Below are 69623 nucleotides of genomic sequence, written 5' to 3'. Positions count from 1 at the left end.
TTCCACACGCAGACGTGTAGATTGAGTAAGAGCCCAAATCAGGCCAGTTTTCTAACTGACAGTGACCGTTCTCATTACATGGTTTTCAATAGACAGACTTCAAAAGGGCTGAGAAACCACAAGGACGAGATCACTTCTTTTTTCAGGTTGATGAAACATTTGAATTTTTAAGAGAAGGAAAAAAACTGGTTGAGGAGAGAGTAAAGATTTTGTACTTCCTTATTGTAATCCAGGTAGTTCTCCTATGCATGTCTCATAGGAAAAGGTGGCTTAAGAAACTCCGGGAGAAACGATGCATGAGCTCCAAAGACATAATCTCAGCTGCGTATATATTTCCTGCAGCGTTATATGAAGATCTTAGCAGTAAAGCCTCTTCCCTGTGGGCTCTGAATGTATGATAAGACCCTTCCTGAGTGCATAGATGACCTGTGACGGCTGCTGTCACAGATCAGCTACTTTGCTGCCTGTGGTAGCTCTGGGGTGCTGCATCAGCACGTCCAGAGTTGACTTGCTGGTCTGTGAAATGCCACCTCTGCCCCCAAAAGTCACCCTTTTGGTATCTGCAGATTTAAAATGCTTCTGGGAGAGAGTCAGTACCCTGCATGGGGCCTGGTGGAAACTCACCAGTGAGCCAAAAGCAGGAGTGAGGAGCAGCACTGTGGCAGCACATTTTCCTCCCAGATGACTACATGAACTGACAATTTAAATACATTTACTGTTGGCAGGGAATATAAAGTATGCTAAAAGCTGATTTTAATTCAGATACCCCACAAATGCTTATCTAACTGACTATCACAGTCTCCTACAGTGCCAAATAAATGATGCCAAGTAAATGACATCGGAAGAGATCCTCATACCAGAACGTTCCAACTGCAATTTCTGCTACTGATCTGGCTGAAATGACAGGGAACCAAACAGAAGATGAAAGCATGAAGATGTTTATGAAGTTGCAGAGCTGACTTCCCATAAGTCTGGTTTTCAGAAAGAGGGATTTTGTTGAGTAGACGAGAGAGGTGAAATAAAATGGGAACTTACAGAGTGAATAATGTGGAAGAATATTATTTACAGGGCAGCTCTGCATAGACCAGTTCATCAGCTGCAGCTTTACCTCTCCTGCGGCCTGAACCGACCAGGTGGATCGCCGTTGAAAGACACATTGCCAAACTGGCTTAGTACTGAGCCACAGCTTTTATATCCTGCCTGTCATCCCACAGACACCCTCCCTTCAGCCTGGGCATCAGGTCAGAAAACCAACTGAACCCAAATGAGCAACATTTGACCGACCCCTGGAGCTGCTGGACCCACGCAGCAGGTACAGCACATCTGCAATGTGTCCCATTGCAGCTTTCGTGTGTGCCTCCCTGCGTTTGCTGCAGTTTCTCAGCGAGCTGTTTTCCTACCCGCTCCCCCCAGCTCGTGATGTACCCCTGAGCCGGGCAGAGAAGCCAGGTTGTACATATTTGTACGTGTTGCACATATTTTCTCATGCATCCACTGTGGTGCAGCAAAGTTCACTCAAGTTAGCCAAACCCTCCCACCCAGCCAGCCCCAAGCTTCCTCCCTGGAGGAGTTTCCTCCCTGGCATTCAATGCTTCTTCACCAGGGTGCCCCACACGTTGATAGTTGTGGGACAGTTCAGATGTGGTTCACAGATGTCCCTGAATGTCAGGAATTTCTCCGGACAATCTTGGCGGCCTCTTTCCTAAGCAGATTTCTGTGTTTGTGCCATCCCAACACTGGCACAGCAGCACCAAAGAGCAGAAGTGCAGGTGGGCATCCCAGCTCTGGAGGGTCTGATCCAGGTCCCTCACCAGCCTTGTTCCACCAGAGCTCATGGCAGAACCTTGGCAGGTTTTGGTGGCAGCAGCAAGGATCCTCGCGCTACCAGCTGGCACTGCATGGAAAAATGGTCCTGCTCCACCGTGACAGGTTGAGGAGAAAGGGTGGGTGGTATGCGTCCTTCTCCCTCTGCTAGCAGGGCGAAACAAAACCTTTATTCTTTAGGAGCTGATCTGCTCTTGCAGCTTACTCCCCACTTCAGGTTATAATCCCTTTTGGTGACATCACAGGTACCGCTGCGGCCGCCAAGGTGATGTCACAATGAGAAGCTTATTACTGTAAATGGGGAATAAGTCACAAGAACGGATGACCTCAAAAGGAGCTAATATCCCGTTATTATATAAATGTCCCTAATACTTATATAAATGTGCCAGTAACAAACATTAAGAAAGTAAAAAAGGCCCGATGGCCTATCAGCGTATGTGAAGATGTGTGTAAAGCTGACATTTTCTCACAGACCTGTAGGTCCTTTATTAGTCTGTCTTGCCTCTAAAAATCTTTCTACTATTATCTCTGTTTATATAGTTGCTCAGCATTTTAATCAACCTCAGGATCCTTCCTCATTTAAAAATACTATTACGTTTAAAATTAAGGGAAAAACACAGAAGTTCTCCATATCCAATAACCACTTACATGCTTAGGGATAGCTAAGCATCTCAACAAAACATAGTCTACAATTTAGTGTCAGGAATGTGTTAAATAATTTGAACACATAAAAGCAAGGAAATGTGTCTTTTCTGCGAAGACCCCTGGGCTCCATGGGGAGTACCATAGACTGGGTGTAAATATGAAGCTATCTAATTATTAGCTATTGCGTTTTTATGATAAATAGAAACTAATAAAACAGAAAACTGGGTACAATTTTATCCCAGAAAAAGCTTTATTGCAGCTATAAAAATTATACTTCCTATGTTGAACTGAATTCTTAGAAGTTGGAAATAATGTTTAGAATCTCTAAGGCCTTTTTTTTGGTAGATGTCTTGTCTCCATTGCGCTGCTGGTTTATTATTTTCCATAGCCAAATATTTGTTACAGTTTTTCCTGGAAATGTTTTTAATGGATTTTCTTGCTTTGATAGGATAAGATGCATGTTTAAATGCCTCCAGGGGTAAATAATTTCACATCGACACTTTCAAGCACAAAGTCTGGATCTTCAGTAGGTTTTTACATTATGCAAGTAGACGTTTAAGGTACTTAATACTTTCTAACCTCTAGTGCCCTTTTTACACAGAGACGGGCAGTCAGCAGGGATTAATCTGATCCTAATTAACCACAAACTCTTCTGATATTTGGTCACTGCACAGTAGCGTGCTGCCAGGTACACAGAGGTAAACTGAGCTGGATTATCTGCTGGTGCATGTGCTTCGCAGAGGGAGGTCTAGTGCTGCGCGTTGTGGGTGAGTTACAGGCAGATACAGCTTTAGACACCAAGTGGGGAGACTGCCGCATGAAGCTGGAGTTGTAATGGAGGGGGAAAGCACATATCAGAAGGCCTTTTCCTAATGGCTTTCTATCAAGGGTTCCTTTTTCATAGATAGCATTTGTCAGTGCCACGCTGCAACAGGGCGGAAAGTGAAAAGCATGAAAATACAGGGAGATCAGTTTCTTCTCCTTCAGCAGCAAAGGAACATGGCTTTGTGGGTACAAGTTCTCCCTCCTTTTCTTTCCTGTGTACAAGCACCATGTCTGATGGAGCCCCAGGAAGGTGGGAGTGAGCGTGTACGTCTTTACTTGCACGCTGCCCACTCTGGCACTCCCCTTACCGAGCAGCCAAGCTCTGCCCTCCTCACGCGACATGGAAAGCAGAGCACTGAAGGCCTTCCCCATCCTCATGGTAGCCCATAAAGCAAAACCAACATGCAGCAAAGTGAGCAAGGCATGTACGAGAAGACTCTTATGCTGGTGGTGGGGAGAAGCAGCTGTGAGAATCTTGCACCGCTGCGACGCTGAGGGCAGCAAGAGTGTCCCGGAGGAGAGGGATGTGTCTGCTCATGGTGCATGGGGAGGAGGTGCAATGGAGTGGGAAGCGCAGAGACCACAGCAAAGCTCTCAGGCTGCCATCGTCCATGTGTCCTGGTGCAAACCAAAAGCCCAAAACAGCCTCCCTGAGACCAGACTCCTCCTCCGCCCTCCCTCGCGTTGTGGGATCAGTCACAGCCCACAGTGTCCTGCATCAGGAAAGGCAAAGCCTTTTGCTTACTATCTCTGTAGAGGACCTGCTATGTCAAGTATTCCTATCATCCTGTCCGTGTGACTGCTGTGAGCAACAGCTGAGGAGACCTGAAGGGACAGCCATGCACAGGGAGGAAGAATCCTGCTAGAGAAAATGCAAGGTTAGTCTACAGCGGTGAGGATAAGAGCAGGGGGAAGAGATCTAAAGGAGGATCAATAAATACATTTACCGTGGCATTGGGATCTGGGAATTGAAGTTAGTCAAAGTCAGCACAGAAGAGAGCATTAAGGGGATGATTTACAGCAGGGTGGATGGATTGCACCCGCTGCTGGTGTCCAGTTTGATGTGGCCTGGCTAATTTGGCTCAGAAATGGACCACTTTGTGTGAACGTGTTCCTCCCAGTTATACACCCTTGGTTTCCTGTTCACAGTCTTCTACAAAAATGCATGCATGTATAGCAGACCTTTTTTCTTTTTCCAGCAAGGAAACTGCCCTAGCACACATCCTTCACAGGCCTGAGCAGGTCTCTACCAACTGAGACCTGGACCTGGCATTTGGTTCCTGACCAAGGAGATGCAGCAGCTGAGGCCAGACTGTCCTTTCTCACCTGATGGAGTATCTGAGGCTACCATCGGTCTCCTGGAAGGAAGTCTCCCGTCTCTCTTCGCTGTGTTTGAGAGAGTGCTAGCTGCTAAGAATAAGCCAGGGGCTTTTCTCACTAGGAGGCAAAGCAGATTTCTTTAGTCTTCAGGGAATTGCTCAGGAAATCATCCACCAGATTCCCTGGCCAGCAGCTGGCCCTGTGCCAGCCATTTCCCCTCCCCTGTGATGGCCCAGCGCTGTCTGCGAGCCATTCCCCAGCCCCTTTCCTCCCCATCCCAGTCACAACCTGGGGTCTTGGGCAGTTCCCTCAGGCTCTGTCATCCAGGGCTTACCCATGGCAGCTGTGTTTCTCCCCTCCCAGGTATGTAAGGGAGTGCAAGGATAAAGGTGCAATGCAGGGTGAGAGCTGAAGCTACTTCATGGATTCCAATCTCACAGGAAAAAGCAGTAATTTGCAGTTGCACCCTCCTACCCACTGGTGTCGGGAGGTGATGGTGCTCAGCTCTGCCAGGGCTGGTCCACCATCTGCTAAGGCAACAGACAAAACTGGGTACATGAGGTGGCAGGAGAAGATTGCTGCGTCACCAAAAGAAGACCTACGCAGCGTTAATGCTGGATGTTAACAGCCCCGGCTCTTGATCATTGTAGCAGTGGCATGGCCAGACCAGCACTTGAATAGGGAGACGAGATGTTAAAGTTTTTCTCAGAAGGACACCACGGGGCTTGCTGCCTGCAGGCTCTTTACAGACCCTCAGCCCTGCTGGGCCGTTGCCTTTGTCATGTTGCCTCATTTGTGATGGTCGCCCAGGACTTCTGCATGAGATCAAGGCAGGCTGATAGGCCCTTACGGCCCAGGGAAACAATTTTAAAATTGAAATATTTTTTTCTATGTTGCTGCAAACATTACTACAGATGGAAAAAGGGAGGAAGCAGCAGAACAAAGGTCAGGGGAGAAGAATCTCACAGACATGGAATCCTGAAAAGCAACTTGCTGATCCTGAAGTGGCTAATGTTAGGCCAATTCACCAAGGAAACACATGGACTTTCTTCAGCTCTCATAGTGACCAGGGCACCTCCGATCTTCTGAACACAGCGAGATTCACCGCTTGGGGTTTATCTTTGTTCAGACTGCTCCAAACAGGAGAGCCAAAAGCCAGCTCAGGCCACAGAACTGGCTGAGCACGTACTCGCATGAACAAGTGCTAGCTTCCAGCGTGGTTTGTTTACTTTCTCTGCTCGTTCTTCTTTTTTTTCCCCTTAGCTCTGAAGCAATTCCTCTCTGAGCCATAGCCATTCTAGGAGATCAAAAGACTTAAAATAATCCCCAGTGTGGCAGTAATTTTGGGAAGCTGCCCTCTCCCGTATCAGTGTGCGGCCTGCTTCATATCCAGCCATGAGCTTTTTCCAACACAGCTGGAGTCTGGCAGGAGAAGAGAGCTGGCTCCAAGCTGAGCTTTCAGGGCTCTAATGCAGGCCCAGCTCTTACAGAAAACATGCACTGCCTTCTCCTCCTTTAAACTGAAGTCTGCTGGAATAGGCATCTAACAAAATAGTACTCTTTTGTTTAGGTTCCTCTGTAACAAGCAGCACTACATTAGACCTGCGTTTAGTAACACAATGTTATTCTCAATTTTTCTTTGGGAAGACCATGTGGTTGAGGATCTTGTGTGAAGCTGTGCAGAAGGCATGTGCCATTCACTACAGGATGGCTGCTGGTGTTTCACCTGGAGTTGTTCTCTCTGAACTTTTGGCCTGAGATACCTTTCAAGCTAGGACCCTCGGCAGTGCTATATTCCCAGCCCCTCAGGTTGTATGTTTGAAAACGGCAAATCTGTGTTCTGGAAGAAGACAAAATTAAACTGTTAAACTATCTTGTTTCATCAGAAATATCACTAGTAAAAGAAAAGGAAAAGTGTTAAAAAGCTAATTGCTCTTTCTGAAGGTCACTTCTTCAAGGACACAACGATGCGCTGATTCTCTTTGAGAGGTGGCATAGCACATATGCTCACTGCATGACTGTTGTAATTAAATGTAAAACACTTATTTCTCAATGGATTTTTTTCCATTTAATGTGTCTCTATTGCTGCTTTGTCTCATAACAACTCTATTAATTAAGAAAAAGTGTCAAAGGACCAGCTGATGAATGAATGAATCATGAAATTAAGAAATGGTTGTTTTTCACTGTTTTGTTTCTTTTAGAGATAGAAGAGCTACATTGGTTTGTAAGTGCTTTTGTCAAATATGGGGATGTTTAATATTGCAGTTCCTCAGAAAACAAGACTCTTCTTTTACTTCATCATTTCAAGAAGAGAAAACATATTCATAGTTTGTTTAGGGGAAAAAAAGAAACAGCTAGCAGTTGTCACAGTGTCAAAATGAATTATTTCGGATTGATCCATTTGCCTTGATCTTTACGACCCTCAAGAATTCCAAATACTTATCAGTCAATCATTTAAATTCCTCAGCTAAACCCCGTACCTCATTAAATAAAGAAATAAGGAGGGTCTTGATATGCTTTTCTTTAGGCCTGTCACTCCACAGTCTGAAAATACAGATGATGGCATCTTAAAGTATTCTCGGGAGTTTCCTTTTTAAATAGAAAAAGAGCCTTATTTTTCTCCATACAGTTTGTCACCTTCTCATCTCTCTTGCTGGTCTTTCAGTGGTGGAAGGAGACCATGGGACATTAAATTTACTGGTGACTGTGCTAATGTCACCAAGCAACAAAAGACTGTTGGGTGTTGTGATGGCCTAATGAAAGGCAAGGGGAGAGAGAATGGGTGTACTTAGAAGACACATATGGAAAAACTTAAGATACGTGTGAACATTTTTGTGTGTGTACTGACTTCTTAAAGACATTGGGGTCTAATGGGAATATTGCAGAATGGGAAGAGCAACTCAAAATATCAAACTATAGGAGCTTATGTTCCGGATTCTGTGCTTTCTTCATTCTGGGTGCAAAGCAAAATAGAAGTAGGCAATTCTGTAGCAGGCACCCTGCTGAGATACAAACCACACTGGAGAAAAGCAGAAAACGCCTTTGAGCACTACAGGTGAGAGGAAATGGCTTGAGGGGCAAAAAAAGATATTTCCCCAGAACCCTTGTTACTGGTGCTTAGCATGGAACAACCTGTCTGTCCCGCCCATGTCACAGCTGCTCTCTCAGTGCTGACCATGACTCACATGGGCTCCTCAAAACTGACCCTGTGCAATGGCAGAACAAGGCTGGGATCCCTCTCACCTCCCTTCAGCTGCTTCCAAGTTAGGTTTCTTGTGATACCTCCGTGATGGGACACCATAGCTGGGCTACGAGGGACACACATGCACATCCTCCCCTGTCTGATCCGCTGTGCAGTCGTAAAGCCTGGATCTCCCAGGAGCTCCTCCTTCCCTGCCTCCCACCACCTTCCCCGGGCAGCTGAGGCAAGCTGTCTGAAACTTTCCATTTTTTGTAAGACCGGTGAAGTCTGTAGGGAAGCAGGATACCTCTTAATGGACGTAGCCAAGAGAAGCTGCCGGGCACACAAGCCTTTTTCAGACTGCTGTGGCTGCCATAAGGAACCAACCATGTAAGATTTTTTCAACTGTTTCTTAGACATCTGCATCCTGGAGCTGCCACATGAGTGTCTGGTTATACGCCACATCACAGAGGGGCATTTTGCTTTCTCTGTGGCTCAGGGAATATCTGTTACTGATGGAGAAGGAGCAGCCACTGCCGTTCAAGTAAGAAGCCATTGTCAACTTGAAGGGGGAAGAAATGATAGTTACTAAGTTTCACACGCCTTTGCTGAGCTAAACAAATGCACATTTTACAGGGTTTCCAAAATCATACAACTGCTCTCTTGAGAGATCAGCTAGGATCTTTCAGTTGATTCTGGGATCCCTTATATTGCTTATCTTTGCATTTCTTTGGGTTGAGACCCCAGTGCTTTGGTGAGCTGCAATAACGTCCTTTACAGTATGCATGGGTAATATCATTCTCCTCTTTCCAAACCACAGTAACTTCACAGCTGAAGTTCTGCAGCTGTATCAGATCCAAACTATGCCAATAGATGCATCTCAGGTACATTGTCCATTTCATTCCATCCTACATCTCTATTGATTCATGACAGCCAGCCTTTGCCCTGATCTGTGGTTTCTTGTGATAGATCATTTCTCCTCTGAGTATTCAGCCTACTTTTGTTCCTGCTTCTTTAGGATGGCACAGCTGGTTTGTTTTCCACTTTCAGTTTTTCACCTTTCATCCACTTTTCCCTTTCTCTCACGGTGTGACGAGCATTACAAACCAGTATCTGGACCTGGACTGCTGCCAAAGGGGAAGCTGAACTCAGAGGCAAATCAGAGCCTTTTATAAATCACACCCAAATAGATTTTTGCTGCAATTTGTGTCTCACAGTATTGTGCACTGCAATAACTTGAAGGTGAAAGGTGTCAAACACTCAGGTTGTAAAGAGGCTCAGAGCGCCAGCACTTAAACTTAGTCCCTCAGACAGAGTCCAGACTTCTCAAGCTTCTCTCCTAGCAGGTAAGACCTCACACAGCGTGGTGGCCCTCATCCAGCTCTCATGAGTTGCCCCTGTCAATAGCCCCCATTTCCCCAAGACAGCAGAGCAGCACTTAAATCCTTTCCCGGTGCATGAGCAACTTCATATCATGCGCCATCATCTGTCAGGCTCTCAAGCTCTGGGATAAGAAGTGTCCCCTTGGTGAACATCAGGGGAGAAGCCTAGCATGGTCACATTAGTTACTGAGCTCAGCTGAAGAAGCTGATGCCCATCAGCAGGACCTGTGCCCTTGTACCTGTTGTTTTTGCCCTGTGTAAAATCCAGAGTGCATGTGGCATCTTCAGTGAAGCTTCCCAGGAAAACAGTAATTATTTTAATGGAAAAGTTGTTGCTCAGTCTCTGAGATTGCAGTGCCCCAAAGAGTCGAGTTCTAAGAATCAGCAATAAAAAATAGGACTGTTATTACTGTCCATCACCTTTGGGAGAATTCTCTTATGTAATTTCATTTCGTTTAATTTAGTTTATATACTTTTTTTCCTATATAGCATTCCCCATAGTACCCATAATCTTAACTCCTGTACCACAGATTGCAGTCCCCTGTTTGTACTTCTCATCCATCCATATCTCAAGTCATCTTTTTTTGTGTGCCAGTCTTTACATGATTGCATATCATTTTCACAAGATTTCACACTTCTGAAAGTCCATATGGTTGTCAAATTCTTTTCTGATGCCACTTGTTTATGGCGTCAAAATAATCAACATGGATTCACACATCCTTTCCCCCCCTTGCCTTTCCCTCCCCCAGTCTCTTTTGTACACAACTCCAATAAGATTAATTCACTTCTGCTCCAAATGATGCTGCCAAACTTAACACATCAGCAGAGAAGGCCTGGGGCAAAAATCTGTTCCATCTTGCTATGCTCTTCATTCATGTCAGGCTGCAAGCTAGCTGTCATTCCGGTGAGCAGCTAGGTTTTCTTTGGACCTTCTACTGAAAATCACAGCATCAGAAAAGGTTCTGGTGACCTGGTAAATCTAACAAGACGGTGAGCCTCCACGTGCAGAGAAGAGCAGGGCACACCTGCAGCTGCATCCTTGCGGTGGCAACTGAACGATTCCCAGTGATGCTGAAAGCAGAGTTTTGTACCCTGCAGTGTGCTAGAGATAAGGAGAGGACCAAGTCCCATTGATTTAATAAGGAGACGCTAAGGAGAGGAGTGGGCAGGAGGAAAGGAGCCTGGGTCCTGTCCAGCTTCATTCTGGACACAGAGCTGCAGGTGCAGCCCCAGATTTGGGTCCTGTCTGAAGAGATGAGTCAGGGGATGTGTCGGGGAGCTGGGGGAGCAGGAGCACCTCCAGGCTTGTGTTGGCCAAGGAGGGGCTAGTGTGATTTTTATGGGCTGGTGGTTTTGTGAAGGAGAGGGATGGGCTGGATGGGAAGAGAAAGAAAAGGGAAGGTTAAGGGAAGGAAGGTGAAGACCAGGGATGAGGAGTGTCTGTGGGGACAGGCAGCATGAATCCAAGGGAACTCATCTGCAAAGGAAGGGCTTGAAACAGTGAACCAGCCCGTCAGCTCAGAGCAAAGGTTGTCCTGGAAACCTGGAAAATACTCTGTGCACTCGGTCCGTGTTGGCAACCTCACAGCTTCAGCGTCCTTAGCCATGGGGGCTGATGGTTCCCCTCCACCATCCCCATATCTCACCTGTTGCCTTGAAGAGGGTCTTGCACGGCCCCACATGCCTAGAGCCCGTGAACCATCTGGGGCTAGAAAAAGGGAGGAATGTCACAGCTGTGTCCTATCTTTCTGCTCCTCTCCGGCCCTTTGGCTTGTCCCAGAACTCCCCTGACCTCCCCATCTTCTACCCAGGTGGGTGGCAGCAGCAACAACAGCAGTCATTGCTCCTATTGCTGCCACAGGCAGCTCCAGAACTCCTTTCTTCAAAACTTCTGCACAGTCTACACACGTGGCAGGGTGGGAATGAGCATCCTCATCCCTCCTGTGGGAAAACCACAGATTGATCAACTCTTGAAAGAAAGCAAAGCAGCAAAGTGCTGGGGAGAGAAACTTAAGGGCAGAGGCTGCATTTCTGTGGCTTTATGTGACACAACAAGGGAACGCTGGCAACTAGTCAAAATCCATGAGCAGAGCCACAGAGTAATTAATTAAAACTTTGCTTTCTTGTGACCAAAAAATCCCCAAAGAGAGTAGCAAAAGGTGGGACTCATTGCCACGTCATGGCAAACCATGTGAAAAAATCACCTGCCCCTAATCAAGTCCAATTAAAAAAAATAAATAAAATCCATGCATAAGCACATGTGAACTGCAAATAGATAGCTGCTAATTCACCAAAGTAGGAGGAATAAATAAAATTGGTATTATGTGCTGCATTCTTAAACTATATCTTCTGGGAAGCCCTGTCACCAAGTTCATTACACCTAAGGAGCAGGAGCGGTCTGGTGGCACTGCTAACCTCACAAGCAGCATTGTCTTGGCAGGAGTTGGGTCATACTTAGCAGACTATCTCCGTACCAGGAGGGCTAAAATTTTCATCAAAGTAAATAGCAGAATTTGTGACAGCCAGGCAGCTTACTGCATTGTGCTCGAGGGCTTGTTCGTAGCAGATGCTCGGCTCCATCCCAAGTACAACCTTGAGCGGTTGCCCCATGGGATGTGGCCGCTTCCTTGCCCTTGGCTCCGGTGCAGCGAAACAACACAAAATGGCCTTTTGGGTCATCAAGGTGTTGGGTTATTCTGCTCCCCAGTTTTGTGATTAAAAGTAGGGGGGACGATAAAGCACAGAGGCGGGGTGGCAGCCAGGCAATGGCACTGTCAGAAGCTAATGCTGACATGCAGGGTGCAGGGGGTGCAAGGGCAGGCAGGTCTTGTTTGCAGAGACGGCTGGAGCAAGGCTTGCTTTCAGAGAATTGTAGAATCATAGAATCATTTAGGTTGGAAAAGACCCTTGGGATCATCGAGTCCAACCATCAACTCCACTCTACGAAGTTCTCCCCTGCACCATATCCCCTAACACCACATCTAAACGACTCAAACACATTCAGGGATGGTGACTCCACCACCTCCCTGGGCAGCCTATTCCAGTGTCTGACCACTCTTTCTGTGAAGAATTGTTTCCTAATGTCCAGCCTAAACCTCCCCTGCTGCAGCTTGAACCCATTCCCTCTTGTTCTATCCCTGATTACCTGTGAGAAGAGACCAGCACCAACCTCTCTACAATGTCCTTTCAAGTAGTTGTAGAGAGTGATGAGGTCTCCCCTCTTCCTCTTTCCATCGTGCTCTGAAGTGAATGACACCGCGTTCACCCTGTGCTTTTTGGGGACGCACGCTGCAAAGTGACCGGCAGACCCTGGGGACGGGGCCACGTCTCGGGCCGTGCCGGGCACCGCTGTGGGGTGCGGAGGGGACCATGCCAGGGTGCCCTGCAGCGTGCTCTGCGGGTGTCACCCGCCTGGGCTGGCAGCTCCTTGCGCTGACACTCGTGTGCATGAAAACCACGAGATGGCACTAGCAACTTTTGCAGGCCGGTGGCTTCCCAGCAAGGTACACACAGAAAAACCCAACATACTGCATTGCTGTGAAGCCGTCACACAATATAGGTACTCCGCAGTCATGGAGATGCGAACAGGGTATTTCTCTTAATGACTGGTCAGCTTTGGCTAAATCCTTTCCCATTTCCACTTCATAATGTACTAATGGTCGGCAGTTTTTATTTACGATGGGCAGACTGCATTAATGGCCTCCACCTACCAAGCTATTTCACATTTTATGCCTCATATTCAGGAGAAGTGTGATTAAAAAGGACAATTGACTCTAAAGTGAACCACACTTAATGAAAAGGCTGAGCCAAAGCAGAGACAGGGTGTGCCTGTTCAGTTGTGAAGCTCTCGAAGACTCCAGATGCCCTATCTGCGTCCATATTGAAGAAACACTATCTGTAAATTGCTAAATAAAAGTGAGCTGAATACTGATCTCCAGCTCCAAGGCCAGCCCAGCACTGTTTGACTCGTGTCCACACCCTTCAGACCTGTCCCACTGGTCACAGGCATACCACAGAGCAGCTGGCTGGCTTCCCTCCTGGACTGCTGCCGGATCCTTACGGCTCTAGGGCACAATTATCCCATTTGGCAGGGGAGGCTGTCATCTGAAATAAAGTGAGGACTCCACTGCAGCCCATATGAGAAATGTTTTTACAGCATGACCCCGAGGGCCTGTGTTTCATGCCTGGTGGGATGACCAAAAGCATGTGGGAGCAAAGAAGGATGCAACGTCTGATGGGACAGTGTTGGAGATGGAAGGGTCCAGGCTTGATGTAGCCTATTCCATAGTGGGAACAGTCCTGAGGGTGAAGGGTAATGTCCTGGAGAAAGCTGCTTGAGGAGGTTTGAAACAGAGTCAACATGCAACCAAACAATCCAGTGTCTGAACCTTCTCCTTATCCCTCTTCCATTTACTATTGTAGACATTTTCCATCACATGATTTAGAAGGCCTTGCAGGGCTTTCCACATCAAGCAGTTGGATTCCTCCCCCACATACACGTGTGCAGGATGTTTCCTCCCAGTTATCTCACAACCCGCTCATTCCTGGGCTCAGGGCAACAGGATCCTTCCCAGGTACTGACGTAACACTGCCCAGCACTCTGCATTGACTTCTCCTGGAACAAGAAGCGCTCGGTGAAACTATCTGGGTGAAGGCTGCAAATAAACGTGACTATCTTCTCACGCAGAGTATCAATTCAATGCCATTCATCACCATGAACTGTTGTGGAAACCTGAGGAATGAAAAGAGATTCAACAGAAAATTTGACAAATTGACGGAGGATAAATACATTGGTAGCACAATGCAGCAGTTGGTCACACAGTGATCTGAACACAGCTTTTGGCTCAGGAAGTCTGGATTCTGTGTAAATTTAGCAATTTGCACTCTGCTGAGTCCTGGAAGCTGGGAAAGGATGCCACAGGGAGGATCGCTCTGTACTCAGATGAGAGAGAATTCATTATCTGAACAGAAATAATTTCGAGTTAGTTTGGGGAAGAGTCAACATGATTTTATAAAGGGAAATCACATCTCATAAATCTATTAGAGACTTCAGAAGGCATCAACAAATAAGTGTACAGCTAAGAACAGTTTTCCAAAGTCCTTCATCAAAGCCTCTTAAAGAAGTCATGCTGTGATGGTTTAAGAGGTAAGGTTATGTGAATAAAGGAATGATTAAAAGGCAGGAAACAGAAGGTAGAAATAAATAGCCAGTTCTGACAGTGGAAGGAGGTTGGCAGTGGAGTCATGCAGGGATTTGTACTCAAGCTTGTATTGTTCAGCATGACTTAAACCTGGAAAAAGGGAAGTTCCATGAGATGGGAGTTTGTTGTGGTTATTAAGCATCCAAGATAGTAAAGATGACGGACAACTGAGGAAGTTGCAGAAGAGTTTCACAATACACAGCAACTGGGCAATAAAAAGGCAGATGAAATTCAGTGTAGCTAATTCTAAAATTAATTACATCCAAAAAAAAAAATACCTGATTTTACATACATGATAGTAGGCTCTGAACTGACTTTTACTGCTTGGGAATTGGACCTTAGAGCTATAGAAAGATCTTTGAAAAGGGCAGCTCAGTGCTCAGCCACAGTCAAAGCAGCAAGTCACATTACTAAGAAAGGAACAGAGAATAAAATGGAAAACACCTTCAAGCCATTCTGTAAGCCCACAGTGCATCTGCAGCTGTGTGGGTTATGGACCCCCTAGCTCAAAAAGCACATAGCGAATAGAAAAAAATGTAGAGGGGTAGCAAGGATGAACGAAAGCATGGAACAGTTTTCCTACGAAGAATAACTAGATTAGGACTTCTCAGTTTAAAAAGAGAAAACAGAACAGAAGGAGGTTTTATAAAAATCTATAAAATCACTAGTGGTCTGAAAATAGTGAACAAGAAATGTTTATTGACTGTCTCTCCCTAGAACAAACCTAGGGGGTATCAAATGGAGTTGGCAGGTGGCAGGTTTGGGAGATAACCCTTCCTGTACAACATGCAGTAGTTCCACACGTAGCAGTGCAACTCCCTGCCACAGGATGCTGCAGATGATAAATGGGCTCAGAAAGCAACTGGACAAATTCAAGAGAGGAAAACCATTTACAAAAGTGTCATCTATGGCACCTCAGACCTTCCTGAGCCACACAATCATTTGTATAGCCTTTCGATATATTCTTATAAAGCAGCTCAGGTGTCCAAGCTAGACCACTGCAGTGCTTGCTACCTAGGCATGAAACTGCAGGCCTCAAATAGCTTCTGTACAGGACCACAAGTGCTCTTCTCCTTGATGATGCCAGCCACTGTGTTCCAATGTGTTCCAATATTCTGGTTTCTTCAATAATTAATGCATCCATGGTTTTACTCTGCTTCCAAAGCACTTTGTGAGATGGGACTGTCTTACCAAGACCAGGGTAGTTCCATTCTGCTGCTCAGGCTGATGAACCTAAAAATCACTCCTGAAAGACCTCAATGCTCTCAGGATGTGAAACTAGATGATTAGAAATGTAATGGGACAGTTGTGTAACGAGAGCTGCTGTGGCTGTCTACATGTTCTTTAGGAAAGGATGGCAGATGGTGGTGGCGTTTGAGTTCTGGGCAACTGAGTGGCATGAATGCATGCACATTTGCGAGGGAACAGAGGATGAGACAATCAAGAGCTCACAGGTCAGGAGCGGCCAACAAAAGGGATATTGTTGTGGGCATCTCCTACAACTCAATCAAGAAATGGAGAAAGATAAAGCCTTCTCTGAGCAACTGGAAACTGGTTCAGAACAGACTAGAACAGGTCCCATTTTCTGTAACTGGAAAAATCTGCTGACTGGAAAAACTTTCATCTTCAGTCACAACATCTTCACTTGCAAGGTCTGCTGTCAGGCCTACCAGGTATCTCTGTCTAGCAGCAAAGGTTGGAGGATAAAGGTACTTACTAGTCACACTAGAGGAAGACTGAGTCAGTGTTGCAATAAGCTGGACATACACAGGCCCATGGGGCTGGATTGGCTACATCTGACAGCGCTGAAAGAACTTGCCAATGTCATTGTGAGACTGCTTTCTATCAGTTTTGAAAGGTTGTGGTAATTGGTGATGTCCCAGATGGCTGGAAGAAAGAAAACATCATAAACCACTTCAAGAAGGGCAAAAAGGACCATCTGGGGAACTACAGGCTGATCAGTCTAACCAGACCCCTGGAAGATTATCAAGAAAGCCTCCTCAAAGCCATTTCCAGGCACAAGGTGGACAAGAAGTTGATTTAGAACAGCCAGCATGTATTTACCAACAGTAAATCGTGCCTAACTAACCCATTTGCCATCTTTGATGAGATGACTCTCTTGGTGGGTGGAGAAAGAACAGTGGATGTCATTTTGCTTGACTTCAGCAAGGCTTTCAGTATAGTCTCCCACAGTATCCTTGCAGCTAAATCAAGGAAACATGGACTCGATGGGTGGACTACCATGTGGGTGAATAACTGACTGGACTATCAGGCTCGAAGGGTACTGGACAACAATTTAAAGTCTAACTGGCAGCCAGCTGCAAGTGGCATTCTTCTGAGGTCAACACTGAGGCCTGTGCTATTCAATGCTTTTGTCTACACCTTCCACAAAGGTATGAAATGCACCCTCAGCAAGTTTGCAGATGACTCCCAATGAGGGGAGTGACTGATACACTGAAGAGCAGGCCTGCTGTTCACAGAGACCTTCACTAGCTGGAGGAGGGTGCCAACGAGAACATCACAAACTTCAACAAAGACAAATGCCAGTCCTGCACCTCATGTGGACTAACCCTGTACCACAGCACAGGTTGAGCACCTACTGGCTAGGGAGAAGCTCTGTAGAAAAGGATCTTGGGGTCACAGTGAAGAGCAAGTTGAACGTGAGTAAACAGTGCACCCTTGCAGTGATAAGGTCAGCAGCATACTGGGTGGTATAAGCAAGGGTGTTGTCATCAGGTTGATGGAAATAATTCTTCCCGCCTACTCAGCACCCTTCAAACCACATCCAGGGCGCTGTGACAGTTTTGGGCTCCCCAGCACAAGAGAGATATTGACAAACTGGAAGGAGTTCAGAGGGGCTGAAGCCATTGAGGTGATCAGGGAACTAGAGTATATAGAATCATAGAATCATTTAGGTTGGAAAAGACCCTTGGGATCATCGAGTCCAACCAGCAGCCCCACTCTACAAAGTTCTCCCTTACACCATACCCCCTAACACCACATCTAAACAAGTCTTAAACATATTCAGGGATGGTGACTCCACCACCTGCCTGGGCAGCCTATTCCAGTGTCTGACCACTCTTTCTGTGAAGAATTTTTCCCTAATGTTCAGCCTAAACCTACCCTGCTGCAGCTTGAACCAATTCCCTCTTGTTCTATCCCTAATTAGCTGTGAGAAGAGACCAGCACCAACCTCTCTACAGTGTCCTTTCAAGTAGTTGTAGATAGCGACAAGGTCTCCCCTCAGCCTCCTCTTCCTCAAACTAAACAGTCCCAGCTCCTTCAGTCGCTCCTCATAAGATTTATTCTCCAGGCCCTTCACCAGCTTTGTTGCCCTCCTCTGCACTTGCTCCAGCACCTTTGCATGATGTGCAAAGAGAGGCTGCAGGAGCAACAGCAGTCTTCCACCGCCTAAAGGGGGATTATAGAGAAGACAGAACCAGTTCCTCAGAGGTACACAGCAAAACGAGAGGGAAAGATCACAAGTTCGAACACGGGAAATTCTGACTGCAGATTAGGAAGTAATTCTTCACCATGGCAGTGGTTACGCACTGGCACAGGTTGCCCACAGTCACTGTGAAAATGCCACCTTTGGATATTTTCAAACCTGATCGCACAAGGTCCTGAACAACCTGATTTAACTTCAAAGCTTTGAGGTTTGTGCAGCTTTGTGCCTGCTTTCAGCAAACGCTTCGGACTAGACGACCTCCAGAGGCCTCTTCCAACTCCTGATGTTTCTACAATTCTATAACTGCCATACAAATACATCTAAAACCCACAATGTTAAACCATAAAACCATAATTACTAAACAAAGCCAAATCTACATTACTTTGCATATACAACGTAACGCTGACATGCACACTCATCCCATGAGGGGAATAAAGAAATGTGTAATAAATAACACCACACACTGATGGAAATAAGAGGGACCCACTATTATGAAGACCAACATACATGAAGCAAACCAAGATGGGATTTAAACATGCAGGACTACCAGTATGTGTCACAGCTCCTATTTTATCATTCAGCTTTACTGGAGCAAATGATTTACAATAACAATGTTTTGTGAAAAACAAAAGATCTGGTCTGCAAAGGCAAAGCTGAGTCCAACATAAAAATATTTTTGCTCTGTTTATTTTGTAATTATCCCACCGACACACACTGCCAAGAGCTGGAGAGCTTGTGTCACTGCATTCATTTTGAAGCCTAGTTAAAATAGTCAGTCAGTCTACAGTGCTTCACAAACGAACACACAGAACATTAAGCACAACTGACTTTTCATCTCTATTTTATTTCACAGAAGCAACGCCTTCTGGGTTGAGAAGGAGAGATTTCGGGGTAAATCCGCAGTTCTCAAATGACATTGTTCATAATTTAACCAAAACAATACAATACGTAAGTAAATGCCACAAAACTTGTGCATATTCAACTGTCTGAAGAGATTAGCCCCTTCTTAAATAATGGGAAGAGAATTAATGAAGCCTACCTTCAGTGAAACACTCTTCAAAATCTGGCTTGCTTTATTATAGACAAAAAGTTTTCTGTACACAATCATCTCTGTTTTTCCTGACAGTAGGACACTCAGTTATTCCAAAATTTGGTTACAAGCACCATGAATGTAAACAATTAAAACTTTAATTTCTAGTTAAGTATCAGTAAACAGAACAGAAAGAAACACTTGGAGACAGAAGCAGTGGAGACAGCATAAATACAGAGTCCATGGAAGCTCATTTGACTTTCTTCCCGTTAGGATTAACGTGGTAAAATCTGGAGCTGAGATTTTTTGCGGAGCTGACGGTTAATGCCACACGTGAAGCCTCACGATTGACACTTGAGCTATCCTGTGCTTGTCTGTAGACTTCCAGTACCAGTGCTTCCTGCCGCATCCGGAGACGGCCCCCAGATGTGCTGAACTCCTTCTTGCAGAGGCAGAAAGATGTTTCAAAGCCTCCTCTTCCTTAAAAGCCCCAAACAGCTTTTGGGGTCAGGAGTCGGGATGTTGGCATGATTCCAGGATCAGACAGACACATCAGCTCAAACCAGTTCTTGATTTCATGTTCAGATCAAACATTACCTATATTATTAAAATATTGTGAAAAGGCCTTTCCCCCCCCCCCCCCCAATAATGAATACTAAAATTTTTAACAGATTTGAATCAAATTTATCCTGTTGGTTGTCATATCTGTAAGTGGCCAGTGTTGATAAAATGTCTCTCACATAAATATACAATGCTATTTCATCATTTGTTTTTGTACTACCATGAATATAACAGAAAATAAGGAATCATAAATTTAAACCTGTGGAGCCTGACTGTCCTAGGCATTGCTGCTCATCCGGTGAATTGAAAGCTGATGGAAAAAACTGCTGGTCTGACCTCACAGTGTTTTACAAGTATTTTGACAGGGTACAAACAATAACATGGAGCACAGCTTTGGATAAATCGGATCCGCTGTGTTCAGAGGGAGTTCGATCTAAAGGCCACGGAAGTCAGAGGAAAGACTGCGTGGACTCTGAAGGAGTATAGAGCAGGTAAACACATGCACACCATGACAAATCCTTCATCGGTGCTATTTCTGGCCCCAGACATTTCCTAAGAGTACAGTTTACCCAAAACTGCAGTAAGCCTAAACTGTTTGGAGGGCAGGAGGAGGCTGATAATCTCCTGTGCTCTTAGAGCTTGAATAGATTTTCCTATTTATACATTGTGTTTAGCACAAAAGACAAGGTCTACTTCTGGTATATGCTATGATAGCATCTCACAAAGAGGAGACATCAACTTCAGCCTGATGCCTCTTTCCCTGTGTGCAGAAAATGACAGCAAAATGAAAAAGCCTTGAGGAGCAGCATCCTGGCTCTTGACTGTCCCTCTGGCCTCTTCTGGATTGGGGGTGCAGCTTTAATGGAATCCCCCCTCCTCCCCTCCAAACCTGGACTCAATTTCCCCCAGGCTTTCTTCCAGCGTTGTTTCTATAAACTATGCACTAATGGGCCAGGGGAGCTGCTCCGCTTTTTGTAAATATTATTTAGAATATCAGTGTGCTTTTTTTTTGGCTTTGTTTTCAAAGCAGCAATTCTTCTGAGTTAAACTACCTGGTAATATAGCACACATTTTTCTCCACAAACGTGTTTTTATTCCATCTACCACAATACCATCATGGTAGGTCTTCAGCATCTGTACCTGTATATACGTTACATACAGCATTATACATACACCTTTCAACACGGTCATTTTCTCACTGGTTAGACCAGAGCTGCCATCAGTGCCACTTCTCTGCCAAAAATGTAACTTTTCAGAACACGCATGATGCAATCTGTATTTACAACTTAAATCCTGGTGAAGGTACTTAGCTGTCATATTAATAGCTTTTTACCTACTTTTTTTTTTTTAAATACAAAATTAATTGGAGCAAATCAGGTTATCAAGAATGTGTATTTTAAAAACATCACTTGAAAAGCCAGTAAAATTTGACTTGTTCTCCCTTTGGAGAGAGGTATTTGAGAAGAAATGCATTTTACTCAGAAAGAAGTATGTTTGCACTGGAAATATGAAGAATAAGTTTCTGTGCTAATTATTTTTAACAGTAAAATAACAACCTCTTAAAAAATTGGGAGCCACCATATATTTGGGACTAGCGATGTGGCAATATATAAAAACGTTGGGTTATCTTACTTGTTTTGTACTCCAAAAAACATAAGCTCTGTATTGCCTGAGTTAGAAGTAGCAAACATGGTTTACTTGGGTTTACCACTGTCTACATGAGCGGGTCAGACAACAGCCCAGATGACGACCTTCCAACTGGAAAGGATGGGCTTTTTGAGGGGATGGGTTGAAAATGTTCTGTAAGGTTTCCCTTTTGGCACTTTCTGCATCCTGGACTGTCAAACTGACAGATACAATGGAGCTTCCTCTCCCCTGGGGAAGGAGTGAAGCTTCTTCCCACCTCAGCACTGCCAACTCTCAGAAGTTAGAAGGAACTGTGTGTCCTCACAGGAGGTGTCTTGCCTGACTCTACTGAAGATGTGTTACTGGGACCTGCTGTGCTTTAGAGCTGCTTTTGGAACTTGTGAAAGGGAAAGACGACCCCTTTCTCCTCCTATCTTTCCTGAGTTAAGGGAATTTCTCAGAAAAATTAAAAGCAGTTTGGTGTCGGAAATTAGTCTTCAGTTTGTGCCAAAGAAAATTGGATTATTATGTGCTGCTTCTGGTATTTCCTTCATCACCAGTCCAAGGGTCAGTCATAGAAACCATCCACCTTGCACTGCCTTGGACAAGCCTCTGATCATCCCCTCCAGCACAAATGTACAGAGTGCAAGCTCAGACTGCTTTACTGCACATAGTTTGGGGACGCCCATCTCTGAGGGATCCGAATGCTTTCTTCAAATATTCAGTATACTCTGTTGCATTACCTCCTCAGTGAGGAACCTTCTGCAAGCTCAAGGTGGGCCCACTGCTGTCATTCACAAGAAGAACATGTTTGCCCTGGAAGGTGTAAGATAGAGAAACCTCAGATGTAGAATTCTTCTTCATTAGCTGATGAAGCTGGGCAAACACTACCGCAATCATCCAGAGAACAAGGAGCTGCTCTCGAGGACTGTTTGTGATGCTTGGAGAGAGATGCTGACATGAATGAGCTGGAAGACCACTCAGAAAGAGAAGGCAGCGAACCGTCAGCTGACTCAAAGGTATTGAACATGGCTGATACAGGCCTTCCGCTGGTGGCTGCCTGTTTAGTCTTTCCAACAATTTGCTTCTTTTGGGGAAGAGAGGCTTCCAAGTCATTGCAAAATCCGTTAAGGGTAGAGTATGCAGAGACTACAGATAGGTCTGAGAAGGACAGCTTCATCCCTGTGTCTACATCAGTCTCCTGGGCACCCTCCAAGTCGTCAACGTTAAGCCTGGGGCTGCATCTCCACGTTTTCAACCTGGTTGCAGGTGACCCAATATTTAAAAACTGAAATGGTTCACTGAAATGAAAAGTCTCTGAGGCTGAGGAGGAGTTCACTGTGGGCAAACAGAACAGAGACTTGCTTCGTTGAAATGACCATGAAATGCTGGAGGCACTGCTAGATCTGCGCACGAAGTCTCCTCGTTCACTGTGTCTCAAGTCCTGCTGGGAGAAACCAAGATGATGACCAAGGCCATTTGCGTGATGTACTTTGTTTTGCCCCATTTCTTTTGGTTGTTCAGGGACAGATTGGTGGCTCTGAGGAAGAACGGCTGGCAGAGTGGTGAAGCGGGAATCTGTTGACACAGATGGATATGGTTGTTTGTTCTGCTTTGCAGACTTCCTACACCAACCACGTGCTTGCTGCAGCCGGGAGAGGGAGAAAAGAAGATCACATTAATACAGAATTGGCAGTCTTACAACCCTAAGTCTCCGTTGCTGAGTTGTTACTGCAAATAATTACGAAGCAGACTTCATTCAGTATGCTTGCAGCAAATGTTTCACTTGAATAACAAAGAGAAAGCACCCTGCCAAAATCCCAAATATTTACATAAGGAGCCTTGAAGACAACAAGAATAAATGGCAGAGGAGCCCTGCCTTGCGGGCTGAATTACACTAGCTTGAAATTCTCACTTACTATTGACTTGTTCAGATTCATTCATATTCTGTCTTCCAACACTACTGCCTTAGTGGACAGCTAAAGAACAAAAATGAAGAAATGGGAGATGTATGTTGCCATCATTATTATTTCTCATTTCTTCCTTGCTGTGGTGCAAATGTTTTTATTTTTTCACCTGAAACATCAAAAAGCCTTTAGCAAGCAACCTCAATGGGAATTTACTACTTTTTTCAACTCTTTCACATTTTCTCTTTCACATCTGGTTAGTTGAACAGTGCACCCTAGAACCCACTTGCTCTTTTATCTAGCTCCTAATGACTTTGGGGACAGCTTTGGACACCTAACTTGCTTGTAGACGCCTAGACTGAAGATGTAACCTGATGGTTATGATCTGAGTCTGGACCCAAATCTCATCCCTAGGGCAGGATTCATTTATCTATCTGCCAGATACTTGAGCATTTGCACAGGGACAGCAGCTGTGATAAATGGGGTGCCAATGCCCTTCTCAAGAAGCTGCTGGAGGCCAGATGGCCTTCCTACGGGATTAGACACTGATGTCTGGGTAACTGAACCGAGCCCCTAGTGTCTGAGCAATCACAAGGTTATTTATCATCCCACTTATCTCAGTAAGGCTTTTAGAAGTTCACATTTTAAAAAGTTTCATTTAAATTCTTCTTACTGAAGTTTCTCACATAATACAAAGTGCTAGACTTCTGTCCCAAAAGGGACAGTGGGACAAAGCGCCAGATCATACCCTTGAGTATAAACATTAATCTCAGCTATGGGACTTGTCAGTTGGAAACAACAGAGGAGAAATTACTAGGTATCTTTGTCACTATGTGCTGTTAAAATGACAAGGCTGTGACAAACATGATTCTGGGCAGTCTCAAGTGAAGTAAAAAGGTATTAATATGCTGTGTACAACCCTGCTATGGCCTCATCCAGAACGCTGTACATGACTCAAATCCTGCCTATGTGAAAACGAATAAATTCAAACTGAAAAAGATGTAGCCACGAGGAAAAAAACAAAACCCAAAACCAAAATAAAACAAAACAAAGATGAACTATCCATTAAAAAAACCTGAATCGCAAACTAATAGAAGATTTCTAATCACAACAGAAGATGTAGGTTGGTTATTTTACCAAAGAGATTATATGACATGATAGAAAGGGATGAGATCTGGCAACCAAGGAGGTCCTTTGTATCCGCTGTCTCTAAAAGAACTCCATACATTGCTGCTTCTAACATCTTGCTAGTGCACATCACATTGTCTTAGTGACCCAGATCTGTCATAACCGTCTCCTGGTTTTTATTGCGGTGATTTTAAAGGCAAAAAAGGTTTTTCACATCTGCAAAAAATGTTTTGCTCATTCGTGATCGTCTGGCTGGAGGTGATTTATAGGACAGCCAAACCATAGGAGTTCATTTAGGCGTTGTAGATGAATATCTATAAATACACCAATACATACGTAATGAGGTATGTTAATTCATAACCTATTTCTTTATAACATAATAAGCTGTTTTCCTTAATGCCATAAATAATTAAATGAATTAATGGGTAAATTAACCACAGTACTGTAGCAGTTTCATTAACTGATAAGAAACTGAGTACAAGTCAAATGAAATAAGCCAAATTGTCAACAAAACATTAACCAGAAATCACTTTAGACCTCTACAAGAAACATCATTTCATTTATGCAATAGGTGAGCTAATTTGTTTAAAAAATTGCTCATCAAGATAAAAGACTTGTGTCGATGAAGAAAATACCAGCTGTTTCTTAACTGAAGACATTTCTGGATAACCCAGCAAAACCAATACAACATGCCGAAAGTACACAACCAAGTCACTGCACTCTTTTGATGAGTTTTTTTCAAGAAAACATGCCTCACTATATTGCTGGTCGCACTAACCAAAGGTACCATTTTTTTCTGCTCAGTAGCTCTGGTATCAGATACACTCCATGGACTCAACCAACATCCTCACTAAATCAAGAGAATCACCTCCAGAGCACTTTGCTGACCTCTCAGAGAGAAGATGGTGGATTGCCTGACCATGGCTAGTTTTTATGCTATATTCTTGTGCTTACGTAGACTGAGTTGACAATTTGGCAGATCAAGCATCCAAAGAAACCAAGGATCCAAGCAAGTGGAGTCGTCTTGTTTGTGAAAATGTAAGGAGGCCCTTGGGACCACAAGCACTGGTACCAACTTGGACAAAACTGTACCTGAAAACACAAGGCTTTTGGGGACAGATCTAACACTTGCACTGGGGAGAGTCCTGTGAGCAGTATGAAAGCTTTGCCTTTACCTTGCGCAGACCACACTGTCTATAGGCATATAAGACAGAGCCTACAGACATCACACGTAGGATTTAGTTGTCTAGCTACTACAGCCAACCAAGTCTGGAGGGCAATTCAGTTTTCCCTAAAGACAAATTCCTGTGTCTGGTTAGCTGAATTGCTGTCTAGGTCCTTGGTCTGTACTGTACTTCGGCTTGTACCCATTTTGGTCACAACAACCCCAAGCAATGCTACAGGCTTGGGGAAGAGTGGCTGGAAAGCTGCCCAGCAGAAAAGGACCTGGGGGTGCTGGTGGACGGCCAGCTTAACATGAGCCAGCAGCGTGCCCAGGTGGCCAAGAAGGCAAACAGCATTCTGGCTTGTATCAGGAATAGCGTGGCCAGCAGGAGCAGGGAAGTGATGGTGCCTCTGTACTCGGCACTGGGGAGGCCTCACCTCGAGTCCTGTGTTCAGTTCTGGGCCCCTCTGTACAAGAGGGACACTGAAGTGCTGGAGCATGTCCAGAGGAGAGTTACCAGACTGGTGAGGGGTCTGGAGACCAGGTCATATGAGGAGAGGCTGAGGGAGCTGGGCATGTTTAGCTTGGAGAAGAGGAGGCTGAGGGGAGACCTCATTGCCCTCTACAACTACCTGAAAGGAGGTTGGAGAGAGGTGGGTGTTGGCCTCTTCTCCCAAGTGAATAACGACAGGACCAGAGGAAATGGTCTGAAGTTGCGGCAGGGGAGGTTTAGATTAGATATTAGGAGAAATTGCTTTACTGAAAGAGTGGTCAGGCACTGGAACAGCCTGCCCAGGGCGGTGGTTGAGTCACCATCCCTAGAGGTGTTTAAGAAACGTCTAGATGTGGCACTTCAGGGCATGCTGTAGTGGCAGAGATTGTAGGTTGTTTGGTTGAACACGAGGATCTCAAAGGCCCTTTCCAACCATGAAGATTCTATGATTCTATGACTACAGTGAGAACAGAGAGCATAGTTCACGCAAAAATACCTGCAGTTAGACACCAGTTGTAGGTGACTGCAATCTGGAGCCAAACCAAATCCTGCAGAGGAACCTCTCATGTCTTCATTTTGTTTTGGTGTATAGAAGAGATATTTTGCACACTAGCAAAAGTCTCGTGTATTCAGATGATGGTAATAATTTGTTATTCTTATTTAGTGACATAACTTTTGGCATGTGTTCTAAAGAAAAAGTAATTTAATTTGGCCTCTCGGGTTACCATTAGTGAAAGATAGTGGGTCTGATTCAGTTACCTAATTGTAGATACCTGCTGCATCCTGCCTGGCCTGATGTACATGCACGGGCCACTTCATATCAGGGACTTCAGTGCCTAAGAATGCTCCTGGGCACATTTAATTTATTAATACAGGTAAAGTCTTAGGCATTTTGGAAATAAAGCACAGAGACGAAAACAACTGTTTTGAGCTTTTTCTAATATTTACAAGCACTCCAGGTTGTGTCAGTTTTGGATTGTAGATATGCAGCACAATGACTCCAGGTGCAACCAAATCACCAGTGCTCAAAAGGATGCTCATCTGAGGCATCGCCTACGAGGGTGCGGAGCAGAGGGCAACACCAGGATAAATGGATGAGATGAGATGAAACACCCCTGCTAGAAACCCTGGGGGCTCTCATGTAGGAACTTTCTAATCAATATGCAGATAAAAAGTAGAGACTCAAAGGAAAGGGGAAATGCGTTACTAAGTGGGAATACTTGTGAAGGGCAATATCTGCTCCATGAAGCCAAGTAGCTTTAAGTACCTGGCCTAACTGCAACATACTCACACTAACAAGAAAATCTACTTTAGGTAATATATTAGTTTTAGGGTTCTGTCATTTTTAACTTTTTTCCTAGCTATTTTAATGCTCCTATGGACAGATCAGAGCATTTTGTTTTATACAAGGTATTTGCTGTTATTCCTGCTACTGGGTCACAGCTCCTGGTCAAGCTTTGTTGGTCTGGCAGGAGGTAATGGTGGATCAGAGAGAAGGGGACAAATGGCTGCCTGCAGGGCAGGCCAAGAGACATCATTAACACAGCTTATTTCTCAATAGCTCTTTTTATAGGAAGACTTGTTCACCTTGATCCTTTTTTGTTTAGATGCGTTATGATTTAGAAAACCTATTTCCAGTGCTGCTCCTCACGACATGGGCAGAGAGGGAAAATAATGGGGGAAGATTTTTTTAATACTTCTGTCTTAAAGCAACACAACTGAAAACTTTCCTGACTGTGAGCATACCAGATTGCACAACTGTACTACAGGTACAGTGTCAGAAGCTCCATCTCATGAAATAGTAGTGAATACAGATTACAGGCTAATCCTATATTGTAGAGAACTGGATTATGTGGACTAATAAGACTTCTCTATATCTACATTCTGTAGCTTGTCAGAGATCACAGAGGGGATTCGATGATTTAGTCAGGATTAAAACTCAGGCAAAACTAGCTCCTAGTCCTGTGCCAAGGCCATTGACTCTGCTCCCTCGTACCACCCTGGCATGGCCAGGGAGAGCTGCACACAGCCTGAGCATTCATTGCATCACTCCTCTTCGTTTTAACACCACATACAATCATAGAATGTGTTGGGTTGGAAGGGCCCTTTAAAGGTCACCTAGTCCAACCCCCCTGCAGTAAGCAGGGACATCTTTAACTAGATCAGGTTGCTCAGAGCCTCTTCAAAGCCTGGCCTTGAATGTCTCCAGGGATGGGGCCTCCACCACTTCTCTGGGCAACCTGTTCCAGTGTCTCACCACCATCATTTTTTCTTCCTAATGTCTAATCTAAACCTACCCTGCTCCAGTTTAAAACCATTGCCCCTCACCCCATCGCTACATGCCCTTGCAAACAGCCCCTCTCTAGTGCCTGACAGTCCCACAAAGTTCAAACTGGATTTCCACGTATGACCACTCTCAGGAGAAACCACGACAGGCGAGCGGGAGATGCTGATCTTCCACTGCCCTCTCAGCCATGGGATGCTGAAAACAGCAAGACCTATTTTTGTGCCTTGAGGACGCTGTGATGCACATGCAGCTACTCTTCACAGCAGAACAGCCTTCTCCCTCCTCCCCAGTTCTTCCCTTGGCTTTGGAAGCTGTTGGATCGGCTTTAATTTTTCTGAATTCTTTTCTTTTTTAAGTCCTGATCTTCAGCCTTCTCACAGCTTGCTTTTTGCGCTGCCTGATAGGTGGCTGCAGCCCAGCAGAGCCCTGCCTGGTACAGCCATGCTGCCTGCGCCAGGCAGAGATGCTGGAGAGGGGGTCGGTCATCTGAGAAGACAAAGACTCAAAACAAACCGACACGTTGATTTTGACTGAAATTCCAAATACAGGGAGAGAAAGCTGTCAGACCTCACCATAAAGACACGACAAAACCGGCCATTGACTAAACAGATTAGCTCTCTAGCAGAACAGATTTTTTCATCTGGTGCTAATCTGCTGCTCATTTATAATCTCTGCACAAATCTTTGTGAAGCCTGGAAGGATTTAGAGCCTTTGTGTATTACAATAGGCTGCAGAAGAATTTCATGACGAATATCCGGGAACACCATAAACAACTTGGGGCGAACATTGCAGAAATGCACTTTCGACTTCACTTGGGCTGCCTATATCTCACAAAAAAAAAGTCAACGAATGCTCCTGCAGTCTATTTTAAGTTATCTGCTTTTCACGAAAGCAGATAGTGATCTCATTATGCATTATCTGTATTAAGCACTGCCAGCAGGGCGCCGCTGAGGTCAGAACCCAGCCAAACAGCCAGCACGGCAATGCCATCACCATCTTGGGCCCAGATTTCGCCTGCCTTGCTCAAGAGGAGTGCGATGGTGTTTGTTTAATTGTATTAAAACCAGTGGGATTGATCCAGAAATACTAATAAAAAAGAATCAACTGAAGGGAAAAAATAGCACAGATTAGTCCCCAGTATCACCATCGTAAGTGGTGATTAAATTTAAAGAATTAAATTACTTAAATTATTAATTAAATAAAAAACAGAAATTAAATTTAAAATTGAGCTGAATATGTTTGGAAAGTGGCATGTACTGTGTTTGTAAAACTAGAACAGGTGGGTGTCTTGTGACATTAAATATATTCACTCTCAAGAGTTTTTGCTGATGTACATAGTCATCGGAGATCTTACTGTGCCACAAAAGATAACAGACAAGACAAAGTACCTCGGGATGAAGAAAAACAACTGAAAAATCATCTCCTGTTTGAGTTAGTGACTGATTCAGCTGTGTCCCCACCAAAACCATTCATTAGCACCAAGAAGAATCAAACACCTAAGGCACTAAAAGGAAAGGAAAAATGGAATGGAAGATTTTTAAAAACAGGAGGCTGGTGTTAGACTTACAGATTCATTAAATCAGCTTAAGGCACCTCCCTTGACTGAGTCAATTTTTAATCCAAAAATCTCTCCTTTTCACCACTTTCAACAGAAAGTAAAAGCAATTTTTGCAAAGGTGCCCTTTATACATCCTCAGTTGTCCTTGATGCTCTTCTTGCCTTTCTTCCTCTTTGTGTTCAGATCTGCTCTATCTGCACTATTAATTTAAGCGAGCTTGAAGCCCTTTTCTCACCTTCATTTTCATTCTTGCAGACCAAACTGTTCTCTGCAAAAGCGCCCTTTCTTTGCCTGTTTTTCTCTTTCTTTTTTCCCTTCTCCGCTTCCTTGCTCCCCCTTCTCTCCTTTACTTGTACTTCACCGCAGTGACTCAAGACTGCACCTTCTTTCCTTTATTTCCCGGTGCTTGTAGTTGGTGATGCTTTTGAGTAACAGGGACAAGATGATTTAAGTGAATTTAAGACTACAAGGGCACATTATATCACCCAGTCTGACCTTGTGTTCATCATTTTACAAATCATTGAGCTATTTCTTTACTGAGCCTGCTGACACTTTAGGCAGCTGAAAGCATTTCAGTTTTCGGGAGACTAAATTGCCTTATGCTTTAGGCAGGGGCATAAGACAGAGATGCCAAAAAGCCCAAGGCCCCTAAAATGGCAGCAGACTGACTAATGCTCCTAGGCTATTTACATGCTTTATAAGATCATATGAATGCTGGATGACCATCAAGACACCCAAATTGGAAACTAAGGGAAGGAGGAGGAACGCTGCTTGGTGTTAGAGAGACAAAAGGCAGATTCAGGTGAGGTCTGGCAGGGTTTGGTGGGTCAGCAGAAGCAAGTGCAACCATGACCACACTGACCTGTGTCCTAAACCTCTCAGCAGAAACGGAAGTGGACCCTGAGCCTCCAAGATTTGCCTCTCCCAGGCCAAGATAAGCTTGAGAGGCAAACCATTCCTTGTGCTGCAGAGGAGAGTAAAATGTTTCCCTTAGTCTCAGTTGGGGCTGGGAGAGGAAAAGAAAAAGCTTTGTCCTAATCTCAGATCTTGTAATCAGCAGCTCAGTAATACCCACCCCTGCTGCCTATATATCTAAGACAGGGTATTTTCCTCATTTCCTGAGTCATTTCACTGAGCTTCAGTTATGGCCTGTCTCCAGGACTCCGTAAGAAGGCACTGTCTCTGCTCCCTCCTCTCAGCCTAAAACACATTGGGTCAGCTGTGCATCATGGAAAAAATTCTCTCTGATATCTGCATTCAGCTGTCTTAAGTGTGAGGTTTGACTACAACCACACTTTTCAAGCAGAAACATACATGTTTTAAATAAGCCGAGGGAAATAAAGGCACTTTTGTTCTTCTCGTGGTCCCAGACAAAAGGGGATGAAGACACAAGTTCATGAGTCTGACAGACACCTGTATATGCTACGCTGAATAAGCAAAGAGGTTTTAAGCTATAAGCTTTTGATTCTATTCTTTTCTGCATAATATATTTGCCGATGTCTGTGTAGGCAAGTAATCTTCATGCTGCTTCCCATCTTCAGGCATTTCGCACTGCAAAGGCCTAGCACAGAATGCAGCTGGCAGACACCTGCACCCCCAGATTGACTTCTGGCAACTCCAAGGACCTATTCAACAGTAACATACCGCTCTTGTAGATAAATGACTACAGCTGACATTGTGAAACCATTAGGGGATGACTGATTATTGCTTGACCATAGATCTGGAGTCCTCATTTTGTACACCAAGCGATGGAGATATCTCCAAGGTAGCAGAGACTTGAGCTCGCAGGTAGCACAGCAGCAGCTTAATGAGACTTAACGGTTGGGTCCAGAGGCAATCTTTTCTCAGAACCAAAGCTTCAGGTAATAAACCATGTTTCCTAAATGTGATTATACCGCTTCTGAACACAAGATTACAGTTGCCCGGTATCGGTAAGAAGAACATTGGCTGATTACCTCAGCAAATAGTCTCAAAAATCTAACTAAAAGCTCTAATTAGTTAACATTTGCACTGTTATTTCAGAGATGCTCTATAAAACAACATTAGGCAGAAAATAGCCACCCCATAAACAGTATAGGGTCATTAGCACAATAATTGCCATAAAAGCCTTACAATGCCAGATTTCACTACCTTGTTTCAGGCAGGACTAGCAAAGACTCATCACAAACTACACATTTCTGGGGATTTTTATTTATCTTGGCTTTCTGGCAATGTTGTCTGCTTCTTTCTTGGTGCTAGAAGTGGTGGAGAGGGAGAGATTTTGTCAAGAAATTGGTTATTACAGGGTGAATCAGGTGCCTGAACAGAGGTTTTTTTTCCATTTTGGCATCTCCTAGGGTCTGACATCCCAGGAGGGCTACCCTGCTGTAAGTCCCGAGTCTAATCTGCCAGGAGACCTCCTCAGGGTGTTTTAGGTACCCTTTGGCATGTAAAATGCCAGTAGATCTTACGCTTAAGTCCTGAGTCACTACCTAGCTGAGATACTCATTTGCTGTCATCCACCTTCTGCCATGTCTGCATGTCACCCCTCATGCAGAGTAGCAGGAAATTCTCCCAAAATGCCGTTTTCATGTACCTTTCTACCCTATCCAAAGACATTCTTGTAATTTAAAGAAGCCACCTGTGTACTTTCTTCTCTTTGCTCACTACCCCTGCTTCCCAAACACGCGTGGCCAAGCCAGCCCATCAGTTGTTAACCTTACCTGCTTCCCACGTTGCACTGCCAGCCGCGCAAGTTCATTAGCACTTCGGCTCTCTCTGTGTGGATTATGCCCAGAGGCAGCCAGGAATTTGTGTAAGACCTATAAAACTGGCAGGATATTCAGTACACCAGTATACGGTATATTCTCAGCCACATTATTTACATATTCTTCCCAGAGCTCTTGCTTCTGGGCTTAGCCCTGGCGAAGCGCTGTGGGCATCTTCCCACAGGACGCAAACATGCTCTGAAGCCTTGCTCCTGCTAAAGCCAGCTGAAGCTTACCCTTTGCCTCGGCTGGTATATAGCCGCACCCTTGGAGCTAACTTGCCAATGTGCAAAAGCTACTGTGACAAAATAATTTTGAAGGGTTTCTTTGCAAATGAAGGAATACTTTCTGTGGTATTAAACAGACTTATCCTGCCCATGAACAACTTTATTTTCTCTTGCACTGACTTTATCTAAGCCCCTTGGTAATTGCATTTGCAAAATGGGTTAAGAACATGGATCAATCTGGCTGGCGAGCATCCAAGTCCCTGTAAGCACACCAAGAAAAACACAGACGTCACATCTTGTTAGTCTAATCACGGAGGTATATTCAAACTTCAAACAGTAAGCACTGCCTGTAATTTAACATGGATATTAACCTACAGTTTTGGGTATAATCGGTAATTCTAATGTGTAAAAAGGTGCAGTATCCATACGAAGTAAATAAAAATACTCTGATGATTACTAAGTACCAACTGTTGTGCAGGCAGAAAAACACTGGGAGGTGATTGTTTGGCTTCATATAACTGTCAAGAAGTGAAAGTTATTACCAATGCTGTGGCATTGATAATATTGTTAATAGCAGCACTCCATGAGAAGTCAAAAGGTAGTCCTGTTACCTTACAAGGTAGATACTGTAATTGTTTCGAATTCAGAATGAGTTAAAAGAATATAAGGAGTCCACGGATCATCAAATCTAGTGTTTCCTAAAACCCCTGCTCCATCATATAATCCCTTTTCCTTAACTGACCATCCTGTCTTGAAATAGGGTATTAACCTGTTTGCACCTGCTGGGTGGCTGTTATGTAGTTGACCATCAATATGTATAACTGCCAACTTAAATCTATTTATCGACAGTTTTCTGTTCCTGTGCAAGAAGAGTAATTTAGTGAAACAGCCTTTTCCCATTCCTGACGTTTACCTTCTGGTATATTTTCTGAGCACAGTCAGAGCTCCCTTCTGACTTACTTTGGGTAGGCTCAGATGACCCTACTCTTCCAGTTTCCATTTGTAAGAGTCTCTCCATTCCTCTGCATGGGGTGAGAGCCCTTCCCCATACCCATACCTCTCCGAAGTCACCTTTCTGGAGCCCAGGGCTGAAGACAGGTGAAGCCTGGGGGGCCTTATGCAATGGCACAAGCACTTCCCACACTCCTTAGGGGATACTAACTCTGGTACGCACCAGAAACTGCACTTTTCTTTTCATGGCTGTGTTGCACTGGTGGTTTATAGTCATCTGAGTACAAACAGGACATTTTCCCATTGATTTAGTTGTAGCTATAGTTACAGCTATAGTATATAGTTATAGAGCTCCACTTCTGATTGTACAGACTTGTTTAAAACTTACATACCAGGACCCAGCCTTCATGACTTTACAATAGCCTAAGTTAGATCCGAAGTCTCTATTTCCCCCCCATTTTGCACATATTAAACTTCTTTTGTGTCACCACACTTCCAGTGTGATAACTTCCATTTCTGTAACTTCATTCCCGTTTGCCATTTTGCCCTCCTGTTCAGCATCGTTCTCCTCACTGAAAACAGAAATGAAAATTAATTGCCCTCAGAGGCCACGCTTAGCAGGCTTTTGCTCTTCTCTTTTGGTGCATATGGCTAAAATCTTACTCTGATTTTCTTTGCAGTGTTTACCTCAACTTGCCCTTCCGTAGAAGTCTCGCTTTACCTCTGTACTGCCTGTCATTGTTATTTCTGAAAATTTGCTGAAATCGAAAGCCTTATTTAGAAGCCCTATTATTGTGGTGGTGTTTTTTTTTCTACTCTTCCCTATAATTTCCTTGAAACCAGTGCGAGATCCGATAAACTGAAGTTATATCACATAGCAGAAACCTCCTGAAAAAAACAAGGAAAAGGGAACGTGGGTGAGCGTGGTGGCTGTGTAAAAGTTTCGTGGCGGCTCTTGTAAGCTTAAGTTTACAAGTTATCTCAGGCTAACACAGATACGCCTACAATGCAAGCAGTAACCCTGACAATTGGTGACTACCTTGGCAGATGGGTAGGGAAGCTGAATTGCCTCCTGAGCCCTACATGTATGCTGTTCAGCTCTGGCATGGGCTGTCTCTGTGGGCAGCATCTGCAAAGTGGCATCAAAAGGTTCCACCACCAGCTGGACGTGACTCACCAGAGCACAGATGCCCCGTGTACCTGGATTTCCAGTCCCAAGAGCTACAAACCCGGAGGCACTGTGCTGCAGGGGCTGCACACACCTCTCTGCACGCTGGGAGGTGCGTACAGTGGAAGGATGGCACCCACAACGCCCCTTCCACAGAAACAAGGCTGGGGAATTTCACAAGCTTCATGAATGCAACTCACTCTAAAAAAATTACCCTTCTTCGAAATCTGAACAAGAGTCTTCCAAAGGTGAGGGTCTGTGCTCCTTGATCAGAATGCTAAGCAGCAATAAATACCTCTGGAGCGCAGGAATGCGCATTAACCTGGCTCTGGATTGCCACAGATACCCCCTCTGCAGGGCAGGCAGCTATTAAAAGCTTGCTGCTTTTTATCCCCTTTATCTCCCTCGGATGCGGTGTAGTGAAGCAGAGCACGCTGGTACCTTGCCCAGATATAGTGCCTACAGATGTCCTAACAAATAAACTCTCTCTCAGGACTTGGTTACGAGCACTTGAGATTTGTTCACAAAGAGAGTCTGTGGGAGTGTCTCTCTCAGGCTGCTCTTCAGGGCGCCTTTCTTTTCCTTCACCACCTCTCTCCCCATCCTGATAGTCACTGCGCAAAAGAGAGATGCAGTTTGTCACTCTGTAATGCCAGAAAATAATAAGCACCATCAGGAATTCTGCTTGTCTTCCATAAAAATCTCATAACTGAGAGCTATTTTATAAACCCCTGTCAGTTCTCTGCCCGTATTTCTTACAAAACTACACCCATCAGCCATGGGCTCATAATTCCTTCTCTCCTCATTCTTTTAAACAGCTACCTCATCTCACATCACTCTTTGCATAAACTGGGGTTGACTGATATCTGGATAGTATCATCCGCTGCTTTCCTGATTATTGTTACACACACAGCAAGGGGTTTCAAGTTCTTTCTTTAGCAGTACTGTCCTGGCTCCTTCTCCTAGGATAGAGCAAAAAAAAAAAAAAAAAACCAAAACAAAAGAAAAGGAAATCCTCCTTTTCTGGCTGCCATTGCAGGTTAAGCTTTCCTGCACAAACCCAATAAATGTGCTTCTGTTTCCCCGTGTACTGAATTTACCTGCAAAAGGATCCTGTTGCCATCGTGGTCTTCTGTCTGCCACCTGCCTTCACTGATGGGGCTGCAAGGGTTGGGCAAGAGAGGCACGAGCTGCCCCACATCTTTTACTCTGAACTCCAGCACCGCCGACTCCGTCGGCATTGGCACCTGGCCCTTCGGAAGTTTTTTTAAAGAAAACTGAATGTCTATTTCCATGTTAGAATAGACAGGAAAAACACAAAAGTCCGCTTTTTTCTGACATACCGGTCTCTTTAGTATTAGCTCGTACAATTTCAAAATGTCGACAAAGTTTTCGCTCCTGCAGTATATAGTGAAGCGGATAATTTCTTTCCCGTAGTGCACCGGGCGAATGGCCCACAGAGGAGTCTCCGGAGCCAGAGTGTAAAAATCCTGGCTGCATGGCATGTAAGGGAGGAACTTCCCATGCACTCGCTCTGTGTGGTGGTAATGCCAAGGAGGCCGCTGGAAGGTTTTGTGGAGCTGCAAGATCGGTTCTTCTCCATATTCCTCCTGCAGAAACAGAATGATGGCAAGGGCTGGCTGAAAAACACCAGCCTTCCCCGGCTTCCTGCGCTTCTTGGGCACTCGTCTTTCTGAGACTCGAAAGAGCTGGAGGTCTGGATGGATCCAGGCTAGAAGCTTATCGATGGCTTGCTGAAGAGTCTTGGATTCACCTGGGTCTGTGATAATATGTACACTAACAAGAAATGGGTCTTGTATGCCTTCCACAGAAAGTTCACCTGAGAGTATAAAAAGAAAAAAATATCCTTTAAGATTTGTAACCGAGTTGTCAACGTTTAGGTGATCCTTAAAGGAGAAACAAGTCTACTCAGTCACACTGGGCTTTTTTTCACCTCTCTCAAGCTCACCTGCAGTAAACTAAAAATAAGTTACAGAGATATAGCAACGAATAAAAAAATAATCAGAAGAGGGAGAGGTTTCATCAAGCATACCATAAGAGCTGCTGTTTCTCCTGAGGTAGCAGCCAAAAGATATGTTACCCAATGTGCATTTCTGTGTTAGAAAAGAGCTGCCCCATGCAGCTAAAAGGTAGGAAAGACAGAAACGCTGACGTAGAGCGGGAGTGAAAGGGACACTAATGATGTGCAGAATGATCAGGGTGGACAGTGTTCATCCCACCTTGTTTTAATTCGTGCCAGTTGGCTCAGGGCATGGAAACCGCACCACTGAACTCCACTCTATCACCTTGACAATGGAGTTTTCCACCTGGTTAAGAGCGTTCTGTGTCCTGGAGGCAACTGTTTTAATAAGTTAGACAAAGTTTGTAGGGAGAGGTAATATCTTTTATTAGACCAACTGATACAGTTGGGAGAAAAAACAGACAAGCCTTCAGGCACATGAGTCCTTCTTCAGGAAAAGATATTACTTGTCCTTACAAATCCTGCACTGTTTATATCTTCAGACCATCAAGAAGACTATAATACCACTGCTTCAAGGTTTTTATAAGATTAGGGAAGACTGGTAAAATCAGGAAGCACAAAAAGTTACATTTGCTCAGGGGAAAAAAGAAACCTCTAGTTAGCCTTGGGAATGTTCACAGGGACTCTCTCTGTAGTTGTCCCCGAAAGCTCTGTGATAGCTCAGAGGCAGAGCAATGGCTGGCTGGAGGGCAGGGGAGAAACTGTCACTTCTGTTCTGCTGGAGTCACTTGCCAATAAAGGTGCATGTGAATGGGGATCCGAGGCAGTTTAATAAATTATCCAGGTAATCTGGATATTTTTGGTGAGACGGTTCCCCCCATGTGGTGTTCTGAAACCGAGACCCCGAGCCTGGGCACAAAGCCTAAATGTGTGAAGCCTTAGAAAGGCTTCCCAAGCTTTTCATTGCGCAGACCACATTTAATAGGGGGATTGTCTCGCAGGCTGTTTCCCTTCCTATTGGCAATCAGTACGAATCTCTACCTCCTCCCTCCTGGCATCAGAATAACATTCCTGTGATACTTCAGCAATTGCTTTAATGGAAAAACAGTATTATACAAGTAGTGTATTTTAGTTGCCTTTCAATGCCGAATAGCTGCGAGACTCAGAGAAAAGCTAGATGCAACTGCATAGCTTTCCGGAGATGACCAGTAAACATACCGTCAGCTTCAATTTAGAAGCTGCAGAAAGATACGGTATACAGAGCAAACAGCAAGCATGCATTTTGCCTAGGGGAGACACAGAAAAATCAAGTAAATCATCAAAAATACAATTACAGCAGAGTTCTCATATCTCTGCATGAAATGGGTGACGTGGAGTGACTTTGTCAGATGGTTAATGGAAGAAAAAAATTGGAGCAAAAAAAAAATAAACCTGTGTCAGTATATGGCGAGAGGCTTTGCTGTGGCAGTTGTTACTGGTAGGTAATTCTCGGAGATATCCCCTGTGGATAGTCACAGTGTGGGAGAAAGACACAGGGGGTGTGGGGGGAGGTCCTCTCGTGGTCCTTTGCACAGGACAGCAGGGAAAACAAATTGCAGAGGACAGTGATCTAATAAAACCAGAAAGAAAGTAATCGCCATAGCTACACAGTCATTCATTTTCTAAGACTGGAATAGAAGATGTTCAGCTCTTTTCTCCCTCCGTTTCCTTTGTTACACAAACACTATCAAAGCCTGCAACAAGTGACAGGCTTGATGTTTATGCATATAAATGACCGCAGCTCTGAAAGAAGCCTGGGCACAACAATGCGAAGCAAAGAGCCATCGTTCCTGCCGGCTTCTTGCTCTGCCTTGAAAAAAAAAATAAAATAAAATAAATCCCTGAGCATGGCTTTTCTGCCCTCCTGTTGCTCAGCATGGTGCACTGACACTGAATGGCTGAAGGATTTTTCAAAAGTGGAGCCTTGCGGGAGCCAGCCCCAGCATTAGTATTCTGCAGCCATCGCTGCCTGTGCCCATCAGCGCCAGATGCTCGCAGAGCCCGCCTCAGAAGACCACCAAAGCACGGCACAAAGCCATCGTTAGGAGCTAGGAGCAGAGCAAATCACCATTTTTTTTTTTTTTTTTTTTTTTTTCTTCCCCGCTAGAAGCAGCTACGTTGAACGGGGGAAAGTGTAACAAATCAGTAGAGAAAGAGCATCAGTATCTAATTTATGTTAGCAAGGATGCTTTTGCTGCAGCGCTTTTACACCTTTCATTATATGGCTTCTGTGCTTATAAAACATCAGCCCTTTTTGTTCTGGGAGGTAAAAAGAGAAACATAAGAAAAGCAGAAATATGAGGCAAGGAGCTAAGAGAAACTTCCCCTCAACTGACGATAAGCCCCAAATTGTTTCTACGTTACTAACAAGTCTTTTTGCTTCAACTGACAAGGAAGGGGGGGAAATGACACCATTTCTCATGACACAGTTCAATTTGCCCTCGGCAAATTGTCACAGAAGCAAACGAAAGCTCTGCATATTTATTAGCCTTCCTGTGTTACTAGTTAATCCCACAGAAAATATCAAAATGCTGAGGCATCTATTTGAAAATAAGCTCCACAGTTCTCACAGCTATTACTTTTTTTTTTTTCTTTCCTAGGACAGAAGGGGATGAGTTCTCTTTGAGTTGGCAAAGCACTAACATTGCTAAGGGGTAATTACTACCAGGATTGAAAGAGTATTTTACAATTCTAAACTTTTTACTCCTCTGTTAGGTAGTATTAACCACCCATGAGAGGTTAAAGCAAACAGTCAGCCCAAATGCTGTGGGGCTGTTGCACTTGATGTCCTAAAGCTGGGAGCTGACGGTGGCCTGATATTTTATGCTTGAGCTTTGGATGGGTCCTTCTCTACATATTATCTTTATTTTGTTGCCGAGAGGAGAAAAAAAGAACGTCCTGCAAAGCAGAACAGCACTCTTGCCCTGTGGTTCTTCCTCCCCTCCTCTCGCTGCCCAGAAACCGGGATCTTTTCATCAGAAAGACAATCTGACAGAAAGCAGTGGGTGCTGTCACATCTGCCTGGGCCAGCTGACTCATTTTTGGTATGACTTCACTGAAATCCAAGCTGCCTTGTTTCGGGGACTGCCAGGACAGGTATACCTCTCTGTCTAGCCCAGTTGCCTACGTCCCCTGACGAGTGCACGGAGAGAGGCTGCCGCCTCTGAAAAACCTGTGGAGGATGATCTTGCCTTCCTAATTTCTTTCCTGTCCCCTCACTCTGTAGGTGCCTGCAAGAGGACAACCCTCTTGGCATCCAGAGCTGCCCAGCCCTCCCCCAGCCAGAGGTGCCTAGCAGGTTGGCTATGACAACAGTGGCGATCCAATGACACAAAGACCCATGGGTGAAGCGGGAAGCAATGGGTTAAGTGCTCTGATGCCTTGGCGTGGAGGGTGGGGAGGCAGCCACCACCCCTGAGAGGTACCACAAAGACTCAGGTATCTGGTAACACCATCCTTGCTGCAGCTGGCCAGGAAGGCAGGGCTCCTGGCCCAACGCAGGCACAAGCGGGTGTAACTTCAGGTCAGCAACCCTAGCAGCTGGGAAGCAGCAGGGGTCACCTGGAGGTACAGGGAACTGGAGCTACAAGTCCTTCTCCCTGGGGTATGCATGCATTTTAAATTAAACCCCAAAAGAGGTGAAATGTCCCTAGAAGAAATGAGCAGAGTTTTCTCCCATGCCACCTGAATAACCCTACATCAGAGAAGTCTCCCACCTGCGTTTGCTTTTTGACCTCAGGATTCATGCACACCTGGCTCCAGCAGAATGGTTACTGGGTTATCTGGACACGACCTGGCAGGATGGTCCTTCTTTTACACTGCGAGAGGCCCAGGTTCATTCCCCTCGGAGCTGCCCTTCATGAGGACCTGTCCCTTCTCGGGGCAGTGCTCCAACCACTTCTTTTATTTCAGGAGAAGTCCCCATGTTCACCAGTCTTGATGATGTCTGATTTTCCAGGCTTCTCCAGTGGACAGGGCTGAAAACCCTTTACTGTGAGGGTGGTGAGGCACTGGAACAGGTTGCCCAGAGAAGCTGTGGATGCTGCATCCCTGGAAGTGTTCAAGGCCAGGCTGGATGGGGCTTTGAGCAGCCTGGTCTAGTGGGAGGTGTCCCTGCCCATGGCAGGGGGGTTGGAACTAGATGATCTTTAAGGTCACTTCCAACCCAAACCATTCTGTGAAATCCACTGACTGCCTAAAACCAGCCCATAGCAGAGCTTAGGAAGGAGATAATTACTTGTCTCCCTGAAATGCCTCTCCTAACCCTCTGTTGATGAATCAAGATATGGACCTAAGGACCTCTCAGACCCACCAGGAGATATTTAATGAAGAGTTACCTATAGGGATAGGCAAACCTGGTAAGTATATGAGCTAGGATGGAGTCTATGGCAAAGAGGGATTTTAAGCAGACTGGATCCCAGCCCCAGTTTGTGCCTGGGAAAGTGCATTTCCAAATTGTGGCAGATATTTTCAATTTTCTAGCCACCTACAAGAAACTCAGAGGAAGTACTCAACCTACAAATACTGGACATAAATATTTTTCTTTTAGCTGACCCACAATATTGCATTGAGAATCAACATCACAGAATCACAGAATCTTCAGAGTTGGAAGGGACCTCTAGAGATCATCTAGTCCAACTCCCCTGCTGAAGCAGGATTGCCCAGAGCACATTACTCAGGACTGCATCCAAGCGGGTCTTGAAAATCTCCAGAGAAGGAGACTCCACAACCTCCCTGGGCAGCCTGTTCCTGTGCTTTGTCACCCTCACCGTAAAGAAGTTTTTTCTCATACTTGATCGGAACTTCCTATGTTCCAACTTGTGCTCATTGCCCCTCGTCCTGTCACTGGGAACCAATGAAAAGAGTCTGTCTCCATCCTCCTTCAACCCACCCTTTAGATACTTATATGCCATAATAAGGTCTCCCCTCAGCCTTCTCTTCTCCAGGCTAAAGAGTCCCAGCTCTCTCAGCCTTTCCTCATAAGGGAGATGCTCCAGTCCCTCAATCACCTTCGTTGCGCTTTGCTGGACTCACTCCAGCAGTTCCCTGTCCCTCTTGAACTGGGGAGCCCAAAACTGGACACAGTATTCCAGTTGTGGCCTCACCAGTGCAGAGCAGAGGGGGAGAATGACCTCCTTCGACCTACTGGCCACACTCTTCCCTATTCAGCCCAGGATTCCATTGGCCTTTTTGGCAACAAGGGCACATTGTTGGCTCATGGATAATGAAACATAAACATCGGAACACAAACTCCCATTTTCCCACTGCAGCATGCTGCTTTACGGGAACGCCTGAACCTCTCGGGCACTGCACAGATTCGTTTCCTTTATCGCTACATCAGGCAGTAAGATTTCACATTTTGTTCTGACCAAATTGCATGATGCCCTACAGGAGATGTAAATCAGGCAATGGGAGAGGGTCAGAGCAAAGACGCCAAGCTCTTGAACTGCAGCTCCCATCGAGCGGTACTTCATTTCATTATCAGGAAATAATTGCTATCAGGAGGTAATGAAATAATTCAAAACTGAACATTACAGATCAGCATATTTTGTTCATTGCTAATTAAATCAAAATATTTCAACTGTGGGAATAAAAAAAAAAATCACTGCATAAATAGTGTCAGAAAAAAACCCAACACACTATATTTCCTAATTGAAACTTCCTGGGATTTCTCTTGCACAGAAAATGTCAATATTTCCCTATTTCAAGCCCATTCCAAAACACAAAGAAATGTCAAAATGGTAGCACTTCTCTCTGAACAGGACCTTCACATTTTATCTGAGTTCAAGGCAAGACTGATTGTTTTACTTGTATTAATTAAAAGGCTCATGGGCAGACACAAAGACAGAGGCAATTTTCATAAACAAGGAGCATCGCTTTATGGGCAGCCGCAACAGAAGTGTTATACTGGACACCCCTGGCAGCAGAACCCACTGCTAGGTCGTGCTTTGATGAATTATGCAGCGTCAATAATCTTTTGAACAAGCAGGATGTGACAGATTCACCAGCTCCTCCATTCTCCTTCCCTGCTGCTTAATAGCATCTGACAAATGCAGGGCTGCAGGATAACGTGCTTCTCAGGGCGCCCTGCTTTGCGCACCACCTCAAACTCATGAAGGATGCTCAGAAGCAATAGGAAAGGCGATATTCTGCACAGCATAGCGACAAGCGGAGAAACCTCTGTCACGCTCCCATCAGAGCAGCATTTTCCTGCGGAGCTGCAGTTGAACGTTCCCTAATGGAAATAACGGTGCCAGGACGCTCGCTCCTCCACCCGTACTAAGGCAGTATAGACAATGCACAGCAGACCAGCGTACTGACAAGCATGGCAAAATGATCAATCTGCTCCTCCAGATGGGCACATGATACGGGCTCTCTGTGCTGTTATCCAGTCACCGTAGAACCAAAAAAGAAAAAAAAAAGTACTGATCAAAAAAAAAAAAGATGGAAAATGAAGCTCAATATCTTCCTGATGGAGATAAAAAGCTTTCTCTGGTACATTAATATGAACCGTCTTACGAGGTGTCATTGCCCTTCATGTACAGCATGCAGCCAACCCTGCAGGAATGAATCTTATCTAAAAGTGACGCTTAATGCCCACAGAGGCCCTGCATGATCAAGCAAAAGCAACGGCAGATCTCATCATGTGGTACCTTTGCTGTTGGTTGGTGCAGCAATTGCTGAAACTCCCCACTGTGTTAAAGCCCCCAGTGAATTCTCACCCCCCTTCACTAGCTACATTCCCCTGACCTGCCTAAGGGTAACCCTTCATGATCAACTTAAGCTGCTGTTGAAAGAGGCCATCTCCCATCCTTCACCTCTCCATGTACTCCTGCCCACTCCCTTAGGTTGGCCTGGGTACTTTTGTAGCGACACATCTTAAGTTGATCACACAACTTCACCCTGACACTCGCTCTCCTGTTTGCAGTCATATGGTCTATGGTGCCAAGATCACCATCTTGCCTTGCCTTCAGAACCATATGACCTTCATCTTCTTCATAGGAAACACAACTATTGCGGCCCAGAGCCATCCCATGGAAAGGGAGGTACCCAACAGATGGCTGTCCTGGGCTTCTTTTGTAGTCCATAGTGAGAGACAGAATCAAACCTCAGATAAGGCCCATCACTCTCCACTGTCCACAAGCGTAGTGGGAACCAAGGAACTCCACTTCCAACTTAGGTGCCTCAGCTATGCAACTAAAATTGGAGGGAAAGTTTATGGGCCTATATGCTTATCTTGAAGATCATTCTTGTTCTAGTATCTTACCTTGTTCTACCACTTTGTCAACAGATGAGGTGTGCTTTTGTGACAAGCATTATGGAAGAAATGCTCTTGAACTATGTGATTGTCACGTTTTCCGTTACATCCTCCAAAACCAACTTCCTTGACTCCTTTTGTCAGGCTGCTGACTGCTCATAGCAAGGCGAAGAGTCAGGGACTCCTTGGGTCACAGATATACTCTCAGCCCCTATTTCCCTCATCTCCTCATTCACACTACTGCAGCTTTCTCACTTATCCCCCAACCACCTGGCAGAGAAGACGCAGTTCACACTTGGTATAAAGGTATGTCTGTGTTGCCTGTGGGCTGACCGTCCAGCTGTAGGTTAGGAAAAGAGGTAACTTGAACTCACATGACAGCCTTTCTTCTCCATGGAGACAAAATTTTGTCCCACTGCCTTTCATCCAGTTCCAACGATATCTGTGAGAAGTCAGTGTCTCTGTGAAGAATGATGGCACATGTTGACATCATGTTTCCCTTCAAAAACAGGCTAAAAAGAAAGGGATGGGAGTGCCACATTGAGTTTCTGGCTGTGTAATCCCATGTCCCCGACACTACAGCCTTCTCCTTGCTGTGTCTGTGTGCTCTACGTAGGCTTTACCGAGCCTGTAGGCATGTCAAAGCAGAGGCTGTGCTTTACTGTATATTAAGCACCCAGCAAAGTGAGACTCTCAACTCTGAGAAGAAGGTCTATGGGATCTTCACACAGACAAACTGCAGGAACCCATAGTGGGTGTTTCCATACCATGGTTACAAGCAAGAAAACTTCCTGGCAGTTCCTCAGAACCCCCCTCCAAGATAAGGATTTTTCTGCCAATGCTGTGATCTTCTCCATGAGCTCTTTACTCTTGCTGCATGATGCTCACGAAACATGGTGTTCTCCTCCCCCAAAATATGCTGCTGACATCATCTGTTACATTGGCAACAGCAGTGTTAGAAATAATCAGAATTTCAATTTAAGAAAAAATAATCCAAATCATCTACTTATTCTCCGGAGATCACTGAAGTCTTGCTTCAATACTCTCCTCAACCACAGATTCAGCTACTAACTTGCTGAAAAGCAAGACCCCCAAAATGCTGGTGTACTCGCACACCTTCAGGGACATTCTCCTGGATGTCAGCTGTTGTCATTTCCCTTCTTCCCTTCCCTCCCACACAGTTCACCACAATTCAAGAGCTGTCTTGGAGTCTCGGTCTGCAGATGTGTCCATGCCATAAAACAGATTCACATGATTTGGCATCTTCAAACTGTGTTCACTGACTTGGATGTCTTCACTCAAAAGCCACAATCTACCTATTTGCCCATCTAGGAGCTCAAATGGCTTCATCACATAAAGATTAATTTTCACAGGAGACCCAATACCCATAAGAGAAACGGCAAGGAAACTTTTTCTTGATACCTTGAAAAGTATTCCTGATCTGTGGAAAACAGCTGGCAATGGTCATCCCGTGTCTTTCAGAAACACACAAGAAGAACCACTAATCAGAAACCCCTGCGTGGGGAACTGAAGCACAATGGTGAGCTGCTGCTCACAGGGTTTGCCCCAGTGAGTTTGGTGATGCTACTGGCACAAATGAGCCTGGACCACCAGAGTAAGGCACGGGACTTTATGTACCAGCCTATATTGCTGCCAAGTTCTGTCCAGTGGAGAAACGCAGGGAAGGTGCAGGAATTATTAATGCTCAACTATTACATTAATTTGTTTTATTATTTTATACTGTATGTAGAATTAATAAAAAAAGAGTCACCTCGCTTTCTAGGTGGCTAGTGAAGGGAAGAGGGCCTGAAATTGAAACACAGAAAGAGCAGTATTCCAAATGGCTGTAGATTTCCACTTTAGAGGAGTTCAGCTTTGCAAAGATGCACGTCCTTCCCAATCATAAAATTTTCTTAAGGAAAGATACGGATCGTTGTACTTGGCGAGAACCCAGACACTGATCTTTAGTATTAATATCAGATTCTGTACAGAGTGCAACGTGTAGTAATTCAATAAAACTCCCATCAGCAATCACCAGTAAATCAAAAGCTGTACAATGCATGTCAGCATTCAAACTGCGTCCAACACCATACTGTTCAAAGTCCTCTGGTTGCAAGCATTGTATTTTCTTAAAAACCAACTCCTATGTAAAGCTAAGATTCTCAAAAATATGTTTTTTATAAAGGGGCAGAAAGAACATTGCCTTAAAAAAAAAACAAAACACTGTACACTTGAGCAGCTGACAAATTTGGTCCAACAATGAGCTCCATACCTCACACAATGTACTCTAGTTAACTGAGAGTGTGATTTTATGATGGGCTTAAGACAATTTAAAACTTCAGTGCTGGCACTCTTCCCCCTACTCTTCCCAGCTAAGTGCTTCCAGTGCTTCCCACGTGTCAGGTCGAGGTGCAAGTTGAAACAGTCTCCAAACAGACTGAAAAGAAGCTCTCAGACAAGCAGTAATCAGGCTTGTGCCTTCTGGTGGCATTCAGAGAACCGATCTGACTAAAAACGTTAATTTTCAGGCAGACCTCTTTTAATCAGTTTGCGCTTTTGCATAAACCTTCCTGGTATCACAAAGTGGTGGCAGGGAAGCCCAGCCAGAGAGAAGGTAGAAGCCACAACAAAGCATCTACACGCAACACACACCTAAAGAAATTACGGGATCAAACCCTGAGGCATGATCAAGCATTGCCATGTTTGTGTCTCTGTAGACAATCAACAACATTAGCATCACAGCAAAGGAACCATTTGGACTCGACAGCAGTGGAAAACTATTTTGAATCTCATAATCTTTTCAGCCGACAGCAGTGTGCGTTTCAAAAGACCTACCCTGTAACAGCTGATGGAAAAGGGAAGCAGTAATAGAAAGCATGCTTTGTCATCAGTGCTTCATCCTGATCCCATATGGTGGCAGCCCGGAGTCACCTGGCAAACATTTCATGAACCTTTTAGAAATTACAGATACAAGATTTCTTTCCGAAACTACTAATAAACAAATACGAGGTACCCACAAAAATGAGGCAGGCAGTGGACATCTACTGCTCTAGAATGTGGCACGCACCAATTACCAAATGTCCCAGTTGCCCACCGAGCTTGCGTAGATAGATTTTATTTATTTATTTTTAAAAGTTCAAATTAAAGAAAACACATCCCGATAATGTACTGTGGCCATAAACCGAGGAAACTAATTGTTGGCATTGTCAAAACAGCACGCATTTAGTAGAAACTGCCTTAATAGCTTCAGCCTTCACACGTCTTGTCATTAGACTCAGTGAGTCAGATGGCTTCTCCCGTTCTACCACAACTACTGCCTCTGAGTCAGGAGTTGCCATGGGACAGATTTATTTTTTTAGCTTCCCACTTTGGGCGTTAACAATTCAGACAGCCGTCTCAGCAATTTCCAGATCATTGGCATCACTCTATCAGCTGAACTTGGAATGCCAAGATCTTTCCTGCAGCCCATTGCTCACGGTAAAAGACCCGCTAAATGGCTGCCTAGCTCCTTGTGGCTTTCTGGGACAGCAGCAGTAACACTTCCACTGAGGGAAACCCAACCCTCATCACCTAATAATCCAATCTAACTTCCTCTAAAATCTTTCCTGTGAATTTTTACTGGAATTGTGTGGCACTTGATAGCTCGATGTCTATCAAAGATTACCTGTGCTCCTGAATCATGCTTGAAAATGAGCCAGAGGATATATTTGCTTATGTGGTTTTGATTACGACTATGTGTGCTTAAAAGAGGAGCTAGAAAAACATTCAGATCGTCATTTATACACAAATTATTATTATTATTTTTAATAACTTATCCAGTTTATATCTGCTGGATCTACATGACAGGAAAAAAAACCAACTGACTGGATGTGGTCAGAAAACAATACACAAAACAACAAAAACAGAGTTTCAGTAGCCCCAGTCCAGTAACTATTTAGGGTACACTTATACCCTAAACGATATAGAAATCCCAAGTTAGCCCAAAGCCAGTAGGAAGTAATTTAACCACAGGACACACGGCTTGGTGTGGGCTAAATGATCCCAAAGAGTGAAACTCTGATTTCAACAAAGAGCAGAGCTACGAGGGTTACTGCAAGCTAAATACATTTAAACAGGAACTTCAGTCTTTACAAGGGGAAGGGTGAGCTTGTGGTTAATGCCACACACTTTGCATGCAAAAATCAAAACTAGATATGATTTCAAGCACGGTTACACATTCATTTGCGCATGTCCTTACACATGAGTGTGCCTCATTTCTTTTTTATCTTCTCTTTCGGTCCACTGGACATCTTTAGTCATGTCTTTAAGGGCACATTTCCTCTGTACTCCTTATGCTTCTAAATAACCACATGCAGTAAGACCAACCTCAAGATGCTATCTCTCCTACTACCGCATCCTAACCTCAACTTCTTGAAAGGTAAAAGCGCAAATAACAATGTTAACTCAATATCAACATCTCCAGCATGGTTTCCAGGCAATGGCGCTCAGCAGAAGTGGTAACTTTGTTCCGTTCCCGACATAGGCGAGGGTTCCCTGAAAATCAGGATGCATCATCTGTTGATGCTTGTGGATGAGACTGGGGTGGTGGTGGGGCTGGGAGTGGGGAGGGTGCTGTGTGGTCAAATACCCCAGCAAAACAGGAGGTTGTTGATTAAAAATTATGCAACTGAGAGGGAAAATGAGGGACTGGAGAGCAACAGGGCCTGCCGATGTTGCTCTGGGCTGATGATTCAAACTGAAATACAGGAAATTCTGTTTAAACATAAGAAAAAACATTTTTACGGTGAGGGTGGTCACTCACCGGAAGAGGTTGCCCAGAGAGGCTGTGGGGTTATTCAAAACACAATGGGATGCTGCCCTGAGCACCCCTCTCTCACCGCCCCTGCTTTCAGCAGAGGGCTTGGGCCAGACGATCTCCTTCCAACCTCAACTTTCTGTGGCTCAGTATTACACTTTTCTACCCTGTACACAAGCATTTGTTCCTTCACCGTGGTGGAATTTGATGACAAGCAGCTACATAAACACGTTTTGCGCAGCCAAAGCCTGCAGGTGGCATGTAGCAGTGGCATTTTCCTTCTTCACAGAGCCACAGTGGGAAAGAGCATTGCTCTTTACCTCTAGCAGCATAACAAAGGCCAGGCAGGATATGCAGAAGATGCTCACTGTATTTTCCCCAAGAGCTGACACTTCAGATTTCACTACTTTATAAAACACCTGAATTTGCAACATTGACAGGTGCTGCAGGCTAAGAGCCCAACATGATTTGGGTCCAATTTCCTCTTCCATTTTCCCCTCATACTTTAATTAGTCTTCCTTTTATAATAACACCTTCTGGAAATGCAGCATGATGCTGGCAAGCCCACTGTAAATTGTTGTTACAATTGTATTTAATACAGCTCATTGCCAGCCATTGTAAAAGCATCTCAGTTCTCTACGGAAATAAGAAACAACATACTACAGTATATCTTTGCATTGCAGTAAAATAATATAATTATATCCTTACACTTATTAAATTACATTGTTTGGTGGAATATACTTAGAAGATAACCAATCCAGCAGCACCTGGCTCAGAACTGGTTTGAATGAACCTAACTTAAAGTAGGCAACTATGTTATGAAATTTCAGCTTTGTGCCAGATTTTTAAAAGCCCAAAACAAACCCAGTCCCGCTTCCTGCTCCTGGTTATTTTTCATCACCTTTAACAGTTAAGTGAAGTCAGATTTTGAAACAATACACAAGTAATGGGAAGCCATTTCTCCATATGCTATTGTTACAAGGCACCTCTGCATCTCCTTAATTCTATAGATCCTTACGCTCCCGCAGCTCCCATTATCTCTGCAACCACGAAGGCTACGCCTTTTGGTTTTTGTCAAAAGATCCATCAGTGCCCATTTTAACGGATGTCTCTTGGTCTCTGGAATGTTCAGTAACAAAAATTCTTAAGAATTAGAAATCAGAGAACTACTGGAGACGCTGACTTTGGTCTCCTCCATAAAGGGCCTAGAACTCAGGCTGGATCTGACTCTCTCTTTTATTCAGGGATACTTTTTCCTCTTCTCATTTCCTTCCAACAACGCTTAAAATCTAATAACTCAAACAGAGAGGGATGAGGAAGATTCTTGCCAGGTAACATCAAGAAGCAGGTGCCATGGTGGGAGGGGAGGGTGGGGGGAAGAGAGAAAACCAGACAAAACAGAAAGAGCAAAAGAGAGAGGCGGCACATTGTTACATGCGCACGGTATGGAAGTGGTGTCAAAACTGTCATGTAACTGTGCCTTGGCCAGCTCTGAGCACGGATGGGACAGGTGGCCTGACACCGACCCCTCACAACCTACCTGATGGGCTACATCTGCACCTGAGCAGCTTTTGATGGGTCCTCAGAATGACAGCACGTACAAATAGGTCATTTCTGCTTCTAATGTTGCCACCGGCTGCGGCAACCCTTGCTACTTGTAGAGAAAATAAGAGCCAAAAATCAGCCCAGAGGAGCTGATGCAGATGACACTGGCAAAACATTGACCAAATCTCAAAACAAAGATCTGAATTTATACTAGCACAGGAACAGAATACCAAACAGAAAATAACTTAAAGATTAATTTTATTAAAAACGAAACGTGCTTGGTAACCCACATACTTGTAAATCTGCCAAAAGAAACTCTCTTCCGCTTAATTTTTAGAACCAGAAAGTGGGTGAAATTCCATGGGTTAGGAAGTATGCACAACACGGAAATAAAATTTTAATATCCCAGCTCTCAGGTTTACCAGGGAAGAATACAAACAACCTAAAAACAGCCCAGAAGGACTCAATCATTCCCCAGCTGCTAAAGGAAAGGCAGAGGAGCCGGGGAAAGCAAATTACCAGCTTTCCAACTGCAAAGTGGATGAGCGACAAGCCCTTTACCTCATTGAGAAGCACGACATGAACCACCGCGTGCTACAGGGTTCGACTATCTCAAATGCCCTAAAATCTGCCACAAACTTGCATCTTATCCCATAGGGCCAGTTTTACGTTTCATTTACCGACCTAGCTGGAGCAGTACAAACGTGTATCCAGGCAGCTCCCGACTGATTGCCTAGCTGAAAAATGTCAGGGGAAAAAAACCAAACGACTCCCACAATTATTTCTACGACAACCTCGTTAAATTGGCTCCAGAGCTGAGTAGGTACGGAATATTTCAAATGTTACAAATCACGAAAGCCTTGCTACAAAATGCCCACTTCTGGTTTGAGTCTTTCTGAAGAGCCATTATGATAAATGGAAAGATTATGCAGAGAAGAAAATAAGCATCCCCCACCAAAACTCCCCTTCCCTGGTCGAGAATCATCCCTGAAACACATAGCTCAAAGCAATTTGAAGATAATTAAAATGTTGATGTGCAGAGACTGTTGCTTATTGTGCTGACCAACACTAATTAATTATTTCTTTGTGATTCCAACTGTCTGTATCCATATGCCACCTATGGTCTTTATATTTTGGTATCACGTACTTTGAGTAAAGGTCTCTTCTGTGTGTGTAAAGTGTCTAGCACAATTCCCTCTCATATATGATTAGTGATCCCTAATGATAATTGAAAACCATAATTGAAAACGTAATTGAACATATGAACAAAAAGAAGCTTAATACATTTTCTAGATTAATGAAGAGCACACCAATGGGCAAAACATCCTAATAAGACAAAGCTCCCCTCCTGCTAAAGAACAAAGGGAAAAGTGGCTATACACACCAGAAGTCAGAGGGAAAAAATGTCAAAATTAATTTAGCACTTCTCTTCCTTGAAAGCACGCTGCTGAACCATTCAAAGCTGTAATACCTCAAAACCCAGCATCAAGCAGACAGCTTTGCGTGGCCTACATACTCCTCTCAAAACAAAAAGGCAAAGTGGCACACAGTCACCCTGACAACAGCCAGAGCCCACATGGCAGATAACTGCTGCGTTTTCTTGCAGAAACAAACACGCTCTGCAAACTTTGGTGCTTTTTCCCAAAGTACTCACTGTACAGACCCACAAACGTTAGACACGTGCTGCTAGGACAAAGCATTTTTGGGTTACCCAAAGCTGGGACACAAGTGCAAAGAAGAAAAGAATTGAGATGCTGAGTAAGACCCAAGGTCCAAGCAACCCACCAGGCAGGGCTCGGAACTGCTGAAATAGTACGTCGCCCACGATAACTGCTGCCATATGCTTAGGGAAAAAAAAACCCAAACTAGAAATAGTGCATGTACAGAATGATCCTTGCATTGCCATGTATCGGCCGATGAGATTTTACTTCCGACGTGGGGGGCTCTAGGGTTTCTGTACGCTTCTGCAGTGGTGCAAAGCCCTGCAGTTTGTTCAGCTGCTGTCATCGCAGCAAGTGATATAGGCCGCCGTTCTTAGTTCACCTGCTAAATCTTTCTTATCCTTCTCTTGGCGTGCCTGTGGAAAACTGCCGTCCAGTGGAGTTCATCCAGAAATTTGGAAGATCGTTCATTTATTAAACACTGAAACACGAGCCTCGATGGTACCACTGAATAAGACCCCTGTAAAACCAAATTAGCTTGTAATCCTTCTGGTTAGATAAACTCCACTTCAGTAGAACAGGAGCTTCAGATGAAGCAGCTGGAGGTAATGGAGATTCTTTTTTAATTTACAACGGCTTATTTTGTGTTATGTTAGGGCCTAATGGCATCATTGATTAGACTGCTTTCTGTACTATGAACAATAGCACTTGCTGAAGCTTTCCACCAAAGAAATTAAAATGGCCAAATAACCTTTTTTCCCCTAATATCTCTCCCCCAATAATCTTTTCTTCAAATGCATTATGCACCCCCTGACTGCCAGCCTCCGACATGAAAGCATTTCTATTTTACTGAAATCCTTTTATGTAGTTGTTTCTGTTACTCTTGCACTGTCTGACCAAACCAACCACACAAACCCCACAAAATGCGAAGTTAAACGCTGCTACTCATGAAGCTCTAGCAACGTTAATTTGCCTTGGAAGCAGAAAAGAGAAAGGAGGAGACCGTCCCATCTCCTGAACTTTTGTGTCTTTGCTGTAATGATAATACCTCCTTGTACTGACAAATTACTGGTGTTGAAATACAACTGTAATCCCCACATATTCTGGACAGCCGCGGCCAGCAAGACACTGAGGTGACCGCAGTGAGCACGACATGCTGGAGCTGCCACATAACCAAAAATTACCCTTACAAACAGCTCATTTCATAAAAACAAAGACTGACAAATGTCATTTGTTACCTTTATTTGTAAGACCTGCAGCAGTCAGGCAAAGCTGTTAAGGGATCAACCCCAAATTTTTAGATGAGAAATACTTTACTTACACCTTGTCCTCTGAACTTATCTGCCCAATGAGCAAATAATCATGAGTCACCACCCAAAAAGTGGAGGAAGATGGCAGCACGCTCCCCAAGCCATCACCCAAAATTGTGAACTGAGGGGGTGACGGGGCACAAATCCGGTATAACCAGTCGAATCCAATATGCTTTTACTATCACAGAAAAGTTGATTGCCTGGATTTTGCCTCCCAATCATTTCAAGAATCACGCCTGACAGTGGGAAACCAGAATTCTATTGAAACAACTGAATTTAGGAAAAAGCTGCCCTGAATTCTCTTTTTCTCAGATACACACACACTGAGCAGATGGAGGAGAGACAGCGAGCTCCCTGCTAGTCACATCAGCTCAGGAGCCAGACATTACAAACCCTGTCTGATCCAGCTCTTGTGGAAATCAATAAAAGCCCTTCGCTGAAGACCACGGGAGGTGGAAAATAACCCTTCTCCACGCTTCAGCCAGAATGTGTGAATGAGAAAAAACTGACAGCTTTCTTCCCCTCTGATTTTCATGGCGCGTAAAGATCCAGATTATAAAACACAATTAGTCATCTGTGAATTTTTGCTCTGCTTGCTTGGCACAAATAAAGCTCCCGTCTAGGTGTGAATCAGGGAGACAGGCATCACCTTGCACTTTGACAAGGGGGAGATACTAGTAGCTGCGCGTGAATAAGCATTATTGCGTTTCAAAGTGCTGTGGATACAGTACGTCCTACAACTAAGAAAATGGTTGGAGTGGACAGAAAGAGGACTGAAAAAGGGCTCCTTGTTCCTTAAAAAGAAAAAAAACGCCATTTCGCATTGATGAAAAACAAAGAAAAAACAATCCAGACACCAGGATTCATCTTTTATCAGCTGGATAACCTGAAATTCAGCTGGCTATTGTAAACATCTAGAAAGACTGTGACACTTACTGGAGCCTCTATCTTTGAAATCAAAGAAATGTTTCACAGAATTTGCTCTCAAGTGCTTCCTTGGCACCAGCTTACAATAAGCATTCAATTATTCCTGCGTCCCCCAGCTTTAATGGCATTCATCACTGCAAACTCATTTGGCTGAGGACCCATTTGCGCTGGCCACATCATGTCTACAGATTTTGTTCTCATTTTGCCTTGCATTCTTGTGAGCTCCAATATTTATGACTTTACACATGGCTCATATTTTGCTCATAAACATCCAATCAGTTTAATTTTCTATACTGTTTCTAGACATAGATCCAAGAAGAGAAGAAACGGGGGCTTCACTGTGTCCAAGTTAACTCCATCATAACATTAGGATGATGTTAATAAATATTACCAATCAGAAAAAAGAAAACATGAGAATCCATTTAAAAAAAAATTCTCAAAGTTATACTCACTGCTGGTAGAGGACATACGGCTGTACTCAGACCTGCAAGACAAAGATTTTAGTTAGACCATTTAGCTAGACTATTAAATCTAGAAGAGATAATGAAAAATGTACCACATCTATCTAACTCATATTGGATATTAAGATAGCTTAACACCCATTTAGCATTATTTTTGTGCTAAAATAATAACTGGAACAGGCTTTGAACATGGCCTCAGAAAAACTGGCATCTTGCATGAATTTTGAAAACACCTACATAAAGCAACTAGGGGTTTATCTAGAGCCTATTCATGCTACCTACCTTTAAGTGTAAAAATTAAAGCTCAAAAGGCTCTCTACAAGAAAAAATAGGCTGCTTCAGACACAGGTTAGGAGCAAAAGACTACTAGATTTTGACTCTACTCCTCATCTTCCTCACCTTATGGCCTCTAAATGCTGCTTTGCAGGTTTTTTCTTTTTTTAAGAGAACTCTACTCAAAGAGCAGAATTTTTATTGTTCTTCGGTCACAACTACCAGGGAAGACACAAAATGAGTAACAAAACATAAACATTTAGATGGCAAAGCTTTTTCTTTAGGAAACACTTTTCGTCTTTGAGACATCTCTCAGTAAAACCACAGGCCCTTTGGTTCTCCTTCAGTGTGTACTGGATGTCTCCTGGTTTCAGCTGGGATAGAGTTAATTTTCTTTCTAGTGGCTGCTACAGTTTCAAATTTGGTCTGAAAGGAATGTCAATAATGTCTATTGTTTTAGTTGTTGCTAGGTGATGTTTATAGGATTCAAGGACTTTTTTCAGCTTCCCACAGAAGCTGAGAAGGAGCATAGACAGAACAATGGAATGGCCAAGGGAATATTCCATACCATAGACATCACACTCAGTATATAAATGGGGTTGGCTGCGGGGCAGGAAGCCACAATCACTGCTCAGGAAGGTACCGATTTCACCAATTTACCAGGTGGTGAGGATGACTTGTGTCATTATTATTATTATTGTTGTTATTATTGCTGTTTTTCTTTTCTGATATTGTTCTATCAAACTGTCTTTATCTCAGCCCATGAGGTGTTGGGGTTTCCCCCCCCTCCTTTTCTCCCTCTTGTCCCTGCCCTGCTGCATGGTCCTAGCTGCCGGCTGGGGTTAAACCATGACACTGGATTACCCGTGAGAAAGTCAGAGCAGTTAAGTATTTCCAGCAACAGTGCAATTAATTTTGCAGCTGCATATAACCCCAAACTCCTGAAAACCCCATTCTGGGCTGATTAAAACTCATAAACATGGCCCATTTATGTCCTGAAGATTCAGAAATACTAAGGTAAAACCACCACACCATCACCAAATATTAAAAAAAAAAATAAAATAAAAATTTCCACTTCTGAGGCCCTACCTGTGACTTCTGAGTGTTTGGTTTTGGAGTTCACAGTCACACAGCCTCCACTCCCCACCTCGCTGGGTCCCCAAAACAGACCCCTCTCACCAGAGCTCTCTGCCACAATTAACGTCTCGCCTGTATGCCCTGCAGTGCCCCGAACATAACAGGCAAACTGTTCGGGGAGCCGTAACACAGTTCTTGGATCCTAACCTAAATGCTTGTTTTATATAAATAATTGCAACAAGTTTGCAATATTACTGTAAATTAAAAAAACATGTGAACTTTGACTCCTATGATATTTATCTGGAAATAGACACCATCTAAGCATATTCTCAGGATACCTTCATACTCTAGGGTCCCGAGCATCCAAGGGAATAAAGGACATCAACCCCATGTAACTACAGTGGCTGCTTTCAATTGTAATATGGACATATCTCTGCAGAAGAAACAACGCAATTACAATCATCACCATATTTCATAGCCCCTTGCTTAGCAGTCAGTACTCATAGAATCATAGAATCTTCATGGTTGGAAAGGACCTTTGAGATCATCGAGTCCAACCAAACAATCTACAATCTCTGCCACTAGAGCATGCCCTGAAGTGCCACATCTAGACGTTTCTTAAACACCTCTAGGGATGGTGACTCAACCACCGCCCTGGGCAGGCTGTTCCAGTGCCTGACCACTCTTTCAGTAAAGTAATTCTTCCCAATATCTAATCTAAACCTCCCCTGCTGCAACTTCAGACCATTTCCTCTGGTCCTGTCATTATTCACCTGGGAGAAGAGGCCAACACCCACCTCTCTCCAACCTCCTTTCAGGTAGTTGTAGAGGGCAATGAGGTCTCCCCTCAGCCTCCTCTTCTCCAAGCTAAACATGCCCAGCTCCCTCAGCCTCTCCTCATATGACCTGGTCTCCAGACCCCTCACCAGCCTGGTAGCTCTCCTCTGGACACGCTCCAGCACTTCAATGTCCCTCTTGTACAGAGGGGCCCAGAACTGAACACAGGACTCGAGGTGAGGCCTCCCCAGTGCCGAGTACAGAGGCACCATCACTTCCCTGCTCCTGCTGGCCACGCTATTCCTGATACAAGCCAGAATGCTGTTGGCCTTCTTGGCCACCTGGGCACACTGCTGGCTCATGTTAAGCTGACCGGCCACCAGCACCACCCCAGGTCCTTTTCTGCTGGGCAGCTTTCCAGCCACTCTTCCCCAAGCCTGTAGCGTTGCTTGGGGTTGTTGTGACTGAAATGCAGGACCCGGCACTTGGCCTTATTAAACCTCACACAGTTGGCCTTGGCCCATCGATCCAGCCTGTCCAGGTCCCTCTGTAGAGCCTTCCTACCCTCAAGCAGATCAACACTCCCACCTAGTTTGGTGTCATCTGCAAACTTACTGAGGGTGCACTCAATCCCCTCATCCAGATCATCGATAAAGATATTAAACAAAACTGGCCATAAAACTGAGCTCTGAGGGACACCACTGGTGACCGGATGCCAAGAGGATTTCACCCCATTAATCACAACTCTCTGGGCACGGCCAAACCATCCAGCCAGTTTTTAACCCAGCGAAGACTACACTTGTCTATGCCATGATTCGCCAGCTTCTCCAGGAGAATGCTGTGGGGGACGGTGTCAAAGGCCTTACCAAAGTACAGATAGACAAGGCCCACAGCCTTCCCCGCATCCAGAAGGCGGGTCACATGTTCATAGAAAGAGATCAGGTTGGTTACGCAAGAGATCAGGTTGGTTAAGCATGATCTACTCTGCAGATCAGATGCTAAAACTACTGGTTTAGGTGACAAAGACCACGAGGAACTACCCCCAACTCCTCTTGCCAATCCTGCTGGACCGGCAAAAGGTGACACAATCTGAATTTTTTGCAATACTCGAGAAAAATAATCCACCAATACCATCGAGTACCATGAGGTTATCGTAGCTTTTGGAGAAGGTCTGTGTAATGCTGGGCCAAGAGTTGCTGATGGGGGCTTGCAGCAGTCTCTCACTCTCCCTCCTTTACCCCAGCCACTTTTGTAATGCCAGGGAGCAAGTAAACATCTTTGTCACACATGGCAGAGATCACAATTAGGTCACTGGCAGCCCCTCTCAGCCACCCGATATATACCTGCCAAATAGTACCTCCTCCGTGAATAAAATGCTGTCCCTCAACCAACCTCCCCCAGGACCCTTGTGTAGCTGGGAAAGGCAGAGGCAGTAACGACATGAGCAGAGGAGACCTTCTTCTGCCTTCTGCTGGGCCATGTACCCACCACCAGTCTGGCCCCGGGCAGGGACCAAGGGGAAGCCATCCCAGGGGCTGGCTGAGTAGTGCTGTGCGGACCACAAAACGTGCACGGTATTTTCAGCAGCAAGTCACATTGGTTATCATTTTTTTGGCACCACGTATACTTGGAAGGGTGTGAAAACTGCCTACCTGCCACTCTTCACAAGCCCAGAGGCAAGCAATATACATCCAGCTGCCTCCAAGCATCCCAAGCAAGGCTTCATTTAGTCTGCACTTCTGTTTGAAAACAGCCTGGGGCTGTCCTTCAATGTATCTGTGTTCAGCAGTTGGCGGCTAATTCAATATGAATCTGCACTGCTTGTATTTCAGAGAGGGGTGAGACAACATTTTGCCTTTTGCTTACTGCAAGTAGAAGCAGCTTGCTATGACTTCACACTGTTATTTTATTATCCCAAAGTGCTGCAGGCACATTATGGGACACGGAGAATTAATGAGTCCTGAACCGAGGAAGTGGCAGGCTACGTACGGGCAGGACATGAAAAATGAGACAAGAGGAAAAATAAAAAGATGGGGAGTGAGAAAGGAGGAGACAACGGTGTGCTTGGAGACTAATTGCACAGACGCATTTTAATAGGCTTTAGGACTGTATTGGGGTTTTTTTTGTAATTCTAATATGGTTCAAGCTAATATTTAATTCATGTTTGTTGCATAACTGACATACACAGAATTAAAAAACAAAAGGATAATTAAGCTCAAAGGCTTATGTCAGCCTCAGATGCTGAAATGAAGACTGTACCCTCCCTAAGCCCCCTCTACAGTCAATAAAAAGAGAGGTCTGAAGCGTGTCTCTCCCTTGCTGTTGTTTAGAGATGAAGCCTACAGAAACCACATTCCTAATGGCTATGTGTCTAAAACCAAATGGGACGAATATGAGTCTCTCTGTGTACTCTCAGGGCCAACCTGAATCACCTTTTGTCTTCCCTCTGGCTCCCTCCTTTCTCAGAATTTCTTTGTCCTGAATCTAGTCCTTAAGAACAAAAATAGCAGCAGCGTTAGTAAAGTCCTTAATATTTTCAAAACATTAGCACAAACCATTCAGATTCATGGCATGCGCTGGCAAGTGGCTTACAAAACACATTTTTTTTCCCTTATAGTCAGCTACTTAGGATACTAAATTCTGAAGTTTCTGTAAGTCTTTTAAACACAATGAACATTCCCTTTGACAAGATAACACATTAGAAAAATTAAGCACTAATATAAACATCTCCTGGGTCATGTAGATTCTCTCAACATCAAGCAACTTTGTTCCTTCCCATTCTTTCCATCAAACATCCCGAGTACAGCTTTTATCCATTCCCTTGGAAGAGGATTTTCCCATTAGGGTAACTCAAGAGTAAAGCACTCGTGGGCTTTAATGGTGACAGACTGGGGCCATACTGGGGCTCAGAGGTTCCAGGCCAATTACATGGTCTTGCAGCAAGCTATTTCCTCCGATAGATATTACATTATAGATAAAAGGAAAGAGACATTCAGGACAGAAACCGAACAAATGGAGGACTGTTCCCTTTATAGGCACATAATGAGGAAAAAAATGATCAAAAAGGGTATTGAAGCAGTGGGAGGTACTGAAAAGGAGGGCTCATCGCTCAGTCAAAAGACACATCAGTCTGCAAAGAATTTGTGCTTAACTGTCAGCCCACCAGCAAAGAGGAGCTGTGAACATGTCAAGAGACATTAAAATAGCAATGTAGAAGCTTGAGATAAATGTGGGACCTCGATTCCCATCAGCGCCGTTCAAGGAACAGGACAGTATGTTATCAGAGAGCGTAAGACCATCATGAGCACAAACGATCCTGAGCAATCCTCCAAGATCAGCGTGCACTACTCATTGCTGATTAGTAATAGAGAGCCCCAAAACACCCAAGAAAGGGAAACAGCTCACTGAATACCAGTAAGGAGCTGCCAGCACAACTTGCGACCCAACCTGCTTCTTTGTGCAAGATGCAGGACTATGTTACATCTCTGAATCACACAAGCAACGTCGCTACACCGGTGTGGCACCGTGCTTGGGTTACTCCGGCATGCTGATCAGCCACGGCACAGCATCACGTTAACGTAGCTTCGGCAGTGACATCTACACTAATAAACAACTGCGCTCAAGAGAACCGCCTGGGCCTGAGGCCAACTGCCATGAAACAGTCTGCACCTGTACCATTAAAATATCCTGCCTTCCAAAACAGACTGGCAAGCGGTTTGCCAGGAACAGTCCCTGGGCCATGGTAACGTGGTAAAACAAGTCCCTGGCCCACGCTAAAGCACAACCAATAATCACATGGCAGAGAGCTAGATGGCCCAGTCCAAACCGATGCCACCAACCCTGTTAAGTATTCAGCAACATGGACAACTCAGAGACACCCCCACATGCTGCTTAATGCACTGGCATGGCCGTAACTGGGGTTTCCAAGCCAGGCAGCACCTCCACAAGGCAGTCTGCTGTGTAAAAAACCCACATCTCTCAAGTTATTCTACCACAGTACTACACCACGATATACCCAAGGTCTCCACCGCCAGGACCCCTTAATCCCCTCAAAAAATGAAATCGTGGAAAGTTTACTAGCTCTTCTGCTGTCTGCATCCTTGGCTTGCTCAGGCCTGATGGAATGGCACCTGCTGGATTCACATTTCCCCTGCCTTTTCAACCGAGCGTTGTTTCAGATTTCACTGTTTCATATTAAGAGCTGTATTTAACAGCTTCTTTGCCTTCTCTCCCCCAGAAAGCGCTCCGTGGGGAACACAGGAGGATTTTATAGCAGTTAAAGCCCAATGTGTGAGTCAGAAGATTTAGCTTTGTAGCTCTGTCTTGGGTTTCTTCTCACCAAATTCCTGTGTGTCAGATTACAATCTGCTTCACTCATATCGGTCCAACGCAAATCCATTACCTTCACCGTACTTCTGTAATCAAGGCAACTGCAATAACTCAGAGCATGTTGCCTTAAAACTCCTTGCTCTGGACTTCTAGTCAAGAGATGAAGTCAGATGATGGATTCCCATCCCTCAGCTGTATCTACTACACTCAGGAGCTTATTACCAACAACGCTGCTTGAGGCCCCACATGAGAGACATCATCATCATCATCATTGTATAAGGATGAAGGGTTGTTTGTAATCTTTCAAAATGCATCTGACGGGGCAAGGACCACACTGTCCCTGTGCACCCCACTCACCACTCATTCACACGGCACTCCCCGGAGGGACGCATCAGGTGGCACCTACCTGCCCATCCAAAGCCAGCAGGTGTGTCACCCTCCCAGGGTCCTGTCACTTTTAACTAACAAAAGCAGCAGCCTAACTTACACCAAACACCTAACCTTCACACAGCTACAGTTAGCTGGAGGCAAACCTCTCTGCCCGCTTGGACGTAACCATCACGGGTGTCAGCACAGACCTCCTGGCCACCAGAATGTGCTTTAGAGTCTGTTTCAACTGGCCCAGCCCCAGTGCCACGCGCTAGCAGGTCTGCCCACCCTGACTTTCAACCAAACAGCTTCATTCCACCAATTAAATCCGGTCAGAAATGGTGCCTCAACCCCAATTTGTGACAAATAGCTCCACTTCATATTATTTGAATGTAAAACCAGAGACAAGCTGTCTACCTTGCCACATCTGGAATGATGGATATATAGGAAGCAAAAGTCTCAGAGGAAAAAAAAAAAAAAAAAAAAGAATGCCCAAGGTAAAAACAGGCCTTAAAATAGGTTTCAGCAGCAGTGATTTCTATTCCTAAGAGTTTCTCATAGATGGATGAAATGTGTGACAAGACTGACGTGTCATGTTAGAAGGACTACCATACAGATGACAAAGTCGTAAATGCTGAATGCCCTAAAGCTAGAAACATGTGACATGAAAACAACCTCTCACCATTCAACTATTCATTTAATAATTTAAGCAACCCATTCTGACTGAGGACACACATGAATTACAATTTTCTTAGTACTTTTTCCTTTAAGTGTTGTCTCCTATTAGCAATTGTATTTTCTGTTTTAGAGTCTCACACATTTTACAGAACTGCAACAAACAAATAAATATTTTTTTTTTATCTGCTTAACAGATAAGTTAACAGAGGCCAGGGTCACACATACAGCTATGGAGATCCACACGGAAAACCAACAAACAAGTAAAGCACCGTCAAAAAATTAACATAATCTCTGCAAAATTAATTTGAAGGATAGAACCACAGGAGAAAATTAAAAGGAGGGATCAAACCTTACCAAACAGTAATGGATTTTGCTAAACAAATGTTAAAAATAGCTGCTGCATGGTACGATGCCCTAAGCTTCAAGCATCTTTTGTTCATCTGTTTTACCATAGGTTTCTCTATATATCATTGAACTGTTCCTTGGCAGTTGTCTGATACCAAAGAGACAGTATAATTTTTCTTCTTCCTAAATTTCGTCAAATACTCAGCAATTAACTACTAATGAATTCGGTTTGCATCATAAATATTTAGGTTTTTAACTTATTAAACAGAGAAAAAAAATCCCAGCCTCATACTTCAGTGAAGTTTCCCCATTTTCTCTAAGAAAATAAATAAATTTTTGAAATACAAGTGGAAAAGCTGCAACTTCAAATAAGTTAAAAGTTATAACATCTCAAAACTTTAGCTGATTTCTAAGTGAGAAAGGAGAAAACTAAGCGCTTAGGGAAATTTTAATACTATTAGCAAGCAAGCTAATGATTAAAGTGTGAACCCTTTAAGACATGGGCTTTCACAGCTGTCTAAGGGAACAAGTGAAGTTCTGCTGGGGATTGTCACATATGTCGAAATCTTCATTAATGCCAGCTACTTCACTGAAGTGTTATGCTCGGTTAAGGCATATACACTCAATAAATAGGAGGGAGCATTCCAACAGCAGTGGTTCTTGAACACAGCTAACAGGACCAAATAAAAGCTTAGGAATCAAAAAAACTTAAGACTTTTAGGTCTCAGAAACTACCCGTTTTCCACATTCACTATGCGTCACTCGGGATATCAGTCCTGAATACAACGACTTCAGCTGACGCTTTGCCCGTCACATCAGCGGTAGCAAGAATCCGTCTCGTTGCTTCAAAACTACATGCCTAACAACTTCCAAAATTGTTTTAGTTTGTCACCTTGGGAGTTTCAGCCCCCAAAAACTTTGCTCTGGTCTTCAGAGTAAGGATAGTGAAATAACAGCATTTGCGTGGCTTGTAAAACCAAGATAATTTGAAAATGAACATTTCTACAACTCATTTTAGGTAGCTTAGTATTAATTTTTCTAGCTTTTTTGTTTTTCTTTACAGTTTATGTACAGTGCTTTAAACATACATATTTCTCCTCCCTTCAATTTCTTCCACTTGCTTTTCCTTTTGCTTTCTAATCAAAGACCAATACAAGACCATTTTTTATTTCCTAATGTCAGGTTTTACAGTACAAATCCAGTACTGAAATTATTACCAGAGAAAGCTGTCTCGCATACTGCTGGGGTAAAAGATTTCAGTAGCTGAAGAAATAAGGTTTTTATACTAAAAAGCCCCAAAACAGATTTCCCAAGAAGACACAATTTGTGCAGGCAAAATCTCTAAGGCCAAGGATGGTCAAACTCTTTCAAATCTCATCAATATAAACTATTTGGCTTATATATTCTACTCCCTTTACTTAGGTACTTGACAACACCAGCTCAACCCATTCTTATTGGATTCAGGAACTCAAAATACACTTTTTTTTGTTCAGCGGCTTCTTTGCCAACCCCATTTACCGAGGCAAATGCAGGAAGAGGAAGGTATTTTCCAACGGATTAGGAAAATGAAGGCTTCGAGCTGTAATCGATCTTGCCTGCACAGAGTTCGACCTGCTCTTGTAGCTGGAAGCCACAGCAAAACCTTAAGAAACATATGCCCTGTAGGGCACTTGATGTATTTGTTTGGTTAGCTGCTATAAGCAGCTTCAGCGTAAGGCTCTCTATAGGGGCTCAAACATCATTACACGCGATCATCGAGATGACAAGGGCTTGCAGCGCCTGGATTTACTACAGTCACTACCCGCTATTGTTCCCTGACTGACAGAAAGGGACCGCTTGATGCAAAACTGTTATTGAATTACTCTGACAGTTGTCTCTCCTTGTACTTTCAGAAGATGACAGCTGAACGTCATACTAGTTAATGAATTTTTTTATTTTTTTTTTAAGCCATTGAGTAACTGGAGAAAACCGAAAAGAGCTCAATTTAGCAATAGCTATGATGGGACTGAGACAAAGCAAAAAGCAGATCTTCTGGGAAGCGGGAAAAGCAAGTGCTGCGAACAGTTGGTTTGGTGAGAAAGCTGAAATATAAACATTGTGAGAGAGACATACGCAACGTGTTTATGAGACTAAAATAGCTGCTAAACAGAACTAAAAATAATAACTGAAATGCAGAGACCCGTTGCTTTTCAAAACAAACTTCAGTGCAAAGCACTGCAGTTATTAATTGCCACAGGTCATTGTTCAAATTCCTCGGACAGACCTACACCTTCCAGTGTCGAGCCTGGGACAGGGATGCTTCATAAAATCATCAGCTTTAGCACCTCTTTAGCAGCGGACACAAGCAGCTGTCACGCTGGTCACCGAGGTCTAAAAGCTAATGTCACCAGCTGTGTCACATCCTTCTGAGTGTGCCTCCCGAGGAAACCCAGGTTTTCCTATTCCAGATAAACACAGCAAATGAAGAGTGACTTGACCAGTCAAGGATTTTTTGAGCTTTGGACCAGACATGAATTCACTGGCTACTTTGTCTTCCTTTTACCCACATTCCCCAAAAATGAACCCTGTTATCCCACTATCTGGAAAGAGGCCTGGATTTTTCCTTTAAGTTCGTGTCACATAAAACATTTTAAAACTTTCCCCATTAGGTGTGACCACAATACTACAACTATTTAAGGTTAGGGAAAAAATCCTTAACTTCCCAGACCACAGAAGAGATTAAAAAATTTGATTTGAATTAGTAGTTGGATGTATGGAAAAGATCGCTGCATTCCATTTCCACTGTTTTTTTGTTAAATTTGTAATATCGCTACTTCAGTTTCGGTGCTGGGCACCTGATGCCACTTTGCAAAAAAGAATGGTCTTTACAGTTTTGTTATCCTCTCGGTCTCATACATCAGTGTGGTGCCCTGATGGAACAGTAGGTGCTATTACTCACCAGCATCAGTCTGAGATTAGGGTACCTGCTTTTTCCCTGAAGCTCAGCATGTGCTTTTAAGGTAGGAAGAAGAGAAAGAGTCAAAGAACGAACAGGAACGCTGTCTGACCTGTGCCCATGCAACAGTCAGACTAGAGACCAAAGGAAATACACCAGAGAAGGTGCTGGGAGAAATACAGTTGGGAAAGCAAGAAGGGAGCAGAACGAAGACCTAGGAGAGAACAGTGTTAAAATGAGCGGGCAACCTCTTTTTGTCTGGAGCTAGAGAAGGAGCAAAGGCTCACTAACAAGATGACACGGCAGCAGCATGTAGGACAGGCTGGAAAGCACTTCCGTCCCACTCCCACAGAGACGGGCTGAAGGTGGGAGCTGAACTGGGGATCCCACGGATCACTCTTGCAGCTCCATAATCTTAGCAGAAGTCATCCAACTAACAAATATAGCACACCTCTGGCAGCAGGGTCACGAAGTCAGAAAAAAAAAAAAAGTCATTCTCCTTGATTCTTACATGACACTTACAGGTTGGACAACCACCACCAGAGTTTGCAGCATTTCATAGGTCGGTACAATGAGCCTCATGACAACAGCCACTCAATTTCAGGGTACTTACAAATTTAACCTGCTTTTGTGGCTCTCTCATGGCGCTTCTAAGGAGTCAGCTCTTTCTGCCTGATGTTGTCCAGGTGTCACTGCCACAAGGACAGCATTAGGTATCTGGGCATGCTTCCAGACGATCCTCAACACAAGTTATACTGGGATACAGTGATGGTGCAGCACCAAGCCCTGACCAATAGTGTCTACGGCCCCTAAAACACGGTGCTGGGCCCCACCGCTGAGGCAGCACAACGGCCTTGGAGCTCAAACTTAAAGCCCACAGCCACGGTCTCTTAGTGTCTTCCTCCTCACGTGTAGAAAGGGGATGATCATAGAAGCATAGAATCGCCTAGGGTTGGGAGGGACCTTTCAGATCATTGAGCCCAACCATCAACCTAACACTGCCAAAAAACATCACTAAACCATATCCCTAAGCACCACGACCACCCGTCTTTTAAATACCTGCAGGGACGGTGATTCCACCACTTCCCTGGGCAGCCTGTGCCAATGCTTGATAACCCTTTTGGTGTAGAAATTTTTCCTAATATCCAATCCAAACCTCCCCTGGCACAACTTGAGGCTGTTTCCTCTTGTCCTATCGCCTGTTCCTTGGGAGAAGAGACCGACCCCCACCTCGCTACACCCTCCTTTCAGGTAGTTGTAGAGAGCGATAAGGTCTCCCCTCAGCTTCCTTTTGGAGGAGCTTTCCCCTACTCAACCCAAGGAGAGGGTAAATTCCCCCCTGCTTTCCAAGCACGGTGACGCCCCTGGGAAGGCGCGCTCCCCATCTCCAAGGGGATCACACAGAACGCCCTCCCCCACCCACCCCCCCCAACCTCCGTCCGTCGGAGGGGAGCTCAGCCCGGGGGACACGCAGCCCACCCGCGGTCCCAGCCCCGACATTGCCGGGACGCGGCCGCCGGCAACAAGTGCAGCCGCCGGGCGGGCGCTCCGGCCCGGGAGGGAGCTCCCCGCCGCTTCGCCGCCACGGCCCGGCCCGGCCCGGGGAGGAGGCGGAAGGTAAGAGACACCCCCCCACCCCCGCCACTCACCCGCCCGTCTCGGCTCCCGAGTCCACGCAGTCGTCCTCGCCGCCGGGATGCTTCTCCATGGCGGCGGCGGCGGCGGGGCTCCGCGCCCGCCCTCCCGCGGGGGAGCGGCGGCTGCCGCGACCTGCCTCTGCCTTTGCCGCCGCCGCTCCGCCGTCTGCGGGAGGCTGCGGCCGCCGCCGCCCGGCCCGCCCCGGCCCGCCTGCCCGGGGCTCGGAGCCGCTCCTCCGGCCCGGCCCCCCCGCCCCGCCGAGCCCCCCCTTCCCTTCTGCCGCCGCGGGGGAGCCCGGTCGGAAGGGAAAGGGAAGCGCCTGCCTCGCCCGGTCCCCTCGAAATAGCTCCGTCCGGCAGAGAAAAACCTTTCATCCACGCTTGTCGACAGGCCGCCGTGTTTAGATGCTCGTATTTTAGAAACTACTTCGGCACCTTCATGAGATCATTTTTGTTTTTCCAGGTGGAAGAAGGGCTGGGAGGTACGGCGCCCCATATCCAGGGAAAGTTAAGAGATGTTGGATGGACGTCCTCCGCTACCCATCTGGTTTTGGAGGATCTGCTCTCACAGCCCCTTATTTGAAGTCTTGCTCTGTGCGGAGCTTTCTCCAGTCTCACTTTAGTGCTGCCTGGCACTTGCTCATTGCATCAAATATAATCCTTTTGAAATTACACCCAGAAGCGGGCAGCGGATGGTTTTCCAACCCCATGAGAATTTCTGTAATGATGACCAAAAAACCCAATGGGGTGCAAAAAGGAGCATTTTGAATGCTGCCTGTGAAGAAAACGCTGATGTAGGAAAGCCTACTGGCAGTGGGACAGTCATATTCAATAACGTGAGAGTGCAGTGAAAAGTTGTGGATAAGCTCCTGTATCCTGTGCATGTCATGTGTGCCCTCCTGTTTTATATTTAAAGGTGAAAACCTCTCTGTTTCTCCATCGCTTACATAAATACAAATATTCACCCACATAGGTGCGAACCAATCTCTCACTCACGATAAAAAATTAGTCTTTCTTTAATCCACTTGGTCATTCAGGCTGTAGCAGGTGACAAGAGAAGGGGACAGAACTGGTTTGTTGGCTTGTGTCTCCAAGCTGAGAGACCAGCACTAGTGTCTCTTCTGGATCAGGTTCAAGCACCGAACTGGCAGGTGGTGTTCAGTGCTCCCCACAATACCTGGATATTGTGGGACAATTCAAAAAATAAATCTACCCCTAAACTGGGAAACCTCTTACATTAATGTTTTGTGGAAAATATCAGGTTCGATGAATTGACATTTTCTCTTCAAAATTCTCCAACTACCAAATTACTATCAGCTGCAGAAGATGACCATTTGCAGCAAAAAATCAGAATAAAAAAATTAAAAAAAAAAATAATTTTCTTCTGCTTATTATTATTTTTGCCTTACAAAAAAAAAAAGAAGAAAAATAGTGAAAATCTCAATATCTGAGACATAAGATGGACAAGAATGTAAAAATATACTGCACAAGACAATCTTACATTGACATAAGGAGTGTTAAACTGGTTTTGTTTTCTACCAGTACTTTTTTGGCTATATCTGTATTGCATGGCATTGATGTGCTTCATTTCAAGACACATTCGTGCTTGTGAGCGGTACATTAAGCAGTATATAGGCATACAGAAGTAACGTCTAAGATCGTTTAACATAGGCTCGTGCTGGGTGTAGTTCATGCCACTGTTGTCTCTGATAGTGTATGGCCCCGCTTCCCTAAAATAATCTGGATGCGGGAAGGACGCTTGTAAAATCAAAGGAAAGGAGAACACCTTGGGAAGAGCTGTCAAAGTGTTGTTAGCATATTGGAGGAACAACGAGCAGGCACCAAACCCAGAAATGTTCATTATAGAAAATGTTATATATAGAAACTGGCGAATTCCCACTGCTCTGCTGTGGAGAGACGCTGGGCTCCTGTGCAGTCCTGCGGCCTCTTGGCATTCACAGGAGGTCAGTCCACCGTGTGTCTCCAGCGATCTTTAGAAGAAACTTTCAGTCTCTATTATTCATCAAGAATTCAACAAAAATCATTGTAGAGGAAAGTTGGTGTTTAATCTGTTTTGAGTATCTGACTAGGTTTGCGCGCATGTCATTCTGAAAGCGGTATAAATGATACTTCGGTTTACATGGAGCGTTGCACATAAACATTCCCATAAATATAAGGCTTTAGGTATGGAATAAGCCCCTTTAACTACAATCCCTCTTCCATCTTTCCCCCAGCAAGTTGTTAAAAGCTAGGTTGGACAAACTGCTGTAAAAAGTGCTCATACAGAACACTCCTGTACAGGCATCTGCATAGTCGTCGTTCAGAATATACAGAAACAAACTCTTCTGTCCTTCGTGACTGGTAAATTGCCATCTAAACCAATTTACTCACAAAATTAAATGCATGTGATTTCTTTTAGGACTGGGACCAAAATGCTGTGCCTGGCTAGAGAAGTAAGTGTGGTTCTCAGCTAGCTTATATCTGAATCATCCTATTCAGGTAAGAGGCATTAACGTGTTCTCACACATAATGTGATGTTTAAGAGGTTCTTC

General features: G+C 44.6%; 1 protein-coding gene across 2 annotated transcripts; it reads right to left on the bottom strand.

Annotated features, from left to right (window-relative positions):
* Window positions 1-13874: 13874 nt before the first annotated feature.
* FAM124A (family with sequence similarity 124 member A) lies at window positions 13875-67235 on the bottom strand. Of its 2 annotated transcripts, XR_012585278.1 has the most exons (5): window positions 67084-67232; window positions 54643-54674; window positions 35775-36514; window positions 21787-22688; window positions 13875-13909 (listed from the first exon to the last, which is right to left on the bottom strand). XR_012585278.1 is itself a non-coding variant. In XM_074572939.1 (4 exons), the coding sequence occupies exons 1-4, from the start codon at window positions 67140-67142 to the stop codon at window positions 21885-21887; spliced, it is 1635 nt and encodes a 544-aa protein (XP_074429040.1). In that variant the 5' UTR covers window positions 67143-67235; the 3' UTR covers window positions 20767-21884. The 2 variants fall into 2 exon arrangements, 1 of the variants encoding a protein (XP_074429040.1); XM_074572939.1 differs by lacking the exon at window positions 13875-13909 and having other exon boundaries at window positions 20767-22688; window positions 67084-67235.
* Between the last annotated feature and the right edge of the window lie 2388 nt (window positions 67236-69623).

Source organism: Larus michahellis, chromosome 1 (genome assembly GCF_964199755.1).
Source record: "Larus michahellis chromosome 1, bLarMic1.1, whole genome shotgun sequence".
NCBI lineage: Eukaryota > Metazoa > Chordata > Aves > Charadriiformes > Laridae > Larus > Larus michahellis.
The sequence above is the reverse complement of the archived record's forward strand: the minus strand, read 5'-3'. Positions and strand labels throughout refer to the sequence as shown.

What these genes read in the sequence shown, in the direction of transcription:
- FAM124A (XM_074572939.1), bottom strand. Translation starts at nt 67,142, where the DNA reads ATGGAGAAGCATCCCGGCGGCGAGGACGACTGCGTGGACTCGGGAGCC. An exon ending in CCGTATGTCCTCTACCAGCA is followed by an intron (nt 36,515 to 54,642) that starts GTGAGTATAACT and finishes TTATACTCTCAG; the next exon opens with GTGAACTTTCTGTGGAAGGC. An exon ending in GCAACAGGATCCTTTTGCAG is followed by an intron (nt 22,689 to 35,774) that starts GTAAATTCAGTA and finishes TCCCGGCTGCAG; the next exon opens with CAAGCACGTGGTTGGTGTAG.